Below are 71,298 nucleotides of genomic sequence, written 5' to 3' on the forward strand. Positions count from 1 at the left end.
ATGTGCTACAGATGTAGAACGTAGGCAGCCACATAAGCCAGAAACTTTGACATAAGGAATAAGCATTAGAGGAGAATCAAAGAGAATCGACAATAAAATTTTATTTCCTAATTTTGAGTCTAACAGTTCAATGGTCATAGAAATTTGTTGAAGTTTATTTCAATACCCTAATTTTACGAATATTCAACAAGAAAATTATCAACAGGGACTCCAAAATAAAGTTAAAGAAACAGTCATGACGAAACAGTGAAGCAGCTTCTGTACCTATCACAAAAATGGAAGTTTGAATTGAGGAAACTTTACATGCATCGCACGTCAGGCTGAAATTTACATGTACATAGCAAAGGTGTAGCATGTTCCAGATCAGTGAGTTTCCTTGAACTTACTGTAAAGAAGATTTGCCAAGCTTCCATTACTCATGAACTCATAAATCAACATGTGCTGCCCTTTATCTACGCAACAGCCCACCAAATTTACAAGATTCCTATGATGCAATCTACCAAGCAGAGACACCTGCAAAAGAGGAGACTGTGTCATTGGCAAACTTTTGCTCCAAATGCGATTTATGATAATTGACTATTTCAGAAAGCATATTATATTAATCTCCATATCCATATTTGAGAAAAGGTTGCTCGTGCTAAAGATTTGAAATATAAAAGAGGCTAGGGAAAATGCATTCAATGGTAAGGATATCACATGGTCGGTAACTGGTATATCAAGTTGCCTTTTGCTACTCTTGGTCCTGGATTATATAAGAAGGTCCCCTCATTTAAGAACTCAATTTCAGCACAGTGCACACATGCTCAATTATGTATTCATGCTGCATTAGTTGAGTAAGTTATAATAGCATCAACAAAGTCAAAAATACTTGGCATGCTTTAGGGCAAATTCTTTTAGAAGATGCTATGAAAAAGTTGCCTGCAGTGATTGAGTTGATTTTATAGAAGCACAAAAATAATCCCACAAAACTCTGATAATATCCACCATTCCGAACCTTGCCATACATTCTCCTGTGACTATTATCCAGCTACCTATTTGTCCATATATGCATATACTTATTCACAAACGTTTTGCAATATGAAGAACATGGCTAAAGACAAGTACTCTATTATATTTATAAAAATTATACGCTCCTTCAGCCTAATGTTGCTTCAGCCCATACCTCTGTTTGAAACTCCTTTTCACCCTGTTTTGAATCAGAGGCAAGCGCCTTGACAGCTACAATTTCCCCAGTTGCCATCACAGCTTTATATACAGGACCAAAGGAACCTTGTCCTATGAGAGTAGTGAAGTTTTGTGTAGCTTTTTGTATGTCCCTGCATATGTGCAAAGGCTCACACAACTTTACTAACGAAAATACTAAATTTTACAAGAGTTTTTGGGAACATGATACGTGTGGAAAAGATCTGATCACCCTGCAATCATTTGAACTATTGCCCATGGCTTGAAATGTAGCATGGAAGAGACATGCTCCCCTGTTTCCCAAATCAGGAGTTGCTATGAAGCAACAATATCATTCATTGAGAAAGACTAAATATGTAGCCATACATGCGTACAATAAGAAAAGAGAGCATTAACTTATGGGACATTGATCTTCCATTTGACACAACAGAAACCATCTATATATTTTCGCCATATAATTAATAAACTTCAAAAAAGCTTGAAAATATCTGGGAATCAAATTTCAAATTTCAATGAATATGTAGTTGAAGGGGAATTTTAAGGACATTAGAGCTATTGAGGATAGTCAGTTTGCATACTTGTAAGAATATCGAGGTATGCCTGATGCAGATGCAAGCCATTCTTTGTTCTGGTGACTCCGCCAGTTAAAAGGAGAATTCTTCTGGTGGTTTTCCGATGCCCCACTGGCTATTGAGATCGACAACGATGCACTGAAGTCAGTGCTCGTGTCTAATCCATTCATGCGAATGGGAAGGGTGGTCACACTACGCTCATTCGCACATCTGCGAAGATGAGCATGTTTCTCATACCATCTTATGCCGAAGAATGCTAGCGAAGCTAGCAAAATGACAAGAGCAAGACCGACAGAGACACCAATGATAATGAAATCAGATTGACTCATTCTGCAACAGCTTTTGGACTTCAAACAAATCAAACATCTTGAAGGGCAGATATGCTGCAGAATCCCTGTCATGTATCGGACATTATCATCTTTAGTCAAATAATTTTCATAGAAAGATGTGCATGCTAGTCTAAACAAGCTGTGTCTAGTACAACTGTACAAGTACCTGATCGAGAATTAATAACAAAGTGGAAATAAATCATTCGAAGCGGCATATATCATCAAAACAAGCAAAGACAATTTTGCAGATAATCAGTCTACAAACTTCATGTCGGCAGAATGAAAGAAGGAGAGATAAAAGTTGGATATGGTGCTTTTGTGCGAAATATGTATTGTTCACTAGACTAGAAAGATTCAGGGTTGAAGAAGAGTCCTATCACAATTGCACGAATTACACAACCTCTTGGCCAATTTCTCTCACTCATTCAAATCTCATTAAAGGATATATGACGAATGTGAAACTGCAACATGAGGGCAGACAAATTGCCTTCCATGGCCTCCCAGCTATCGGTGTGGACTATTCATTTCCAAGAGAAATCGATTCTGTTACTCAATGAATCCAAGGGATCACCAACTAGCCATGGCCTAAGCAAACACGTATTTTCACAAAAACATCATAAGCCCCAGATGGGCACACACCCTCCGTGCTCGGAGGCACAAGATAGGACCCATTCCACCACATACACTCTATCACCTCCCAAACTCGAGCATTCAAACATGACAGCCATTAAAAAAACAAGCAGAACCCAATTCCGACCGATCCCAGAAAGCTAGACCCCCCCAACAAAAAGGAAGAATCATATTCAGAACAACCAAAGCACGACGCTTTCTTCCAAGAAAGCAATAAACGCGCAGGAATCACCTCCTCTGCTTTTCTTCTAGCAACCCAAAAACAACAACCGTGAGCCGTACCTGCTCAGCAGCCAATTCAGCAAATTCCCTCGATCAGCTCCTGGCGAAGGGAAGAGCCTGAACTTGGGTCGGCACGATCAGCCCCGCAAGCCTCCATCTTTAGGGTGGCTTCTGGGTCAGAGTCAAGGCTCGAGGGGGGTGGGGGGGAGGGGGACGACCCAGTTCAAGAAAGAGACTGCGCAGAGACGAGAGAGAGAGAGAGAGAGAGAGAATAAACAAACACGGCTATTGGCAAGAGGGAAAGTTGAGGTGGGCATGGGCCAATGGTGATCTAGAAGACATGGAAAAAGATGTGGAATTAAATTTAAACCTGGAATGTGTGTCTGCGCAAGTGGGACGTAACGCACACAACGTTGGCCGAACTGTTGTGTAGCCGCCGGTTAACAAGAACTGATGGTACATCGGAGCTACCTGCGAGGAGGGGACCGTGCAAAGAACAAGGGACTTTGCCACATCCGCCTCTCCCCAAAATTTTTTTTTTTTTTTGGCTTTTTGCCTTTATTATTATATGCCTTTTGCAATCTTGGTGCTCATCCTTGTACTCAATTGGTTTCCTTCGAATGCTTTCGATTCGCCTAAATGGCATTGTTCGAATGGGATCATACCATCATAGGTGGAATCCTAATCCTGAATTTATAACTTTCTCAACATGGGTGATTTTACTTTTATTTATCATTAAATTACTGAGTTTGATAACAATGGTAGTTAAGTAATGCATTTGTTTGGATTTTATTTTTCATTTATTGCAAACCTACTATTCTGGGATTTTTGTGATATTAATCCAATTTAACGAAAATTAATAAAGGATAAAGTTATCATAGATATATCGGTTTGGAATTTTAATTATCATTATATATTCATTTAGGGTTTTTATGATCAAAAATTAGTTTTGAATAAATTTATTACATGTGTATTATTTTGAAGTTTTTCTTGATATTAACTCCAAAAAAGAAAAAAAAAATCAATGTAGAATTCTAACATTCTCAATATGGGTAATTATCTTATTGGAATTGAATACGAGTAAATTTCAATCACGTTACCTTCTTCTTCTTCTTTTTCAATCGTTGGTTCTCTTTTTGTGCTCCTGTTGATTTCTTTTAATACATTCGATTTCTCTAAATGGCATTTTTTAAAAAGGATCATCCACCGTCCCGTGCCAAAAAAATTCGTGATAAAATCTCAACTTTCTTTATATGGGTAATTATCTTAGTACATGTAGATAATGATTTTTTTGGATGTTTACATAATCGGATTACAAAAGAAGTCTCTTTTTGTCACTTCTTTTGTTGCGCCTGAACTACCTCTTTCTGACCCCCAAAAAAAAAAAAAAAAAAAACTAAGACCTTTTTCAATAGTTCCTTTCTTCATGCATGTGTATACTTAGGCCGATTTTGCTTTTTCAACTGTTGTTTCGATGATTGACAATTTGAATATATTGATGTTGTACGCCCTAAACTATAAATTCCTAAATATCTCTAATAAATTCTACATGGTGCATTATTAAAAAAAAAGTCCTAAAAATATTATAATTATGCTAATTAGTCTTAAACCTTTTTTTTTGAATTGAGTCTTAAATTTTTGCATTAGTATTAATTCAATCTATTCGATTAATTTTGCCCAAAAATCACTAATAGGAATACTGGGCATCCTACATGATATGGTCAGTACGTATATATTTTAGTAATATTTTGATATTTTTTCAATTTATTTATTTATTTATTTTCCTTTATTTTTCTTTTTTTTCTCTTTCTTTTTTTTCTTTAGTGACTGGTTGGAGGAATAAGGAAGGGAAGAAGAAAAAAAAAGAAAGAGAAAAAGGAAAAGTAAATTCTAAAAAATAATAAAAATATTATAAAAAAGTTAACTCAACAATTGCTGGCCAAAATTAGTTGAACAGATGGAATTGACACCAATTCAAAAGATTTAGCACTCAATTGGTTAAAAAAAAAGTATGACTGAACTAGAACAATTACAATAGATTTATGATTTTTTTGGTAATTCTCATGAATTATACTTATAATGAGTATGTTAAAATCTTTTTGAAAAATGATATAAATGGTTCATGAACTTTGATCTAATATGTAATGTGGTCCATGAATTTTTGTCTAATATTCAATGTAGTCCCAAACTTTATTAAATGATTTAATATGATCTTTGAATTTTTAATATATATTAGTTTAGTCCCTAGATTATATGAAAATGTTAAATATTGTCCATAAACTTAAAGGATAATACTGAATATTTTTATATAATTCAAAACTACATTGAATAGTGTCAAAAGTTGAGAGACCACATTAAACAAATTAAAAGTTCATATATTACATTACATATTGAACAAAAGTTCATGAACCACATTGAATAAATTAAAAGTTTATGGACTGCATTGCATATTAGGCCAAAATTCATGAACCATTTATGTCATTATCTCAAATCTTCTCTATCTGCAGCAAATTAAATGACTTAATCTTAGTTGTGCTAAAACCACACGAACATACCTTACAAATCAAAACGTTTGGACATAGTTTGATCAAATCCATGACAAGACAACCAAAAGGTTGATTCCAGTGGCTTCCTAATCCATCTTTGTTTCCATATTACTTTTAACTATTCAAGATCTCCATTTCCAAACATACTTGATCAATTCATGAATCATTTCTTGAAAAATATATAAAAAAATGAAAAATAATTCGGTTTACTGGAGATAGCTGGTCAAATAAGGGAATTTTCTGAAACTCACGACCCCACAAACATGCAAAGTTAGTAGGACACATGGAGGAACAGGAATGTGATGGTTGACCTGTCCGATTTAAAATTGCAAATCTTTTATTTTATTTTATTTATTTGCTGAAGAATTTGGGGATTTTTAATTTTTTCGAAATAACTAAGAAAACCTCTCGAGCATTTATATCAACGCTTGAATACACGATAGAGGATTTGGTAGGATGCTGACAAATTAGGGAGCCGGCTGGCCCCCCTTGAATAATATAGTCAAAACATGCATGTTTGGATGAACCGTGAGAGAGCACCATATGGTGCAATTCTCACGATGTTGGTGACTGGTGAGGAGATAGCATTCCATTGCTAGGGACCAAACTATACTCAAAAGTCAACCTCTGATATGCTTCTCTTCATTATGTAATTATTCAAGCTCTGATCAACGGTGCTTATCCATTACTCTCTGTTCCTTACTTACCCCTTTTCCCCAACGTAGCCACTATCAAAATTTTTGTAGCCATTTGTGTAAACAAAAGAGAAACCCTCCAGCACTGACATCTCTCTAGAAAAGATTCTGAGGTTGATACCGACAAAGTGACGTTGCAATGGAGGGTTAGGTAGCAAGTCAAGCGCCAGAAGCTTCGTGGTGATATCCTACTTCTAAAAATGCCAGAGGAAATGTATCACTGTCACTACTGAATCCTCACTCCCGGAACCGCATGCTAAACAGAAACTAGTAGCGAATTTTCACATCTAATAAGTTTTCCCTTCTTCGGGTCGTTGTCTTGTGCCTCAGGCTTTAGAACTGAATCTTGATCCATTGTGTTCACGGTTTCTGCGTTCAGAATGCATGCAAAGAATGCAGCAGACTGGGTTCGGCTTCAATCTGGTCCCAACCAGACTTAGCATATGCAGGGCATGCAGAATCTCACTCAAGGTACCATCGACAATTTAGACAGATAGAGAGTGGTTGTTTATGCGAGGGAATGCATTCTTTTTTTCTTTTTTTCCCATCAATACAGAGCACGTCATTCATAAATTCTAATAATCTCCTGAGCTTGGATTAGTTCTTCAAATAACAGTCCCCAATCCAAAGCTCAAACTTCTGCGGCACATAAAAGCATGAGAAGACTCGGCAAATATGAAATATAAGCAGATAACCTAAAAGATCATATGTTAAGATAAAATAGATCCATCTCTTCACGAATTTTGCAGCAGTTAAGAAAAAGGAGAACCTTCTCCTTGTCAGTATAAAAAAAAAAAAAAAAAAAAAAAAAATCATTGAGAAGGCATCACACAGCGCCTCACCCTTAGGTAAGACCCATGACATGATGGACTATTCGTTGTATCTATGATATCAAGCACTTCTAGTCTCCTTTAGCTTTTAGTGGTTATCCACAAAATCACTCTTTGCAGTTTCAAGCATTCTCCCATTCCTATTCCCCACAAGGACCAAATGTTAGAAGCTTCTATTTTGTCTTTGCACAATCCCAGGCCTGCCTATGTCTGCACCTCCTCCTTGAATCATTTTACATTACCCGTTCGTAAACTACAAAGGTGAAATCATATTAAAGAAAAAAACTTCATTTCAGGAAAGGTGCACACAGAAATAGCCTACACCTGAGGATGTATGTCCCTCTTCTGCAGATTGTCAGAAGTAAAATACAAAATGGTTAATTGAGAGAATGATGGACGACAGAAAATTTCTAATCACTGGCATTGCTGGTACAAGGTCATTCATTTCAATACCGTAGGCCAAATTTACCTATCTTGTCTAACCTGACAACCAGTAACTAGACTTGGAAGTTGTGAGTTCACATTCTGAAAAGCTCTGCTATATCAACAAACGGTAGGTCTTATTGTGATCCTTCACAAATTTTATGTCGTTTGGCAAGCAAGGTTTCTTCTATCTTCCTGGTTTGGTCTTCTTTTATTTAATCTCCAGAATCAAGAACTTCTCAAGTTCAGCTTGGTTGTTTAGTTAAACATAAAAAAGACACAGACAAGTTAATGATCACACAGAATTCAAAATCCAAACGACTAATCAACTCCATTGTTTTAGCTCACACTAGTTGCATCGTCAATCTCATGTACAGAAAAAGAATACTTTAGATCCTTAAGAGCTAGGTTGAAACCTTCCATAAATGGAACTCTCATGCACATTTGGTTTGGAATGAACTTCCTCCAAGGACTGACATAAAATTGTGGCTACTCCTGTTACTTAAAAAAAAACCCCTTTGGACTAGTGTTGAGAAACTGAGAAGACTATGTCACATGCGTTTGAGGTCAAAACCAACCCAAAGGAAAAGTCTCAAAAGCATTCAGTAGACAATACACGGCTCATTTGATAGCTACAAGCAGGACATCTAACCAACTAAAAACTTACCAGGATGCATAATTAGAAGTCCTCCCTCATAAAGAACATGAAATTTCTAGGAAATGAAATCCCAATTAAGCCATATGGTCTCCCTCAACAGTAAATTACACAACCCAAACAGGGCAATTATACAGGAATTAAAGAAAAGTGCAAATACATGGCTCATTTTATAGCTTTCAAAGACCAAACCCAAAAGTGAGAACCCTATAATCAGGAACTCAAAGAGTATGCTCTTCTAGTTCAGATTAGCTGAGAGCCTCAGCGAGGTAATATTGCTATTGGGAACATAATAGCAGATAAACAAGATTCAGCAGATTTCAGAGAATTAACTAGCACCTATAAACATTTCCAGTACACTTCATATATCTCAAACATTTCCTGCGACATTCTTACCATGGTACAATTGATCCCATTGTAAACAGTATTAATGAGTGATTGATTAGTAGTTCTTAGTAGATATAGCACACTAAACAATCTCCACCGTCCATATCTAGCAGTCTTACCCATAACTTCTCAGCAAAGCAAACTTTCTAGTAAAAAGCTCAGATTGCATAATTCGACTGGATTATTCAGCACAGTTAAAAAAATGTTTGACATGAATGAAGTTTTGCATCATGCGCACCCTTTTGCACACACAATTATAAGCCAAGTCAATTCACCTTTAGTTTGAAAGAATCAGCAAAATTAGAATTGCATTCTTAGTAAGACTTCTTCTTCTTTGTTTGGTCAGGTATTTGGAAGCAGGAAGCTCATTCTGATAGAAAGCGCACTCCTGCTAAGTAAGGATATGGCCATGAAGAAGCTGACCACACATAAGGAAACGAAGGACCACTCCATTTATGGATTTTCAGTTCGAGTTCCATTCTATTCTACATCTCAATCCATTTAACCTAATTCCATTTCAGCATACCAAACTTAAGTAAAAGCTGGCAATTGCCTACTTCCATTTTATTGTACTGGACTTAACTAAAAGCTGGTAGTCCATCTACCACATGCCCAATTAAACAAGAAAGGAAAGGCATAGCATACAGCTAGAGAAAACAAATAAAGAGCCAGATTATGTTAGATGAATACTGTCAGAACCAATATAAGCACTAACATAACACTCATACCCCTCATCTTTAGGGACAAGGAGTTTGCCTTTCACAATATGCCACTTAGTGCCCAAAGTCAAATCAGCTTCTAAGAGTTGTGCTTTATAAGGCATTGATGTGCCTATTACTTTTTTATTCTCTAAATTACGACTAGCTGGAACTATATGACATGAAAGTGAAGAAGACTAAAAATCGAACTCTTCCTGGATTGTTATGAACATGGAATTCCAGCATACGCTTTTGTCAACAGGTAAAAATGCCGTTGGCATATTAAACATTACCATTAAGGAAGGTCTATACTGAAACATTTTTAAATCAAGGAAAAGGCACCATTACAAGGGAAAAAGAACTTTGAAAAATTGGCATGCCAAACTCCTCACACAGATGCAGTAAAAGCACATCTCAAGTTGACGCAGGTATCACTACAGCACAAGGAAAGGTGCGCACAAACATGCTAATAATAAGCAAAATTCAACTGAACCGGCTATATCAAAATCTGTAAACCAGAAAGGAAGACAAGGTATTTTCCATAAAACAAGTAAGAAATAGCTGGAGAATGGACGCATAGAAAACACTGAAAATTTCCAACATGGGGACACAATCAGGAGCCAATTGTGATGATAAATAAAGCCAAATAATGAGCCCAGTAATCAAATGATACAACTTCCATATATAATAGCCCCCAAGAGTACAAAAGGAGATATAATTACATACTTTCCCAGAGGCTATTGTCCATGAATTAACGACCCTCAAGAGCCACTTCCATACAAGTGAGTAAACACAATGATCCGCAAATAATCAGCACAAAAAGCTGGATGGATAGTGTCATTACTAGTTGTGCTCTAGTTGTGCTCTTGAATGGAGACAAAACTACTTCTTTCAATCACAGTCATGTCAGAGGATGATCCACAAAGAAGAGCTCAAACAATAGAAATGCCGCTAATTCATGAGGTCAGTTAAAAATTGGAAAAGGGAAGGGAGAGGTAGCTGATATATGCATGTGCCGATGAAGCCAACAATCCAACAGAGTTCTTGTCACATAGAAGCATGATACCATGTTTCTCCATTCAGTTTATGGAAGCATCAAATCTTGGCTCATAGAAGCAAATCTGGCTGTTATATGACTGAAGAGCACAGCCAGCAATCCAAGACCAAACCTTCCTATCTACATCGTATATGAGACCCTTCCCTTGATTCCAAGATGTAAAGCAGATCAAGTTATCCTGTCCAAAGCACTCAAATCTCTCAGCAGACAACCTAAAAAGAGCCCGAAAGTATTTTGGCGGCATTCTACTGATCTCCACCCAGGTATTCTTTCCATGATCCAACTCCCAAATCCTCATACTCTGAAGTGTACTGTATAGACCTATCCTCCCAACTAGAAACAAACGTTTTTGACTACCAGCAACCAAGTAGCCATCCAACAAGGACCTTGGAAACTTAGCGGGGATATGTTCCCATAGCCCTCTGTCCAATCGAAATAACATCAGTCCAAGAGGTGAGAGAGTTTCCAAATACAATGTAGAATCACAAAACGCCATTTTTGAGGAGCACAGATTAACGGCAGGCATAATCTGGTGGAGAGACCAAGTGTCTTGCTTCGAATCATACACTTCAGTTGGCAACGACTTGTCACCATATATATCACTCGTTGCAATTACTTTGAAAGACCGATCTGTCCGATCAACAACCATGATCAACTGCCTTTGCTGATTATAATGCATACTTGGCAGTGTCCTCCATGTCTGAGTAAGAGGGTTACAGACTAAAGTTTTAAAAGTCAACCCATCAAGCCCAGAAAAGCAAACGAGACCTCCAGACGAGCCGATCAACCAAAATGCCCAAGGTGGCAAAAAGTTAAATGGAATCCTGTACCATGTTTTCAGAGGCAAACTAAAAACTGAGCATTGCGGGGTTTGTGAATTTTTCCAAAATGTAAGAAGACATGGCCCATGAGACGGCACTTGCGAATGGAACTTTAGAAAGCTACTATCCTGGAGGATAGAATTCCAACGCCTACAAACTGAACGAAGCCGGAAAATCATAAATGGGGGGACTCTAGCTAAAACCTCATTCAGCAAGTCCTCTGGCAACATTGCCCATATATTATCCTCCATTTGAACATCAGGGTGCACTATTTTGCTGAATGTAGCCGCTGTCTCCTCATCTAGACCACGGGGCTTCGTCTTAACAACCTTTTGCCTAGAAGGACTTGTGTTTCTTGATCCTGCCCGGCTTAAGGGGCTAGTATTTCTCGACCCACCACCCCTTATGGGCGATACTTGTTTAGGGCACCTGTCATCGGCGCGAAAAGCCTCATCTTTGGTCAATTGGGACCTGGAAACATCAGACCCAGATGGAGAAGACGACCCAACTTCGTCCGCGCGTGCTGACTCCATTAACCTAGCCCTACCCAGACGAGTTTCAGCTCTACCTCATGGTTCAGACACAACAAAGATCAGAAATTCGCAGCCGCGAGACGTCGATTTAGAGCGTCGCACGCAAAAACCCAACAAGCTCAGACATTTCCCTCGCATGGTATCTTCCAAGGGAGCAAGCACCGAAACCCAGATCAAGAAAGAGATGAATCAACCTTGACAAATCACTTACTGCGTCAGAGATGCAATTGGGAGCTCGAGGGTTCTTGGGCGGACCGCGCTTGGCACTCGAAGAACCATCCAGATTTTCGAGATCAGTGAAGTTAAAAAATTTCTGGCGTAGAAATAAAAGAGGAGCAGAAACTATAATTTCCTCCTGTTTATCTTTGGTCTAATTTCCCCCTTTTTTTTCGCTGGTTTCGAGAGGACATGTTTGAACGTTGGAAGAGATCTTTAAAGGAACAAAATATTAAAAAAAAATTATGAAAAAGAAAATTTCCACCCTCTCAAACGGCTTTAATTCTACATGTGTTTTCATAAGATTCACTTCAGTACTTTTTTTTCCTCAAATTCTACAGCTCCTATTGTTTAACTTTTATTCAAATTCGAAACATTAGAAATCTTTCAAAACATATTAGAATTTGAAACCCTTAACCATATTTTATTTTTTTTTCTCAAAAATTTTGACTTCCATTTCGAATATTTAAAAAGGGTCTACTTTTTCCAAACAGACATTCATATATAAAATAGTATATAAGGAAAAGGGTAGAGAAAAAAGTGAGTACGTGCGCTCCAAGATTATTTGAAAAATCTAGGATTTATAAAGCTTACCAGGTCAGAAGAATGGAAAATATCGGTTTTGCAGAAAAATTCCAGCAAGTTTGGCCAGAAAAAGACTTGAAACAAAACGAGCGGGGCGGATCGACTTGACTAGGTTTGCTTGTGATTGAAACTGCATCCTGCTGCCCCCACCAAGCGTCGGTGAATCCGACGGCCAGGAATCAACCGATTGGTTCGTGGATTGTTTCTTAACGTTGATGCCTGTCAATCAATACGACCCAGCTAATTAATTTGATAATTTGTACAGAAGGATATGAATCGGTTCAATTTTGGTGATTGGGGTCCACTACACTGTGGTTGGTGGAGGTGTGGATGAAGATATAGAGACGAACAGCTGATTCTACATGGGACCAAAGCCTTGGTCCTTCTAAAAATCCTTTCAAGAAATAGACACATATAATCCCTGAAATTTACGTCCTTAGCATTACATTAAAAGCTACATTTGAGGCCACATCCAGACCTCGAGATCCCTAAAGTATAAAACAATGTAAAGGTTAATGCCTAGATCTAGGCAAAAAAAGAAAGATTTTAATGAGGGGTACAAGACATGCGAGTACTGACATGTAAAAATAAGAAACACATCCTTATAGGCCATTGGGTTACCAGACAAGCTGGAAGCCCTCATAGGGAGGAAACTCCCTTACCTTGGTATGGCCAAATACATAATATGGACCCTAAACTTTTAAATTATTCAATATGGTCCATGAACTTTAGATCAATGTGCAATGTGTGGTCCTTAAACTTATAATTTGCTTAATATAGTCCCTAGTCTTTTAGTATATAATAAATTTAGTCCATGAATTATATAAAAAAATTATATTGTCTTTGAACTTGAAAACTCCGAGGACAACATTAAACATATTAAAAGTTCATAGATCATATTACACATTAAATTAAAATTCAACAACTACATTAAATAATTTGAAAGTTCAAAAATCACATTGCATATGTTGCCAAAATTCAAGGTCCATTTGTATCATCATCTCAATCATTTCTGGACTCTTATCTAATTAAAATAATTAATCAATGAAAATAATAATTAAATAATCCTTTTGGAAACGAAAATAGTAGTAGTTAAAGAAATGTCATGTATACTAAAAAATCTTACTGAAATTCTCTCATGAAGTGATGCGGCAATTTCTTTATCACTTGTTGATTATTTGATACATAGGTCCTATTTGCTTCGACAATGAAGAAGCTCAACATGTCATCGGGTAAAGGAGTTAGTAAAGTTCCTTAACATGTCTAGTATCCCTCTTATTTAGTATTTCGTTTAAACCTATTCAATGGATGTGACATAAGTTAAAGACCAATTGGATAGTTCAAACTTCAAGCATGAAATTCATTGACAAACTTATGAACAGTTTCCACCAATCGTCAATGGAGGAATTCGTGGACAAACTTTACTAATGTGGAGTTAACTACATTTCATCTTGTTGAAGGACAACTATGATTTGTCTCCTCTGACCCACACATAATACCACCACTACTCGGTGGCCATCATCGCCTCACAAGTCACATGTGATTGCGATGTTGCCGAATTAAAAATGTCAAGATGAATATTATCAAAAACAAGTAAAACAGAGCATGAATATGATCAAAAACCGATGATATTCAAGTTATGGAGTGCAATATTTTTATTGGGCAGTAGATATGAATAGAAAGATAGAAGACTTTGAAAATAGAGTTTATAGTGATTCAGTTTAGTGTAAGCCTACATTTATTCTCTCACGTTAACAATCTATTTACTATATTCCACTAAAATCGATGAGAAGTTATAGTCGTATGAGCATGCTATATTCAAGTACTTCTCCACAAAGTAGGTGTTGCTATTACTCAAGCTAATAAGTTTCTCAATCTCACACTAAAGCACACACTTATAACATCGTTCACACCTCTCAAAAGATTACAACAATATGCTTTAGAAGACAATTCAAAATATGTGAAGCTCACTCTTGATCTATCTTGCTCTCTATGCCTTGATATTTTTATACTCCTTAGCATCTGAACTTCCCATTGGATTTTTTTTAGGATTGATCTCCAATCCACCCGTTGGACAATTGTTAGAGAAGATTGGGTAGTCGTTGAAACTGAACAATCAGAGATCCTGCTAATTTGGTCACCTATCCAAACAAATCTCCATTTTAAAAATGGGATTCTTCAACTACAAAAGAACATTGAGTTTTTCGAGATGATTGTCAATCAATCATGATATCTTGCATTATGTCGAGGATAGAAGATCAATCAATATCTCCTAATGTGAGAATCCAATTAGATTACTAACTATGAGAAATGAGATTAGATATCTCAAAAATGATAAGCTTGAAGATGTAGGAAGAATAGATGTCATGCTAATATTTAGCCATCATATGACTTTGATGATACGAATATTCAAGTGAAAACTCTAATAATATCCATTGTTTGTCTTGTTGATATCCACATTATAACTGGCTTCTAATGATATTCAATTTCATCAGTCTAGTGATATCCATGTCTTGAAGACAAGACAAAATCTTAAGAGCTCTCCCTACCCTATCAATGCAAAAACTCCAACCTATCACATAATAAAAGCTAGCAAGCACATCAATTGAAGCAAAGAAGCCAATATATATGAATTCGTTGAAAATAAGTGAGAGGTCCACATTAAAGAACAAGTTTGGCTTGTTGGGTTTTGCCAAATTAGGAGCTATTGTGATGTTGATCACCTTCTCACTTGAATCGTAATTAATTCATGCCTAAATCGCTTCCTCAATCTTTAGATTCAAGTCTAACTTGGTTGAGTTAGAGTTAGCGACATTAAAGGCACCTGGAGTATAAGCATTGGATACCTGGCCGCTAATGTCAATCCTGATGCGATAGTCGTTGATGTTACTAAACTCGAATTCTAGGATGGTGTTGAGCTTGAAGGCAAAGAGATGGTTGGAGAACCGACATTGCTTGCATTGAGGGGCCTAGGTACTGGTTGGATAGGGCTTAAAGGTCTAGGACAGTGAAGGCAACGTTGTGGCCGCCAAGCTTCAAGGGACAACAACAAAGATGAAGGAGGTGGAGAAAGAGGAGACGTCACCGTCTCGAGAGTTCTTGAACTAGAGTAGAAGTAGTTAAATATGGGTGCATTTGGGAAACACTTTCCCAAAGCCCCTTGGGCCAAATTATAGGTGTTTGGTAAATTTTTTTGAAACCCCATCGTGCAAAGACTAGCTTTAAAGGCTAAAAACCTGACGTAGCTAGGAGGCTGCCTTAGCTTTCCAACAATTTCGACAAGCCAATTAAGGCAATTAAGGAAAATTTTCATTTTTCCTTTATTGCCCTAAAAATTCTATTAAAATTCTAAATTTAACCATTTTTCAAATAAAAATCCTGAATCTCTACTCCAAGGAAACGCTTACCTTCTATCTCGCTCTACTCTTCTCAATGAGATCTCACTCTTCTCTACAACTTTGAAGCTTGCCTCTCCAATTGCCTTTCTCTAGTAGTCTCTCTCTTCATTCAAAAGTTGTTGGCTTTTCTCACACTCGCTTCTCTCTTCACTTAGAATCCAAGCGCTCAACTCTTTCTTCACTCAAAACTGAAGCACTTGCCTCTCTCTTGGCTCAAAAGGCATTGCTCATCTCACCTCAAATCCAAGTTCTTTTGATTCTATTCCTTCAATTTTAATTCTTTTTCCTCACTTATATATCCAGCTTGGTGTGCTCTTTCATGGGTTCATATGAATTGGATTTTAAATTTATATGCAGTGTCCATTGCTTTGTAAATTTCAGAGGGTTGTCTTCATGTTTATTTGTTGATTGGAGAGAGTGATGTGTTGTTTGATGCAAATCACTTGTCTTGTGGATGAAAAGTCGCATCTTTGTGTCTGTTTTATTGAATCCTTGCATCTAGTAGAGAAATCTTCTCTTATTGGAATTTGAAATGGTATGTTAGAAGTTGATTTGGGCACAGGAAAATTGGGGAATGAGATAGGGTTGCTTCCATTGCTGAGCACCACTTAGTAACAATGGGTTTGATCTAGGCAAAGAGGAACCCTCCTCCATCCATACGCCTTCTATCTCACCAACTCAAAAATAATAAAATAAGACACTACCCTTTTGTTAATTATCCACCATATCATATTTTTCGCACTCTTCCATATGAAGCACCCATAAGAGGGCATCCTTTATTCTATCACCACCCTCGTGCATTGATGCCCTGCCAAGCTTTGAGATTTGGTTGTCTTTCATCAAGGAGCAAAGCATCTTCTCATGTTAGTCCTCTTTCTATACATAAGGTATATGCTTAAATGCCTGAGAGATTAATTGGTTTTTGTTCTTTTTTATCAACTTTTCGTGAAAGGTTGGTGCTTTCTGTTTGGGAACTAAGTCTCTCCACAGGACATATTTGTTCTTGTCCTAGGAAAGTGGGTTTTTTTTTAGGATTTAAATGTCATTTTGTGCTTTTCGTTGAAAATTACTGTCATTCTATTGAGAATGGATTGGTATTTAGAGTTTTCTCTAGCAGTTTTGAGACCATGTAGTGTATGTGTTTGTAATATGAAAGTCGTATCTAATTTATATTAATGTTGGTGAATCAAGGCATTTGCTATTATTGGATGGGTTGATTGTCTTTCTCATAAGATTTGAAGCTCTTTTTCATTTTTGTTTTTTTTTTTTTTTTTTTTTATGTATTATTGAATTTCTTTGGACAATATGATTGTTTCACTCAAAATGAACTTCTAAGATTTGAGGGCTGATGACCATTATCTTATCTTGTGACCTTACATATAATGACAGCTTGATGTTCTATCTTTGCATAATTGAAAAAAATTTGTTTTCCCACAATTGTGTCTAAATTGTCGTTACCGTTTTAAGCACTCCATGGTGATTTTGTTGCAAATAGCATTATGTTGTAGCTTTATGTTTCCTTAATTTGAAGGAAAATGTATATTTATGAAGACCTTCATAAAAATTAAGTTGCCTTATGTCTATCTTAATGGTATGTCAAAATCTACATACATATGTGTTCATCCATGTCCACAGATTGGCCATAGTTGATCTCTTTTTTCTTTTTTTTATCTTTTCTTTTTTCAAATATATTCTTGTTCATTTTATTGGAAGATGGCAATTAATCAAAGGAAAAGGCATATCGAAGCCTTAAAGGTGTAGAAACTTTTCGTCATTGTGCATTGAACAAATTGAAAAAGGCAATCTTCTTGTGAACAACAAAAGAGTGGATAGACAATTATAATTAACAAGTTGGAGGAGCTAAAGAGAAAAAATTATGATAAAAATCAAATGAAGAGTAAGTGGGATAATTTAAAGGAAGAATGGAAAATACGGAAGCAATTGGTTCAAAGGAAATAGGACTAGGATGTAATCCAAGGGAAAAAAACAATTGATGTTTATCCCTTCTTTTGTTACTTTTTTTTGTAAGTTCATCTTTTATGATACAAATCATGAAAATATTTTATTATAATAGGCTAATAATAAGTTTAAAGTCTTGAACAAAAGACATACATTTGAATGTTGAACTTTTGTTGGTTCAAATGTTCCAAGGTACAATTGTTATTGGAAGTGTTACTTGAAATTCTACATAAGGTTTATGAAATAATAAGAATCTTGAGGCCATACAAGATGATTTTAGTTGTTGTTCAAGATCTACTAATGATACTTTAGAGCGTGATGTAGATGAAACGAATGTCCAACCAAGTCAAAGTAATAGACATAAAAGAGCGGCGCCAAGTTCAACGAAGCAAGTTTGAGGAAAGAAAGAAAAAAATTGACCGGACCTACAAGTTAGAATCACATATTAATAGACTTATTCAGCTGTTGAAAGTATGAGCAATGCAACACCAATTGTTAGAGAGTTTGATCATTATAAAAAATTATGCAAATATTGAAATTCATATATGAGATTAAGTAAGATCGGAAGTTGTTCTTCTTTATAGTTTCACATTTTACTAGAAAGAAAGACAACATACATATTTTTATGAACTTAGATGGTAATGAATAAAAAGTTGAGGGGCTAAAATTTAAGTTGGAAGAGCATAGGATGTTAGTTTGAACTCTTTCATATTCTACATTGTTGTATTATGAAACTTATTTTCAATTGGTGATTTGCACTACTTGTGAACTCTATTTCTAATTATGTTCTAATGTGAGACATATGTGTTTTTAGTTTGTGTTCTTTTGATTGGGTCAAATTTGTATATAATTACTCAATTGATGGATGATTTAGATTATTTATAACTTTTTTTTTTTATATATACATTAAATTTAAATAGGTATGGACAATTCTCCTAAAAGGGAAATCCATGAAAAAGAGGATAGGGAATATTGGCAACTTGTGGAGTCGCTTAATTCACAATTGCTTATCAAGCAATATATAATTACAAAAAATCTTGTATGACATTATCATATACATTAAATGCATGGTTGAAAGAGTTGATGAGCAAATGTGTTAGTCCGATTTTATTAACGTGTTATCAAATGTTTAGAATGAATAAGATTATATTTAATATTTTCATGCATGATTTAGTAACACACTATGATCTTGAAGAAACTATGAATATTGATGTTACAAAAATACTTGGAATATTTCTTCATATTTTAAGACATGATATAGGTAATAAATAAACATAAGAGCGCTTTCAACACTCTGGGAAAATCATAGGTAGCATTTTAACTTAGTATTAAATGAAATATGTGAAATGGGAAAAAATTTAATCCAATGAGCTGATTGGCAATTTAGGGATGTTTAAAGAAGATCAAGAATATTTGAAGATTTTTTCCATATTTTAAGGTATGTTTTGATTATACAATAGGAAGAAAGAACTAAATATAAATTTCAATTATACAATAATAGTTGTTTTTTTTTTTTTTTTGTTTTAGGATTGCATTAAAGCTATTAATGGCACACATATCCAAGTGGCAATGCCTACAAAAGATCAAATTCGTTTTATTAGTTGAAAATGTACACCAACTCAAAATGTCTTAACAATATATAATTTTAACATGGAATATATTTATGTTTGAGCTAGTTGAAAGGGACAAGCCATGATACTCATATTTTCTATGAAATCATAGGGAGACGTGATATGTAATTTTCTCATCATCCTCCAAGTTTGTTAGTTAATGGGTTTTTGTATATTAATATGTATTAATATGTTCTATGTCGATTAAATTTACATTATATTTGTGTAGCTAAATATTATTTAGTAAATGCCGGATATCAAAATCCAACGGGTTATTTGGGACCATACAAAGAAGTTAAATATCATTTACCAAAATTTCAACAAGGTCCTACACCTATAGGTTATTGAGAGGTATTCAATCATGTTTATTCTTTGCTACGATTGAAAATGAGTGAGCCTTTGATGTGTTGAAGAAAAGTAGAAGATTCTAAAGCATATGCCAAGTTTTCCGTTTGAAAAAACAAGGAATAATTGTTATAGGAGTAATGACTTTACATAATTATGTATGAAGAAACATCATCAATGGAAGACATTTTGCAAGCGCAAATTTGAATCCCAATTATGAATATTCAGTTGACTTTAATGATACAAATGAGGAGACTAATACTTCAAATGATAAATTTATTTTCTAACATAGCACATTTACTTGATTGAATAATAATGATTTTAGTAAATACTTAAAGATGCTTATAATTTTCAATGATAACCCATTTCTTTTCTTGATGCATATGTAATCATATTTATTATAATGAAATTTCTCTTTTTTTATTGAGAAAAAGTCCACTTTGATGTTTTTATTTTTTATTTATGAAGTTGTTAATGTATCCCTTTTATGTTACATCTCACGAAAATAAAAAAAAATAGTCATTGTTTTTATTTTCGATTTTGAAAAATTTAAAATTAAAAAAGTTTAAATTGGTCACTCTACAGGACTTCCCAAATATATGTTTACAAAATAGCATTTCCCTCAAGTTGCTTCCCAAGACACTTTTTAATTACAGTTTATCAAATAATTTTTGCATTTTATCTGAACTCTTTAGAATAAAGGCTTTTGCATTTTTCAAAAGTTTTCTTAAAATTTTTTTGAAACGCACCCTATGTGGCCATCGGGAGGCTTGTCTCGTTGGTAAGCTTGAGGACGTCATTGTTGTTAAAGAAGGAGAGAAGAAGAAGGAAAAGGTGAGTTTGAGACTTGATCACTTCAAATCTTTATAAGAGATAATTTTTGCTCAAAGGTTCTTTTTTGAGAAAATGCATTCATTTCGGTCTTTATTCGAACCGCTCCTCTGATCAGTTCGATTCCTCGTTAGAAATGGGGAGCGGACCAATTGCTCTTGAAACCGGGAATCGCCAAGAACCAACCGTTTTGGTCCGGTTCGGTGCACGCCCCTCGCCCTTCATCTCTCTCAATCCATCCGACGAGTCCCCATGACACTCTTTTTGGGGTTCTTTACGAAGCACCCATCAGCGTTCGCTGCCCAATCTCTCCGACTCAGTAGTGCCCCGACTTTCCTTCCTCTGAATTTCGACGACCCCACTTTTTTTTTCCCCTCGATTTCGATCGATGGACGAAGTTTTGAGCGCAAACTACTCGGTGCTTGAGCTGTTCTTCGAGTTGGCCATGCATCTGGAGGTGAGTTCTTCGTCAATCCCCTGCCTTTAGGAACCATAAAGCTTGATGTTCGGCTGCAATTGAGACGCAAACCCTGTGGTATTCATGGCAACACTGTCGAACAATTTTGTCTCCGGAGCAAGTTTATCGACTCAGTTCGCGGGTTGCTTATGTACAATCCGCTCTAGGCATCTGCTATGGTTCGGTTCGGTGATGATGCATAAGCTCAGCTTGGTTTCTGACGTGAAGGCCCAGACTTCGTGTTCTATTTCGGTGAGGTTGAATGAGCCTAGTGCTGTAAGGGCTATGCTTAGCGCAGCAATACCGGGGTTAATGGGTGAGGAAGAAAAAGACGAAGATGGGGTTCCGATCGAAAATGAAGAATTAGAGTCGAGTTTCCACGTAAATGGGTTGGTTCCATGGAGAGATTCGGATCTTGATGGTTTGGGTCGGGGCTCGGAGGTGTAAATGAGGGTCCGGTGACATCAGAATCGGTTATTGTGAACCAACAGGGCGTGCAATTTCTAGAGGAAATGGATGCAGAGGTGTTGTCGAAGCGGGTTTTGGTGCTTAGCAGAAGAAACAAGGTTAGAAGTGCATTGGAGTTGTTTAGGTCAATGGAATTGGCAGGTCTGCATCCAAATGCGCATGCCTGTAATTCTCTATTATCCTCCCTTCTGAGGAATGGTCTTAATGATGATGCAATGAGAGTTTTTAAATTTATGAAGGACAAAACAATCACCACGCAGCATACTTATAGCTTAATGCTTAAAGCGGTTGCACATGCTCAAGGTTGTGATTCATCTCTCAGAATGTTTATGGAATTAGAAGCGGAAGGAAATGGGAATAAAGATTTTGATGCCGTTGTTTACAACACCATTATATCCATTTGTGGAAGGATGAATTATTGGCAAAAGTGTGAGAGGCTTTGGATGAGCATGAAGGAAAATGGCCTTACAGCAACCAAAGTCACTTGCTCCATATTAATCAGCGTGTTTGTCCGTTGTGGTCAATACGAGCTGGCGATTGATGCTTATGAGGAGATGGTTTTAAATGGATATAAAGCCAATGCCAATATATCGCAAGCTATGATCAAAGCATGCACGAAAGAAGGTAGATGGGATTTGGCACTCAACATCTACCAGGATATGTTGAGCAATGCACTCGAGCCAAATCTGATCACATGCAATGCATTGATTAATTTGCTTGGCAAAGCTGGAAAAGTTGAGTTAGCATTCAAGGTCTATAACCTTACGAAATCTTTTGGCCACACTCCCGATGCTTACACAATGAATGCACTTGTTAGTGCTTTGTATCGGGCAGGCCGGCCAGGCGATGCTCTTTGGCTCTTTGACAACATAATGAGAGAGCAGCCCTCTCAGCTCAACATTCATCTGTACAACAATGCTTTGATGTCTTGTTCTAAACTTGGGTTATGGGATAGAGCTCTTCAACTTCTTTGGAAGATGGAAACTTCTGGGCTATCAGTTTCAACGGCATCTTGTAATCTTGTCATTAACACTTGTGAGGTTGCAAGAAAGCCAGAAATAGCTTTGCAAGTGTATGAACACATGATCCACAAGAACTGCACTCCCAATATGTTTACCCATCTGTCGCTTGTAAGAAGTTGCATTTGGGGATCTCTCTGGACTGAAATAGAGGAAATTCTGAAGGTGAAGTGAACTTCTTTGCATGCTTCAACCATCATACCAATATCCATCTTTCTGTTTTTTTCAAAATGAGTGATAGGTGCCATTTTCTTCTGGAATATTAAAGTTCTGCTTTTTCATCTATTGGTTTTGATGAGGCAGTCTATTCTTTTGGAAAATTGTCAGTAGCTTCATTTTTCTTTCACATCCTCAGCTTGTTTACACTCCCAACAACATGAAGTTGTTTCCTTTCTTGGTTATTGTTATCTTATAGTATTTCGGCACCTTTTCTAACAGTTGCTGGTGTCTGCCATTAATATGGTGATGCTTCATGAAGAATGTAAAAGATCTATTATACAGTGACACTTTTCTTGTTTGCTGCAGGTTTCACCAAATGCATCTCTATATAATGCTGTCATTCAAGGGATGTGTTTGAGGGGCAAGATTGATTCTGCAAAGATGATGTACACAAGAATGCGTGATAAAGGGCTTAAGCCTGATGGAAAGACACGAGCTTTAATGCTTCAAAACTTACAAAAAAGTTAGCTAGACAAGAGCTTCCATTATGACCTGAGAGCAGAATCTTCTAGCATTCTTAGCAAAAGCCAACACTGAGAATATGGAGGACATCTTGCGGGAGGGATGATTTTTATATGCAATTGAGTTTTGAGAAAGTTGGAAATTAAGAGTGGTTATGCATACTAATGATTTGAAACCAGTTCAAGAAGAGACCAGTATGTCACAGCAAAAACAGATTCATATACATCAAGCATATTTTACAGTTTATGTGCCGATTCCATTCTGTTCTTTTCAACAACATTTCTCTCTCTATTTTGTAACTTTACAGATCAATGCATAGCTGTGTGTGTGTTATAGCATTTGGGCTACAGAAGATTAAAAGTTTCAATTGCATACTGTTACCATACCATGACTCTAAACATTTCAAAGGGCATCATTCTTGAAGGACTGAAATACTTAGCTCTGTTACAAAGTTTTCTTTTGTTGCCATGATATTAATCATGATTTTTCTTTTTTCTCTCTTTTTTTTGTGCCTTCCTGTATATGTTGTACTTTCTGAGGTTTTATTCTTTCAATAGCTGGGAAAAAGCTTTGTAATTTGCTCACATGAGAAGGCATTGTTGCTTTTCAACTTATGCTGAAAGGTTTGTCAGGGTTATGGCAAAAATAAACTTTCCCTACGAGGTGTGTACAGAGGTTGGTTTTATCTTTCTAGGCTTTACTTGCATTCCTAATTCAGGGACAGTGCTGCAGTTTCCTATGATTTAACTTCAAATTCCTGCTCTCATCCTTTCTGGGTTTTGTTAGCTTTCGAGGCTCGCTAATGCTTGCAATGGTGAAGTTGAAAAAAAATTTCAAGACTTGAGGATTAAGGTTATGGAGAGATGCCTATTGGTTCTGCAACAACTAAAGCTTATGTACATTGAGAAGATTTTTAGTGTTTAAATGTGTAATTACTCTGCATACTGAGTTGATTACAAGGTTGCCTCGTGCTGATGAACCTTGCCTGTTGGAAAGTTATTAAGTGCTGATAAGATTCTTTTCTTGATTATTTTATCTTTCAATGCATTCCTTTGACACAATCAAGTGGCAAACTGATTCTGACAAGATTAGAATGAAAACTTGGGGATGGGGACACTGGATTAGGATTAATTCGAGGGATATACTGCAAGAAGAACGAGCATCAGGAATGAGTAAGCATTGTTTAGATATGTAGATTAGAGAAGCCTGTGGAGGATTGCGACTACAGTGACAAGTGCAAAATGGGAATGGGATTCTTGAAAGAGGTTATGATTCAAAATTTGAGACTTCAGTTCTTGAAATCGTGGAATAAAGTTCTGGATCCTGCGGGTAACTTCAAAGCATGTGATTTGATTTTGTGTCCTTCAGCTGATTGCAATCAGGGAAACATGGTGTCCGATATTGTTTAAGGTCTGGGCTTGTCCTGTTTCTGCAGATATCTCTCAGGCGCTTGAATCATCTTCTTCTACCAACCAAATTCTGCTTCCAGCGAAGGAGTAAGCATCAGGTTCTGGACAAGTTTTTGTCTCGTGGACTTCATCTTTTTCATAGAAGAAGAAAATTCAGTCATTCTATGACGCTTGAACTTAATAAATCTTTATCAAAACCTGGAGTTTGACCCGAGGTTGGTATCAGAGTTCGCCTTTATTGTGGCTGGGAGAACGCCATCCGAAAAGAGGAGCGCTCGGGATATTAATTGAGGTATCCCGTTGACTCACACTTGAAAAGTTGAAGTGTGTAATTAAACAAAAAAGAAAACGTTTACCAAGGACAAATATTTAGGAACTTGCAGTGTCATTTTCCCAAGCTGAGCTAGCACCTTGTACCTTCAAATTAATATAACATATCTTATGTGCAAAAACTAATGGAGAGATTTCATGGTTGTTAGTATCTTGGTGATGGTGTGATGACATTCTTGCTAATATTTGAACTTAGGTAGTAGGTAATGCATGATAGTAATGACTCACGTCGAATATTCCATAATATGCTGAACTCTTATGATAATGCTCTAAAGATGGTCGATGATGATGTTGATAGCCCCTGGTACTGTTCTACTAATAAAAGAAAAGGCATCTTTTAATGTTTTTGTTTTTTGTGTGGAAAACATTAGTAGAAAAAGCATCTTCTAATGTTTGTGTGTGGGCAACATTGGTTGCTGCCAAAAGAAGACAAGCAAGTCACACTCATGGTCTCGTCTTGACTAAAAATATAGGTGAATACATTTGAATCTTTATGGACTTGTTAAATGCGTGAATTGGGTTGAGTCTGATTTGGTTCCAGATCAACCCATTTAACTCATACAGACTTATTTTTATATAACACAATTTAAACGCTCCATACTCGACTCTATCTTGATCCAAATTATATCCAATCTAAATGGGGCACTAATTCTTAGCAAATTTTCCTTTAAATATGGAAAATAGCATACTACAAAAAAATAACTAATTAAAAACAAGTTAACTATGAAATTTTTTTTAGAGAATCAATCAATACAATTAGCACTTAAGGTAAACATTATGCATAAAGGAAAAATTAGAAAAAAAAAGTAGACTTTTATATTCAAACCATACACATACAATTTCAAATCAAATTTGTGAACAACCTCTTTTGGAAAATTAGAATGTCTGGCCGAGTTATCAAGCAGAGGTACTTCAATCGTCATAGAAAAATAAACAATAAACACGACTTCTTCCAAGACAAAGTGCTTTCAATCAGTATTCTGAAGCGAACACCTCTGGAAAGTATCCGGAAGAAAGAAGGCAGAGGTCTGGAAATCTTCTTATGGTAGTAGCATCACACTTACTTGTCGCTGAAAAGATCGCCGCATTGAATGCCGAGAAAGAAGGCAGAGGTCTGGAAATCTCCTTTGTGAAGTGTGCAATAACTTGATTTGGTTGAGAGACTAATGCGATCCAACCACCTATAAAAAGCACATATCTAGTTAGGCTTTGCTACTTCTTTACCCAAAAGAATCTATTTTAATATTGGCTAGCAAATACAAATCAGTTTACTAAATATAAGTTAAAACTTTGACCCATTTTGCCATTTATAGGTCCTCATCAAAATCCTAGATAAGGATGGTTCAACTTTTTTGACTTAGATAAAGCATTTCATCGACGCTAATTTTGATTATCTAACTTAATGTGTTACTCCAAAATGCATGTTACTTCTAAAATTTTATAGCTTCATTAGTAATTAGTTAATATAAGGAGATATATTTCATCATGATTGCGCAATGAATTTGTTGTTTATAGGGCCACAAGCATGAAGCAAGAATGATACGTGCACGAGAACAACCTAATCCTACTTTGTTTGTGGGCCACAGTAGGCCCGACATGGTGTCTTGACAGGGTTGGCAGGCACGAACCGCGACAAAGTCTAGCCTAGCATCGGAGCAGACGAGTCATAATAACACGATTAGTTAGGCTCTTTTGTGCTTAATGTACTTTGCCTCTCCGAATCATATGAAATTGCACGTGATACTCTCAAAAGAAAAAGTATTGGGAACCGTCCTTGACATAATTAGCCTGACAGATATAAATCGTGGAATCGTGCCTTAGATGGGTGTCACAAGATGCAACGATATGGATGCACCGAGTCTATATGGTTCGATTGTGCCTAATGATATTCGGCCCAACCACTAGGAGCGGCGCCGCCCATTGTGGGCTGGGTTGGCCTCGACCTCGGCCTTGTCCTCGTCCTCGGACCGATCACCGCGCATCGAGCAACGAAACATCATCAACCGAACCTGAAAACTTATCCTCAATCTGCCTTAAATTTTCAGCCTTTGGAATGTCACCATTCCTTCGAGGTGGGTTTCAAAAATGTTTCCAAATATTTAATAATTTGAGCAAATGGGCTTTGGACACCATAAAATGCTGGTCCCAAACGCAGTCCGAGGTTGTAGTTTTTTTAACTAATTCTTTATTCCTCTTTAAAATATTATTAAATTTCGAACACTTGCCACCTATTTCCATTAGTGTTTTTCCCATTCTCCTTTCCCTTTTTTAGAGGAAAACCTCTCACGCCGCTTCCGTTCCCTGTTCCGTGGTGCTCCTCGAGCTCGAAGGGGAGACAGAAAAACTGCCCCCCCGGCGATGCTTCTCGCGAGGTCGAGGTGCGTCGGCGAGCAATCCTCTCTCCTCTGAGTATAATTCCCATCTCTTGCTTCTTGATTTATTTCTTCCCTGAAGTTTTCTGGGTTCTGTTTTTCTTTATCCGATTAACGAATGAAATCTTCCGCCAAGGGATCTTTCCTGCTGTAACGCTATCCGCTCTTTCCGTACGTTTGTTTTAGGCATTTTCTTGAGATGGGTGCTTCGTTCTGGTTGATTTGGAGGGATGTTGTGAGGTCATCTGTGGGTTATTGGGTGGAACGAATTCTTTGGAATGATTTTTTTTTTTTTTTTTTTGAATGGAGTTGTGCGGACCACTTGACGGTTATTTATGGGTAACGTTTCTACTGGATGAATGTAAATTTATATATTTGTATATTTGATGGAAATTTCTGGGATTCTGCTCGATCCGCTCATTTGGAAGATGTTCTTATTGCCTCTTTGCTTCTTCTTCTGAAGATGGTTTGTATGGATTGTATTTCGTTTTTATGGATATGTTGGATCGATGGAGGAACTTTTTTATTTTTTTTGAAATTGGTGAGTCTTTGTTTTTTCTCTTTGTAGCTTGATATTCCAGATGCCCTTCTGAATCTTTATTTTATTTTATTTTATTTTGGATGGTGCCTTTTTTTGTTTTGGGCAGAGTTTTACAATTCGTGCTTGTGTCATTTTTCTTTTTCTCTGCATTGTGTTTCTCAGCTTGATTGTCGGCCTTTTTGTCCTTCGATTTGGTTTTCAGGTGTTAGGGGCATCTGGAATATTGAGCTTATAAGATGGATGCGGATCCTGTTTCGGATGTGAGCGTTTCTGTCGATGATATTGACACTGATTGCTCGGAGCTAGGGTCATGTAAAGTTGATTCGCTTGTTGGTGCTATGTTTAGTGGAGAAATAAATGGAGAGTTGGGAAGGGCTGGGGAGGTTCTGACAAGGATAGAACTTGATGTGGCATGTACTTCTGAGAAGTTTTACAACCTTAATATACTCATGATGCATGTGGCAATGGAAGAGAGTGAATTCGAAGTACTTGATTTGGAGAGATGTCAGAAGATGCCAAGTTCCTTCGAAAAGGGCTTGGAATGCGATATCTTGTCTGGGTTTTTGGATTCAGAGGTGAAAGAATTGGATGATTTCATCACCACTCTTCAAAAAGAGATTGAGGAGTCTCATAAGTGGATATCTTTGTCCCAAAACCTAGGAACATCTGTCCTAGAGTTGGAGGAGAAGTTAAGTGATTCTGAGAAAACATTGGAGCAGCTGCGGGAGCAGGTCTTTGAGTTGCAAGCGCAATCTTCCACGTTCCAGAAGATATTATCATGCTTTATTGGACAAGAGAGGAGTAAGTTACAGAAACAATTTCTGTTAGAATTTCTTTCTTTCATTTTTCAGTTATTTATTTGTTGTTTTCTGTATAACTTGCAGTAGTTGGGAACTTAGTTTGAGCTTGGTATATTTATAGGCTAATGTTAGAGTATTCAATAAGATAGATGAGAAATATATAAATTGAAACAGGCCTCCGTGAGGGTCATAGGGGTTGTTGGTTATCCCCCTTTCCTTTCATTTGCTCAGATGCCTACTTAGTGATATAAGGAGAGAGTATTTTATGTGACTTTCTCACCATGTGGCAGTGATGGTATGATTTAACTGATCAATTACCATTGCCCACATGCTTTGAGTCTTATTCTACTTGGCGCCATGTGTGTTATGCATCTTGCTTTTGGTTGACTTGTTATACCAAGTGTCACTGCCATGGATTCTCACACAAAATATCTTATAGTGATATAAGGTTGGGTCTTAGTCGTGGTATAGTTTCCATTTTCACCATTTTAACTGAGGCAGTTAATTTGTAGGGTCTCTATAATCAGGAATCTGTGTAAATAGTTGCTGTGTCATTTTGATCTGCTTCTTTGTGCTGCATATGAAGATGAATTTCGTTACATGCATAAAAAAGAGAGTTGTGAATGATCTCTAAGTCTATTTGACAGGGGTAAGGGAGATGGGTGCGGGCTTCTTGGAAAATGGTGGATCGTTGAATGTTGAGACAAAAACCAAAATTCAAACAGCCGAACAGCATAAGCATTTCTTGAGGATGCTGGAGAAATCTTTGGCCAGAGAATTAGATCTTGAGAAGCAATTAAGCGAGACAAAGCAAATTGATGAAGACATGAAACTAAGGCTGCAGTCTGCTGAGCATGAAGCATTTTGTTTAGAAGAAGAAGTATTTGACGCGTGGAAGAGATTGTTTGAGGCAGATAATTCTGCTGAGGTTCTTCTGGGCATCTCAAGAGATCTACTTGGTCGATTCCAAGTCACACAGTTCAATACAAATGGCTTGATTCAGCGAGAAGCTGAGGTAAGGTCTAAGTTGGAGGACACCACTAAACAGTTGAAAGCGAAGGAAAGTGCTTTGCTAGAGCTTGAAGTCAGTAGAAAGGAACTCAGTGACTCTCTTTCTGCTGAGGTGGACGGCTTAAGAGCCTGTTTGAAGGAAGTTCAAGATAAACTAAATCTTGCCAAATCCGAGAATTCAATTCTTCAGGACAAGGTGAGTTCACTTGAGAGGCAGGTGGAAGAATCTGAAACTGCTAAGGGGTCCGAAGATGGAAGTCAGGAAGAAACTAATGTTGCAGTTCATAGAACGTTGGAAACGGATATTCTTATTGAAGATCTTAAACACAAGTTATCAGAAGCAGAAAGTAGAGTTGAGAATGCAGAAACCAATTACAAATCACTGGAAGTTACAAACAAGGAGCTTAATGAAGAGTTGGTTTTTATAAAAGGCAATTGCTTGACAGCCGAGAAGGCTGAAGCACTTGAGAGGCAGTTGAAGGAGTCAGATATTCTACTACAACGTGCCATCGCATCAGCTGATGCTAGTGAGGAGAAGCAAGCCATGTTTTATGCTGCTATTAAAGATATGGAGAATATAATTGAGGATCTGAAGCTCAAAGTTGCAAAAGCTGAAAGTCGTGCTGATAGTGCAGAGGAGAAGTGCATCATACTATCTGAATCCAATGCGGAGCTAAACGATGAACTAATTTTCTTGAGGGGGAGAATGCAAGGCTTGGAGGGGTCCTTGCATCATGCTGAGGAGTCAAAACTAGCAACTGCCAAGAACATTGGAATTCGGACCAAAGTTATTGCTAATCTTGTCATGCAGCTGGCAATCGAGAGAGAACGCCTCCATAAGCAGGTAAATCTGTTTGTCATATGCATACATCTGTTCAAGATGGTCCTTCCTCATGCAGCTGAAACTGATTAAATTTTTCGTTGTAGTTCATCCTGTATCAGTTTGCATGATCTGGTCCCTATAAAAAATTGACATTGAGTAAATGAAGTACGTTCTTTATGTGCAGTTGACGTCACTAGCAATTGAGAACAAAATTTTAGTGGTGAAGCTGCAGCAAACGAGCAAGGGTTCAACTGTACCTAGAAACCACGGTGGACAAGAAGATCCTGCTTTTGAGTTTCCTGTGGCTGCATCTGCGAGAGAATGCAAAGAAATAGAAAACGAATCCTTAGCCACCTCAACTTTGGTAGTTTATTGTCCTTTTACATGCATAAACTTACATCTTCAGATATTTGGATGGAAAAACTCATATTTTCTTTAGTTCTCTTTTCCTTTCTAGTATATTATCATGTATCTCGATGTCTTCAGTAATTTCATCCATAGTACAGGTCTTTTTGCCTACACAGCATAATCTGTCTTCTGATAATATATTAATGTGAACATAGACTAATTGTTACTAGGGTCGTGAATTCTTGATGTAGGTGTTCCACCAGGAACAACTGTTGTGTGACATTCGTCCTCATCTAATGTAGGTAGATGACAAATCCAAAGATCCATCGGCAGTTGGAACGCAAGCAGAGCCTGGAGAAGTAACGTCCCAGCTTGAAACTGTGAGGAGGGTAGATGCAGGATCCCTCAACTACAAGCATGTTCTTTTTGCTGGGCTGATAGCGCTAATTGCATCAGCAGCTTACATGTTCCTACAACAAAATTCTCCTTCATAAGAATCCTTGAGAGAGCTTCTTTGGGCCCTGGAGAGCACTTACAAGTGCGTCATTTTTAGGCTAGCTTTTTGATGTAAGTAACCACCATCTTCCAAGTACGTTACCCTGATCAGTTTTGGATCAATTTTTTCCCCTTATATAAGACATGTCCCAACACTGTGAAGGCGAGGAATACCAATAACTAGCTTAATTATGTATCTTGGCCTTTCTATCTCATGGCAGAAGTTTCTGGTAGGATTCATCTGAAGGTGCCGGCACTGAAGAATCACGTCCGGAAGGTGAAGTACGAGTACTCAAAGCTGAACTAGATACAAGGTGCTCGGTCTAAATATAAGTCGGAAGATCAGTCGTGCCTTGAACTGTTCATGCATGTTAAATTAACAGGTTAAGATCACTTTAGCCATGATTTTGTACTTGCCCAAACTATTGCCTTTAGCTGTTCCATACTGAGCGCAATTAAATTTTGTACCCCTTGAAACTTTTAGGCCAATCTAATACTATATGTTCTGTTTATCTTCTCTATCGAGTACGTTTACTGACACTTGATCTCTTATTCAGCTTCTTCATGTGCTGTATGTCCATCTTCTGTACTCGAAACTTTTTAGTTGAGTATGCTATTACACATGAAATTTTGAATGAAGATAGTGATTGTTTATTCAAGTAATTTGTTTATCGTTGAGGAAATTTAGGTAGGTATCTTCTCTTCCTAATTCTGTGCTGATTTAGTGTGTAAGTGATAATTATTTTGTTGTAGAAATTAATTTCTATTTCAGAAATAGAAAAATCTGTTTCAATTATCTGGATGAGTTTTTGAGCAAAAATATGTGTTTAATAACGACACAAAATTTTTGCTCCTGGAATAGAAATTCATGAGATAATGATACAAATTTTTCTCTCTCTTGGGCGGCGGCAGGTGGGCAATTGGCTTGTAGCGAGGGCGAGCGATAAGAAGAGTTTTATCATTTCTCATTTCTATTCCAAAAATAGATGAGTAAAATATTTTTACTTCTAATTTCTATTCTAAATCTATTTCTAGACTAAAATTTTATTTTAGAAATATAAAAATGAAATTTCATTACCAAATGGATTTATATTCCATCCTTATTTTGAGAACAGAAAAATAGTTCTAGTCAAAGATAGAATGGTTATCATACGCCTCCTTAATTATAAATATAAAGTTAGAACTGAGATATGTAAAGGGGAGAAATCGTGGATATCAAGTTGATGTTTAAAAAAATTATCGTAGATGAAGGAAAGGAGAAACCTTTGGTCGGTGTCGATTATCAGCTCATCCAAGGGACTTAAAAGTTTTGAAAATAAAGATCACAACCGTCAGACCTCTGAGGCTACGAGATTTCCCGGCATGAGCACTATACGAGCTTTTCGTTTCGTACCCGATTTCAATAAACATGTCACTTCCAAATAGGTCGATTGGGAAGGAGAAAGGCTTTGTTAGAAAATGGTACGCGAGTTCAAGATTTAATTAGGCAAAAATAGAAGTACATGGACTTGCATGGAAAAATTCGTAAGTTCGAGGACCAAAAATGAACTCATACCAACAACTAAACGGAGATTGATGAATGAAGGAATATGCTTGAGTTGTAGGTTGTGAAATGTTTGTGTTTTGAATACTTCGGCTGGGAATATATTGCATGATAAGTTCCAATCACAGTCGTACTCACATTTCGCACGTGTGCACGCGAAAGAGAGTTCAAGGTTCTATTCTCAAAAGATCTTATTGTATTATTGTGCACCTGGTTCAGAGATTTAATTTAAGTACTTTCTTTTCCAAGGATGTGATATATCCCCCTAACTAGGGATGAAAGATTTTAGGTCCATTCATGTTTTACCTAGAAATTGATCATGTTGGAACATGTTCTCTAATTTTTGAAATTTAGAATTATTATGTCACAAGTTTAGGGTTGATTTCAAAGTCTATCTAGGTTCCTTATGTATTCTTAACTTAACAATTACAATGAATGACCACATCTACTGATTTTCATTTATATAATCCATTGATTATAACTCATATTTAGATACAAGATATCTCTGGAAATTGAATTTTAAACTAATGGTTTCAAATTATACATTTATTATTGGACATCATGGAATGTCATAGGATCGCATCAATATATAAACAAGAAAAACACAAAAAATTATTTGAGGTAATAGGTTCCAGGTTATGAAATCTACTGCTCGGAATAAGTTCCTCAATTTTTGGTATTTGGAATCTACTTTGCTATATTTTAGAATTGAAATTTGGTTTGATTCTTGGGTTATCACTTCTAGCCTAGAACCATGCTCTCTCCTAACAAGTACCACAACATGAAACAAAAGGAAGAGAGAATCTTTGAACCAGCCAATAAAGAAAAGCAAGAAAACAAGGTCTTAAATTTTTTAATTAATTGGTCATTTGGATCCTAATCGTTTCATTTGGTCAATTGTTTCTAAAAACTAGTCGAAGCACACGCACGTTATGCCGCATCCTATTATTTTTGTTTATATAATCAAATCAAGAGAGTGAGTGAGATGAAATTAGTTGCAGGATACTTCATATTATTCATATTAGAAAACAGAGGGGCCAGACCAGATGCATAGAATCAGTTCGAGTGGCAGGACGCTGAAAAGGTAATGCAAAAAAAGAAAGGTAGATGGGGTTAAATCAGTCCTCGGTCTCTTTTTTTTTCTGTTGAATCAGTCTTTTTGTCTCGTCAACCTTTGTACGAGAGATGCAGCAATTTCTTTTGACGCTACGAGATCTGCTAATTGAATCCCTTCTTTCTGACACAAATGCACGACTTGGGGTGCTGAAAAATTCACCATTCTGGAAGATAAAGATGGAGGAACAGCCTCATTTGAATGACAACCAACAAGAAAAGGGCATTGCTTGTGGTACTATTCGCGGTAAAATTTTACGGTCGACAATCTGCTGCTTGTCGAAGGATTCTCATGAGGAAAAACTTGTCGGTAGAACAAAAGCTTGGATATGCAACTTCAAGCAACTCTCTGTTCTTGCTTGGAATGACCTTGTTCGTGGTTTTCCGATACCAAGTTGGGCAAGGGAAGTTGTTGTGATGCATGTTCTTTGAGCAAGCAAGTGAAAGGTTTTGTTTCAGTCTAAGAATTTTATGACCACTAACCATCGTTTGCAAATGCTGCATGTAAACTTTTTTGGTCTTCAAGGATATAGGTTAGACCCGTTAAAATGGATCTCCAATAATTTATTAAACCGAATTTATTGAAATGGGTCGTACCATCTCAAATTGAACAGGCTGATCATAATGATTCTTAGATTTAAATAGATAATGTTAGAAACTCATTTCCAAACCATTTAATAAATAAGGCTCAGTGTCCTTCTTCACTTAGTGTCTCCACCACTTTGATGCTCTCGGCCCTTCTTGTGACACAGTCCTTGATGACCTCTACTCCTTGCTTCTAGGTCAAAATCTTTCCTTTTGCCCACCCTTCTATTTCAACATTGCAATTCAATTCTAATTCACTTTCAATTTGTCGGCGGTCTTGATGGGAGATGCATTATTTTTTGTTTTTGGAAATCCTGGAGCCCGTTGAGCACCACGACTCGTGATTGTGCCTAAAACTATTTCTTGTCATTTTGCAGTAACAGTTTTCAATAGAATGGTTTGAGCCGAAAACTATTCAACTCAAAGTTATTGATGAGTTCCTATTCATGCTTGATATTTGCATGACATGGTGTCATTTGAATACACATGTCCTAATGAAAATTCACGGTGTTTTTGGGGTTTTATTTATTAACTTAGTAAGTTTTAATGTTACATTGTGACTTTTGAGGGTTAAAGTACAACTTTAGTTCTCTAAATTTCAGCATTTACGCGAGTTGATCTTTTTCTTTTGGTGCAATTGAGTGCTTTATCTTTCTCGACGTATGCGATTCATCCTTACAAACTTTATTTTGCTCGATCAAATCCTTAATTTTTCTAATTTTGTGCAATCTTTATTCGTTGTAACCAATAAGATCAAATTGGAGTTTTTCCCCTTCTCTTCCTAGTTTGTTTATTACTTAATTGTAGGCACATAAACATCATGCCATTTCATACTATATCGACAATGTCATGCCATTAATTTATATGATGATTTAGAGAGAGTTGACCAAAGAATACAATTGTGCAAATGAGAAAGTTAGAGGATTGCAAAAAATAAAATTTAAAGGACCACATTGCAAATTTTTAGTTGAAAAATAAAATTCTATCAAATCATGACCTTAAGTAACAAATTTTCAAGGCTGCATAAAGACTGTTCCGCTTCCAATTATATATTCCAAGAAAATGACAAATAATGCATGAACTCTAGGCCAATGTCTATTATTGTTACTAAACTTTAAGTTTGTTTAATCGCAGTCTCTAAACAATTGAGAAGTATTCAATGTAACCATTTTGTTGTCTCAAACAACAAATTAAATGTTATATGATGACGTGAATTAGTCATTTTTAGAAAAGGAAAAACTAATGTTAACATGTCTATCATTATCCAATGATGTAAATTATTGTATTTTGATTTGAAATGAATATCTTAAGATAATCCATATATAACATTTTTTTTTTTTTGTTGTTTTAACGAATCGTAAGTGCAGTCGGCATATTTTATTAATTTGAATTAACAAAGGAACGGCCTTAAATTTTTTAATATATTATAGAATCTAAACTGAATATTTTACAAATAATAATTTTTTTGGGTCGAAAATATTTACTAATAATTAAGAAGATGATCATTTTTGCTATTTTCCCTCGTATCCTCGACGATTGGACTGTAACTCCTCGGTAGTCCCTACCAGCGTGAAGCGAGCTGAGATTTTCCGGCGGAGCTCTGCAGTTCCCGCTCGCCGCCGTCGAATCATCTTCCCGGCCATGTCTTCTTCCGAATCGGAAATTCAAGGCTTCGACGTCCTCTCCGACCTCGACCTCGACCACAGCCTCGACCTCGACCTCGACCTCGACCTCGACGACCACCTCGGCGTCGTCGACGCGCCTCGCCACTCCGACCAAGACCACGCCCTCGACGTCACCTCCGACCTTTCGGACGATGAGGGACGCCCGGGGTTCGATCGCCCCGAGGGGCCCTCCGCGCCTTCTCCGTCGTCCCGGGGGGCCGACTCGACGGGCGGCGGAGTCGAGGCCATCGGAATCGACTTGGGCTCGGACTGGGGGTCGGGCTCCGAGCCTTCGGACTCGGTCTCGTCGGATTCGCTGCTCGATGTGAGGGAAGAGTTCGATTGGGAAGAGACGGTCGGAGGAGCGATCGGCGGGATCGAGCAAGCGACGGCGTCGAGCGAGCAGGGATTGCGAGACCCCGATCGGGAGTTCTCGTTCAGTTTCTACTCGGAAGGTTCGGGCGTAAACCCTAATTGGGATTCGGATCCTGTGTTTGTAATCCGCGGTGACCGCGTCGATCCCGACGAGAGGTTCGCGGCGGCGGCGGCGGCGGCGGCGGCGCGGCGGATTCGGAGGAATGAGATCATCAGAAGAGGCGATTCGCCGGCGGCGTCGACAAGAGTCGTGGAGGGCCTGCCTCTGATTACCGTGAGCGAAGAGGGATTGGGAGATGGTGATGGGGTTTGTGCAGTTTGCAAGGACAAGTTCGTGCAGGGGGAGAAGCTGAGGGTGTTGCCTTGCGTGCATCGTTACCATCAAGACTGCATCTTGCCATGGTTGAGCATGCGTAACACATGCCCGGTTTGCCGGTTTGAGTTGCCCAGAGATGACTCGAGGCCGGGAATCCAGAGAACTGTGAGGGATGGAGCTATGAGTGGGGGAGGACTGCACAGTGATACGCCAATTTGAGATGTGCACATTACATGGAAACACAGTGTAATTGATGAATGATCTGAATGGCGATTATCATCAAGCTTTTTATTGGTTCAGTGATGATTGTTTCCAAGAAATGATGTGATTTTTCCAGAGTAGCATGTATTCTAAAGTTTCATCCGGATATGGTGCCTCTTTGTATATAGCCTAAGTTGTATTACAGTTGACTGGTAACATGTCTCTGAGGTTCTTCCTAAGTACAATGTACAATTGATATTTTCTTTAGCAGCTTATAACCACCATTTTGCGAACCGATTTAGTACATTTCAACTGCTTTTTTCAGAGTGATGAAAGACCGCATATGCATGGATATGAGTGGATGCATATGAGTTTTCTGAGTATGATGCGATATGAAGATGAAAGCTAGTCTTCTGAGAACTTATATTGGACAGGGTTCAGGAAGGGGTTTTAACTTTAAACTGCCATTAGAATGCCTTGAGGGAGCATAGTTCCATAAATTGTTCTTGCAGGTGTTGGAGAAACTCAACAAATTTTGTGTTTGACTGGTGAGCATGATCAAGAGATTGCAGTTCTCGTACAAATTATAACAAACAATTATTTTTAACGCCAGAAACTTGACTGGCTTTCTGACTCTACAGGTAGACAGGAATTTTATCCATATGAACGTACTGTGGCTTTTGATTTTAGTCATTACTTTCTTTATTTTTACATTTAAAAATAATGAGATAATGAAGGTAGCTTTTAGTTTTAGTTTTTGCTTAAACTTTTCTGCTTTTTATCGAGGAATGTTGGGTGAACTAATCAATATTAGAATTCTAGACATGTTTAAGTTACAAACTAAGTATTTCAATGCTGTTACAGTTCAGCCAAAAAGTGCTGTCAGGGAGAAATATATTTGCTCAACAAAATTAATGCTGTTAGGAAGAGACTCTTATTCTTGACAGACTGTAAATGTGCTAATGTCTTTATAGTAGGTTTGAGCAAAGTCATTAGGTTTTCACAGGGAAGGCCATCTTCCTTTACATTGGTGGTTTGGCACTTGTGACAAGCTGGACCATTTTTGAGCATTTAGACTTGGTTTCTGACATTTAGATTCAGTTGATTATCATAAGTAAGAGTGTTTCATATATTATACATCTGAAGATAAAAGAAACTAAACTTTCTGTTGAGATTTCTCCTGCAGTTTTCACCTTCTTAAGGTACTTCAGTAAAGTGAAGTTGCTCACTATTAGATGGTGGGTGTTGGTAAATATTTACTTGAGTTTTACCTGCATTTCGACAAAGATGTGCAAAACTAAGCTTTTGTGTGTTTTTCAGTAAGCACAAAGAGTAACAGGTCTGCAAAATGCTTCCAGGGTCAGCAGTATGGTTATGTTCTTGCAAAACCTTTTCTTTGCTCTCAAAAATACAAAAATCTAAGAAATTACAAATTACAAATTACAAACAAGGAGCAGCTTTATCCAGCACTTATGGCACTTTTCGTCTCTCCATTTTTTTGTCGTGCAATAGGTTGTATTGAGCTTTATCATCAAGTTCCTCCATTGCCAATGTTTATATGCCTTTTATAGTGGATTTTCATTGCTCTGCACTTTTCAGGAATTTTTTTTGGTCTGTAACTTTCAGGAGTTCACTTGCTACTGTTTTGAAGGTTTGATGTCATCTGAGCAATATCATGCCAGATATTTGTATTATCTATTGGTTTTCTTAGTAGCAGTGCATTTAGTGTCATCTACAGAGATAATATCATTAGTGATGATATTGCTGGATAATTGCTCCTTTCATGAATTTGGTATGATTGCCCAAGTTGAGATATTAAAAGTGGCAATCAATCCATGACCAGTTATTTAATTCTCCTACATTTTCATTTCTGTAGGTTTGCACAAAGGAAATTATGTTACATCAAAAGGGAAAAACAGAGGACGTGTGAAAGTAGAAAGGAACAAAGATGTCATTGTCAGTAATGGAATGAAGCGCCTATAGCCTCATAGTGTCCACTGAGGCAATCAAACAAAGCACTCACTCTGTCTAGAAACCATTACTGAGGTTGTGTGACTCCTGGGAGTGGCTGTGACACCTTCTGCAAAGTAACTCCTTTGATTCAGGGCAATAACTTTTTAAGAAAGTGGGAACATATGATTTATTATCTCAATTATTTCAGGTTTTGAAAGTTGATGGGGGACTGGGAAAGGTCTACTGCAGGAGTGTCTTTCTAATGTTTCCCTATTTGCTTGTGTTCCTAATCTCTGGCACTCTTGGTCACCTGTTCTTACTGCCAAACTTTGCACCAACTTTCACCGAAGCCAGTCATGTGCTGGTCCCTGCAAGAACTTGTGTATAATGAGGTTCAGCTTACACTAGATATATAATGAGTTGGGAGATTTGCTTGATTTGATAGTCTAATCTTGTTTAAATTTGAAGTTACTTTCAATTAAGTTATTGAACTTTCAAGCTATCAACCAGTTACTAGACTGATGGAATCCTTTCAATCCAGTCATTCAATGCACGCTGCATCGGCACATGTATGATTGTTTTAATGGATGGCTGATGGAGCAAGCTGATTAATAGTACACCTTGAGGTTTCTGGTTGAAGGTTTTGGAGTTCTTTTCTTGGCTGGAAGTTTTGAGAGTCCAGTGACCCGATTTAGAGGTGAGAGTGCTAACCATGCAATTTACCCAATTTTCCAGTGCAGACACGGTGTGAGCTTGATTTTTGTTTTTGGCATAACCATTTGAGAAGGTTATAAGAGTAACTCTCATTTTGGCTAACTTCTGCATGTTATTCTGAAGTCTGCAGAATACAACTACCTGTTTTTGCTATAAATACTCCTCCTTCCCCTGAAACTACCTTCCTGGCACGTCTGAATGATGCTTGGAGTCTAGTCCATAACTGCAGAATTCATTAAGTTTTCCTTGACCCTTGCTCAATTTACTAAATGAATGCAGTCTTTTGATTATCAATATTAGAGATGAGATCTGTGGATTGTTTCCTTTTCGATAATCTTCAATTTGTGCTGATATGTGAAGCATATGTCGGGTGAGATCTTTTTGTTAGCTGTGGCCAAAAGATAAATTGTATTTCCTCAAACCTGTGTCGGTAAGTTTATAGTAGATTGGATAGCAATTGATCTGCAAACAGCAGTAAAGTATCATGGAGCAAGTGAATAGTTTCTAGGATGTTTCACTGGGACATTCTCTTCAATCATCCATGCTTAAGAAACACCTCAAGCTTTGGTTAGTTAAACATTTCCATTCATCTCCAAGTTCCCGTGGATCTTCCTTTTGCTGTCGAGATCAAGCATTTGGATTTGTGATTTGATGGAAAAGATATCTTAGATAATATCTCGAGCACCGAAAGGTGGGGAAGGGAAACACAAGGACAAAAGAACTGGGCGAATCAAACAAAGGCTAGTAGAACATAGATAGGTGCGAGCAGTCGAACAATGTCTAGGGTCATTGATGCATGTTGCAGCATATCGCATCATAGGAAAGGAATCTGTATCATTTTTTTAAGAGTGTTGTTATCATCAGGGAAAGGATAGAAAGCAAAAACGTGAAATGTCCTTCCTGAATCTGATAAAAACTCTCTTCTTCTTTTCCTCTACATTATCTGTCTGCCTTGAACAGAAAGTGCATTTGCTTTTGTCCGGGTCTAAATTGCCATCCACACTTTGCTTTTCCTTTTTCCCTGCTCGGTTCCTTTGAATGAAAAATGCTGTCTGTGACTGTGAGCCTAGTCCTGCATTAGAAGAGGCAATGGCCACTACATTTCGGCACGTTTCATTAGTTTATCAGAGCACACTTTTAACCGAACAGAATAATAGAAATGAGATTTGATTATGTGTGGATTAGCTTGCTGCAGAAGCCGTGTAAACTGCTGATACATTAAAATAGGACAGGTCGTGCTAATTGGATTAGGTACTAAAGTTCAAGTCTCAAGAAGATTCTGCCACAAGAATACATTTTAATTGTTTGGGTGACTAGGAAGGCGAACTCCCTCAGCCTCTCATTTTGTTATCATTTCTTGATTGGCTTAGCCCTTATTTCAACAGGTCTTCGGCCATCTGCTCAACCCTAATTCGAGGTTAAAAAACCTTAAAAGCGTTGCGGTCCAGGCACAATAATCAAGAAACCCCACAATTTTGAGCTCGACACTTGGCAATGATGAACAGTGCATGGTTTCTCCTAAGACGATTCATTATACGACAGCAGTTACCAAGTGACGGGGACATGGGGCAAAACATCAAATGAGAGGCCCGAAAAAGTGTGTCCTGTTTGCCCCATAAAAAAGAATAAAAAGATGCCCATTTGCTTAAAATAACCCAACACCTTTATTATCCACATTGTTAGTGGATCGAGACCTTATTCAAATACGTAAGCACCCTGTAAAAATGCGTGCAGCTTTAGAATAACTCACCAAAATGTTGCACCACAGCCCCCATTATAATATATTGTGCCCTAGAGATGATGAAAACATGAAAGATTTTTTAGTAGTCACATGAGCAAAAGGTGGGAAAAGACAAGAGGAGGGGGGGATGAATGAAGATGATGCAAGCTGATGATGGGGTTTATCCAAGATTCACCAATCTTTGCCTTAATCAATCTAATAAAATTGGACAAAATTAATCTAATGAATTCGTTCACACATCGACTCAAGTGCCCAGTCATGATTATCATTTCTAATGCATGTTATCCATTTGATTATGGGCCTCCTATGGAATTTGTCAATTGAAAACCATCATGACTCTTGCCTAGGTCACCTAAGTGGGGTACCACAGGGTGCAAGTGACATTGCCCTTAAATTGCAACCTTCTTGGTGGGTGGGGGGAACCTGGAAAAGCCCCTTTAAGCAAGAAAGGATACATGAAGAACATGAGAGAGAGAGAGAGAGAGAGAGAGAGAGAGAGAGAGAGAGAGAGAGGCTTTTGGATTGAGTTGACAAGTGGGGCAATGAGGAGGGGATAATGGTTGCATGTGGTGCACCGGCCACACACATAGTGTCTGCCTGCCTCTGCAATTGTGTTTGGGTGGCCATTTGCGGATGTGAATCTGTGATTGGTACTCCACGCCCAGGTAAAGGGGGCTGCCTTCACATCAAGTACCCGTCCGTGCATAACCTCAGCCGTTATTCTAGGGCAACTGTCGCATGCCCGGACAATTTCTTCGCCACTCCATCAAATGATTGCTGATAAGTTCTCCAGAATTAAATCATGAGCGTGATGTATATCCCCCCTTCTAGTCCTTAAAAGAGTGACTAGTTAAGCATCGAATTTCATATATTAATAGAAATATAAGAGATATAAGTATGTTTTCATGTAGATGTTGATTACGTATCTCTAATTTTCAAAATATAGACTTCATACTTCAACCCTATTAGAGAGAGAGAGGGGGGTTACGGTAGTTTTGGGGAGGATACTAAAGGTACTAAAAGTTATGTCCGATGATTATTTCAGTATCAATTTTTTTTTTTTTTTTTTGGAATCACTTAGATATCATCTTTTTAGAAAACAATCATTTAAGTGTCAATTCTAATTTGATTTGCCGAATATTTGCCGTGATTATATTTTGTTAATTTCTCAACCTTACGTGGCTCGCTAGTGTGTTCAGTCAATATATAACCCCTAAACGACATTATGTAATAGGTTAAAAAGTGATCATTTCAGTGTTAGTCATTATTAAAAAAAGATCACTTTAGTATCAGTCGTTGTTAAAAAGTGAACATCTTAATGTCAATCTCAATGAAAAAGTGATCACTTCAATGCCAAAAAGTGCTACCTCAAATATAAAACTCATGTAATTTCTCTAGCTAGCATTTCTTGCTGGAGGTACTTAAATGATTATTTTTTCTCCGATTTGGTACTTAAGTGAGTTGGCAAAAATTTTGATATTAAAGTAAGCGCCGTATACAAATTTTGATACTAGTGTCATTCGGTTGGTGCTTTTGCTTAGGGAAATGACAACATGAAATTTTTTGCTCGACCAATCATGTAAACAAGCATTTTTAAAAGTTGAAGAATGTAAGTTAAATCTAAGTTCAAGTATGTTTTTAGTTTTTTTTTTTCCTAATATTTATTATCTATAATACGATAAAAGCATTGTCTGAATGTTGCTATCCCTTCTTATGTGGATGCTTAACTAGCGGTTAGAGGCATTTTGTCAACAAAATCATGTATCTTTGCCATTTTCTATAAGACTGAGTAGGCATGCAAACAAATATTGCTATACTTATATTGATTAAGATGATACGATATTATGTAATTTATATTTATTGACATCTAAATTTTTGGTTGTGTTGTAACTAAAGTTAAGAATTGTGTTCACATTTTAAGAATGACTGTCCCCATTCAGTACGTAATTTTTTGAAAACTCTTTTTTTTTTTTTTTTTTAATTTAAAGTTACAATAGTGAAGACAATTTCCATATTTTTAACTTATAATGACTTTCTCTACGCGAGAATTATATTTTAAGTACTAAATCACCTTTAAATGAATTGAAAACATAGAACGATATCAATTTTCCTATACTAAGATTCGTTTCTTCGCGGAAAATAAGATGTTAAATTTTTTTTTTTTTTTTTTTTTTTTTTTTGTGATCGAGGATTCGCTAGAGCATGCTCTTGTTGACTTACGCCGATCCAGGGTCTCACAGGCCTCCACGATGGAAGCCCAACGGCAATTATACCTCGGGGGAAGCTGGTCCAGCAATCCACCGCTTGGGTCCCCCACTAAAATTGCTAGCACCGCAGGGATTCGAACTCTCGACCGTATCGAAGTAAGGGAGAACGAATACCAGTGTGGCTGCCTATGGATGGGTATATGATGTTCATTTTTCAGGGTAACATTTTCCTAGAAAATGACAACATTGTCAATATTTGGTCGAAACTTTAAAATAAATAAGAAGTTATTGTTTGGATTAATAGCTCTTCCGGCCTCTTCTCATTCACCTCGGCGTGGCATACTATTAGAAATAAGAAGTTCATTGGGACTTCTTCGTTTGGAGCAATACTATCACTCAGAGATACCAATTCAATCTCTGGCTTATTATTATGAACCATCTTCCCACCCAGGCCTTTCTCTTGTCATACGGCAGGATTAGGAATGCGGTTTGTGCTTTTTGCAAGCTAACACCTGATTCAATTGATCATCTCTTCTTTGAGTGTGGGACATGGTCTAATAACCTCCGGTGGGTGATGAAGTTTCTTGTCGATAATGATTTCTATCATTCAATTGCCCGCTTTTGTTTGGTGCTCTCTGCCATATCATTTAGAAATTTAGGAATGAAATCTTGTTCAGAAATCATATTTTGGTGATTTCGGCCGTTAAAAATCATCTCATTAAAGTTGTCAAGGACAAGGCTTTAACATTCAAGAATGTCAATGACAACCCGAGAAACAGAAGATTACAATGCAATTGGGGGATTGATCCTTGCATCTTCTCTTCTACTCTTGCGAATCCTTTTTAGTCCTTAGAATGGAGGCCTTTGACTCCTCAGTCGTATGCTGCTTCATAGGCTGTTGAACCTGTTCTCTTCATTGCCATCTTCCGATCTTTGGATTGGTTGCGGTTCGACGTTAGTTGATGCTTCTTCTTCGGGTTTCAATTCTTTTGTTGTTGTTTGGTAGTGCAGGTTTTGTCTGCCTTTTCCTTGTTCACCGCCTTTTTGTGAGTGGCTTTTTGCATTCGGCTCCTTTCCACTCAAGTTGACTTGTTGTCTTCTTAAGTGCAAGTTTTGTGGAGTCGAATCTTGTGTATATTATTGGTTAAGCTCAATAAATTACTACCTTCTACCAAAAACTAAAAATAAAATAAGAAGTTATTGTCTATAGTTTGGAAAGGAAATTTTGATTAAGTTGTCCTAAATAAACATTTATTGTTTAGGGACTAATGACTTGTGTATGGGAAACCAGGGAAATTGGCATGGACTCGGGGGTCCCATGTTTGGCCTTAATGGAGCTCGACTTGGGCATTGGGGTGCCTGTGCTCGGGTCCCCAACACTCAAGCCCTGGTCCATTGAGGCTGGGCCAAGATTCTAGTGCCCAGGCTCTGTTTGTGTCCCCAACAACCAAGCTTGGCTCCGTAGTGTCTAGGCTAGAGTCCATTGGGGTCAAGCTTGGGTCCTTGACATCTTAGCTTTAGAGTCTTGTGCCTATGCATTGCTCCCCAACACTTGAGCTTGTGTCCATTGAGGCTAAGGCTCGAGACCCCAATGACCGTGTCTGAGACATTGATGCACAGGTGCAGGGGTCCATTGAGGTTGAGCTTGGGACCTTGCTATTGGGGTTGAGTCCCTAGTGCTTGAATGAGGTCCATTGACATCAGGTTCAAGCTTTGGCTGAGTCCTCGGTGTCTGGGCCTAGGTCCATTGAGGCTAGGCTAAGGACCCCGGTGATTGGGCTTGGTTTGGTCATAAGGGACTTCGGCTTGATTGCCTAGGAGTTGGGCATTGCATAGGGGTCCCAAGCTCAACCTTAATGGACCTAGGCATCAGCATTAGGGACTGTCGCCCAACCTCGACAGACTTGAGCACCGATGTTGGGGGCTTGATCTCTAGTGTCGGGCAGCTAGGTTCCCAATCTTAGGCATCAGGGAACCATGCACTAGTGCTGGGGTCTCGGGCTTGGTATTGATGGGATTGGGCAATGGGCATTGGGTATGTGGTCCCAAACCTGGCCTTGATGGGCTTGGTCTTGGGGGTCAAGGACTCGGGCGGAGATCGTGATTAATAAACCAATTAAATCTAAAATAGGACTTGATCTAACAAATCCGAAATTTGGGACTAAACTCAGATAAATATGTTAGAGCCGATTTCACCATAACCCTTGTTGGACTCAAGAATGAGCATCATGGACTATTTACTATTCTATCTCTAGGGGCACTATATCCATGAGTGGCTCAACCTCTTTGGACTTGGTATAAACTTTGATGGACACTAGTGGACCTAGCCGCGCCTCTAAACTTGAGTAAAACATAAAAATCATGAAATTCATATCATCAGGGCTTAGAATAAGAAATAAAAATAAAATAAAAATTAGATCAAGTTCCCATGCTTAAATACAAAGTTTCTGGTTTAAGTGTCAATATTTAATCATATTTTGGAAAATGATTTTGGAGTTTTGAAAGACAAAACTATTTTTTTTTGAATTGAGTATAGATTTTTTATTGACTGAGAAAACATTTTCTATTAATTCATTATTCTAAGTGATCCAAACATTAGAAATGAGAATTTTTTTTTTTGCGAAATAATTGGGGCATGAAGAAGCGCCAATTTTTCTCCGTTAAGAAGAGATTATGTTTCACGTCAGTTAGCTGATAGCATCATTGGATGGTCTCCATCTCTATCAGTAAACCTACTATATTTTCATATTCACATGTAATACCTGTACACACATCCTTTTCAACGAAAATTATTGCCTTCTACACATTTTCTGAACCATACGAAAAGTTATTTGCTGTTTTGCAGTAAAATCATTTAGATATAATCCGATAGAGATGCTTCAGCTGTAACTTAATTCTTATCTCCTCATTAGCTAATTAATTATGCACGTGAATTATTATTCATATACAAAAAATTTGGTGATATCATGTCCATAGATACAAATAAACATAGTATTGCTATTATTTTTTTGTTATTAGGTAGCACGTGCTAGCCACAAAAGTTAATTGTTAGATATGGCATAGAATACTTAGCCTTCTTTTGCATTACTCATTATATAAATGTTTTATCTAAAGTTGTCCCGCATTAATGTACAATCTTTTCCCAATGATAATATACTCAAAATAAAGTCGTGATAGCATCATTTTTCGTTTTTATTTTAAAAACCATTTTTTATGTACATTTAAGAAAATGAGAATATGTACTTGGTCGTGTTCCGAATTATATAATTTCACTTCCGCATGTTATTAAAGAAGTTATGGTCTCTTTTTATAGGTGGCAAAACGGATGCACTAACACCAAATAGGCTAGGAAAATGAAAAGCGGGTCTTCACTCTCACGAGCGCTAATTTTGCTCTTTCTTTCTTTTCTTTATCTGAACCCAAGCACGAGAAGGAGGCCTCGAAATTTTGACAAAATTAGCCAAGCCAATTTCAACCCAAAAAAAGATTTGTTGAACAAAAAATAAAAAATTCAACAAAAAATTATTATTTCTAATTAGCCGCAACGTTTGACCAAATCAATGAGAGAATGATCTTTTTAATGTACCTTTCTCCAATAATTCCATCGACAAAGGCGCCCAACACTTAGGTCAATTTTCAATCCAATGGGACGATTTATTATAGAAACTTTACTTGAACACACCCCCCATGATGCGACATTCGGGCGGTATCCTTTTAAGAGGCTCATATTTTTATTTGTGATATAAATTTTCAAAAAAAAAAAGAAAAGAAGAAAAAGGAATGAAGTTGGACCCTTTCTCCAATAATTCCATCGACAAAGGCGCCCAACACTTAGGCCAATTTTCAATCCAATGGGACGATTTATTATAGAAACTTCACTTAAACACACCCCCATGATGCGAAATTCGGGTGGTATCCTTTTAAGAGGCTCATATTTTTATTTGTGATATAAATTTTCAAAAAAAAAAAAAAAAGAAGAAGAAAAAGGAATGAAGTTGGACCCTTTCTCCAATAATTCCATCGACAAAGGCGCCCAACACTTAGGCCAATTTTCAATCCAATGGGACGATTTAATATAGAAACTTCACTTAAACACACCCCCCATGATGCGACATTCGGGTGGTATCCTTTTAAGAGGCTCATATTTTTATTTGTGATATAAATTTTCAAAAAAAAAAAAAGAAAATGAAGAAAAAGGAATGAAGTTGGACCCTTCGAGTACAAAGGACAAATGCACGTCCGTCAATTATATATATTTGTTTTTTCAAACAGCTTGTTTCATGAGGTGTTGGGAATTTGGGAGAATGTAATCATTCGATCACCAAGACAAGAAGAGAAAGATGTGTGTGATGATGTTATCGACTAGTATTGCCCCACTCGATCCTACTTGCGCTGGAGGATTATTCTTTCCATTTTGCATTTCTGGACATGGACGCATTAGAAAGATTTGCCTTACAAGCTCTAGATTATGCCAACTCTATATAATACCATATTTTTCTTTATTCATTATGTGTGAAAAATGCATTTTAGATGAATAAACCCAAATTGGTTTATTAATTACCTGATTTATTATTACCTTTCTCTTGTCTTCTTGTATTTTTCGCACAACCTAAATTGCGGAACATAGAATTGCATTGGTCATCAATCAATCAATCAATCAATCAATCAATGTCAATAAAAATGGTTTGAGAAATTAAGATGATGTAGCAAAGGAACATGGAACAAATTCTGCTGCTCGATCTCAGGCAAATAAAATATCTTTGATTAGAGCATATTCTCATGATAGATATGCCTCTTCTCTTTGCGACTCTTTTTAAGGTATCTTCCACTTTTTTTTTTATTCTCTATTTTTAAACAAGCAACTCGCAATTATAGTTGTCCTTCTTGAAGTAAGGATTTGTCTTACTAACCCTAATTCCATACGGATAAACATACGGCCATGAGTGGCCAGGAGAGACTAATGACCTTCCCCAGTATGCTATTATATTCAACAACTGGGACAGGAAAAAGCCACCACTTACAGATCTTGCCTTACTTTTTCTTTTCTCTTTTCCTCCCTCCAAGTACTCTCATATCTGATTGAGATCGTATGATGTGAATAATTGGGGGACCCCGCGCCTTTATCTTTTTTCATTAAAATTCATTAATTATTGCCTCATGTGGCCAGAAATTCGTAGGCCGTTCTTCTAGCAATTTGGACATTTTCACTTAAGCCAAAAGAATAGTCACTTTAATCACATAAGAGGATGGTCATTTGAGGTGGGTCTTATTTACAAATCACCTAACTAAAGTCTCTCTCACCCCACCCGGTGTGTGGAACTATGGAACATCACATTTCCGCCACTCAAAGAATCGACACATCGATGTTGGTTCATACCCCAGTAATACTTCCCCCATTCCAATGGGTGATTTGATATTACCATTCTTCATCGTTTTAGAAATCTATCAGAGCCGGGCTTATCTTCACCTTCTCATCTAGGTAATCACTTGCTTGGTCCGAATCAAATACCGTACACATATCACTTGTCCATTGAATAGGTCCCGCTCAGATGCTGTTTGTATTGATCTATTGTTTCACGTGAACCAAATCGTAAATAGACTACTCGAATAATCACACAAATTGGTGAACGGTCCTCTCCTATCCTATTTGATATTGGATTTTGTAATGCTAGAATACGATCCTACCAGTATGTGATGTGTTTTATTTAATTAGGACACTAAAACCAGAACTGAGACGAACTGAGAGTTTACAGATGTTCTTTTTTTGTAGTCAAATCTCTGGGAAATTAGGACTGCGCATGGGGGCAGGTCGGAGATTACGTTCCCCATCCTCGCCCATTGGCTAAAAACCTTCCCCGCCACCGTCCAGGGCGGGACGGGACAGGGCACTTTTTGCAGGAAATTAAACTAAAGCTGTCCTAAAACTCAAGAAATTAGGGATAGCAGATCAAGTCTCATTGCGCTCAACTTTTCAAAAACACGCTTTTCAATTTTCTAACGAAGCTTCTCCCCATCAGAGCGTGCCACATTGTGCCTGCTACCTAACTGCAATACCATAAAAAAATGGCTGCTATTGGTAAGAAAGGGAAGACGCTCACGATCAGCCACAGACATTAACAAATAAATGAGACTCTGTTAATGTCTGCTTTGAGTGGTAAATGAGTCACTAATTCACAAAAGGAATTTCTAGTTGTAGGAAAGATATGGTCTCTTCCAACCCTCCCTGCTTCACTTCCGTACGTTAGTGTGGCTTATTGGCTGAGAGCGTCGGAGGTCATCCATGTTACCTGGATTTGGATTGGCATTTGAATCTCCACCTAGAGATTAACTTTTTCATACCCGGTTTTAATAATTTGAAAAGTAAAAGGGAAAAAAAAGCACTATGTTAGTTATGACCGTTCACGAAATTAGTACACTAATTGATATTACAAACTATTATTGGATATTGAAAATGTCCCACTTGAGTCGGACATATCATTTTGATACACTAGCTTTGTATATCAATTTTAGTGTACCAAGACTCTTGGACCCTTGTAGCCTGGTTTTCCATTGATAAACTCAGTAGATAAGTCAATACAGCAGCTAGCCTCTGCCTCATCTCCTATCGACACATTAGTCAGGAAATTTACCAAAAAATCCTAAATCTATTACACTTGTACCAATTAAATCTTAAACATTTCAATTTGATCAATTTAAAATTAAACCTTTTAGTAATTCACTAATTCAATCAATCCAGCCAATTATGGCTGGAAATTAATAACGTGGACGATGGCAGTCCCTTGCCGGCTCTTAATAATAAAATAAAAGAAAAGAAAGAAAAAGAATAATAAACATTAGAAAAATTATAAAATAAAAATTTAAAAAATTTCCACATTAGCGTTGGTCGTGCCGCATAAGACAGTCGGTGTCCATGTCATCAATTTCTAGTCAAATTGGCCAGTTGGACTACATTGATCATTTGTCAAAAGGTTTAAAACTAAATTTACCAAACTGAAATGTTTAAAACTGAATTGACACAAATATAATAGGTTTAAAAATTTTTTGGTATTTTTTCCTCGCACAAGTCTGTGTATTTCTCAAAAGGGATTGAATATGGCATTTCTTGAAAGCTTTCATTTCTCATTTTTCATGAATATCAAATTCGAAAACTTAGATTATTAATCAATAAAGCAAAAATATAATTTATTTCTTGCACTCCTCCTCGGCGACTTAATATATTTAATTAAAATGTAATGACACGACGTGAAATGAAATTTATTTCTTACTTTTTACTCGTATTTATTCAACCACACGCTCACGCTATCCATATAATTATACCACCCATGATCTGAATTCTCTCTCCTTCTCTCTTATGTAAGCAAAGCTTTTCTGATCACAGAAAGGGTGATGATTTTCCACATTTCGGATCTCATCCACCACGTAATGATTGATGTTTTTCTAGTGCTTGCGGGCTCACGTATGACCATGACATGCCCCATGGGAGTCAAGGACAATAGTTTATGGATCGCTGTTTAGTTCATGCGCCACATAAAGGACAATGCAATGGTCACTACATCACATGAAATGTGCACATAATCTCGCACAAGTATTATTCCCCCCGCCCTAAATCTCTTCCCTGACGTGCGATAATGGCCATCGGTGGGGCCAACTTCAACCTTTCTTCGGCCTATAAAAACACGCTCTTGCAACTTGAGGTCTCTCATTTTCAAAACGCCAAAGCTTGATCCAATTTGAACTTGATCCTCTTCAAACTCTTGAATCTTAGGGGCAAAAAAAGAAGAAGAAGAAATCAAGGAAAAAAGAAGAAGAAGAGCAGATGGAGAGCAGCGGAGTGTCAGGATTGTATTACTACTGCCCTTCAAACCCATCTCCATACCCATCTCAAGTCACAAATTTGATTCAGGACCAATCTCCGGCATTCAACTTCACCAGACTCTCCAATTCGCTCTACAACTTCCAGTTTCCCCCGCAAGGCCAGGAGCTCAACGGCATCGGCGGCAACGCGCTGGCCTCGTGCCTCAGCAACAACTCGACCTCGGACGAGTCCGAGGAGCAGCAGATGAGCATCATCAACGAGCGGAGGCAGAGGAGGATGATATCGAACCGGGAGTCGGCGCGGCGGTCCCGGATGAGGAAGCAGAAGCACCTTGACGAGCTGTGGTCGCAGGTCGTCTGGCTCCGGCACGAGAACCACCAGCTCGTGGACAAGCTCAACCAGGTCTCCGAGGACCACGACAGGGCCGTCCAGGAGAATGTCCAGCTCAAGGAGGAGGCCTCCGAGCTCCGCCAGATGCTCACCGACATGAGGCTGAGCAGCCCCATCTCGGTGCTGGGGGACCTCGACGACGTCCAGTGCAACGCTGCTTATCTCAGAGCCGAACCGTCGAGCCACTCTATCGGGGGTTCCACGGACTTGCTGGGCTAGATACGGCCACAAACGAGATCGTCAAAAAAAAAAAAAAAAAAAAAGAAATTAGAGAGAAAGAGCCGCTTGTGATCCTTCTTGTAGAAAGTGCTGTCCCTGTGTCTTCACCTACCTTTTCAAGAGCTCCATGTATGAGTCTTACTGAGTTGACAATAACATTCGCTTGAGCATTATCATCTAATCCCCTAATGCTCAAAGAGTTCTTTTCTTCTTTTCTTTTTCCTGTCCTGTTGTCTCGTCATGCTGATTTAAAGAACTCTGTCCTAATTCTTGGTTAAAATATGTATACCTTACAAAGTTTCCAATCAAAGGTCCAGACCTACTACCTTTACGTTTCAGCCGCAACTAACCCCTCGGAGAATGGCTCCTTGAAGTATTATAGAGGCGGCCTCCCGAAATAGTTTTAATGGTGAGTCAAGTTACAAGAGATATCTTTGTTAGATTGTAAGGATTCCACTACTCTTTCGTATTGCCTTTATGGTATATAAAAGTTCTCGAGCTTAGGTTCCGTTTTATTTGGCGATACATGAAATGTTTGGAAAGTATTTTTCTAAGAATAATTGCTTAAAATAATTAGTTAATTGAAATATTTTCATTATCGATGACAGTTTATATTTAAATATTTTCGTGGATGATAAAAATTATTTACGCTCATTCATTTCTTGAAAAAATATTTTTAAAAAAATTATCGTTTAAACCGTTCGTCTACGTATCCTTATTAAAGCCTGCAACTTTGGTGGTTCTTCTCAGTATTGGAATAGTCAATTCACGGATCACTTCATTCAGGACAATGGTTTATTTTTGGGGCCTACTTCATAATTATTAGCTAAGGGCTCTTGAACAACCACTTGAAACTACTTTAGACAGTGCACTCCTGTCCTTTCTTTTTGACTTTTAAAGGAGTGTGGTTGACTCAAATTTCAATGATTTATTTTTTTCTATAGGAAGCCAATTAATTAGTGCAGGGTTGACCAAGGTATTTCAAATATGTGTTTCTAACTTCGTAAATGGAAAAAAATATTCATAAATGGGTTTCACGCATCAAACTCAATAATTCGATTCCTAAATCGCTCCATGAGTTTGGTCAATTTTTTACTCCTCAGGATGGGTGGCTCTCTCAATCTCGAAAGCACTCATGAAAATAGAGGTCATAAAGATACCAATACAACAAAAATCAAATCGACAAGAGAGATATCTTTGGTCAAAGTTTGATCAGTATTTCATAGCCAAGAGACTCTGTTTTGGGCTTTTTAATGTGTTTTGGGTTGAAATTAAAGAAATTTTAGCAACACAATGACTGTTTGAAGTTATTTATTTATTTATTTATTTTACTTTTCTCAAAATTCGTGGTGCGCACACTTTTGACTCTTTTCAATCTTAACCTATGAGATTGTCAGCAATATATAAATATGAATAGTATATTAATTGTTGATGAATAAGAGAGTTGCTTCTCTACATGCGAGAAGTCCTCCATGAGGACCTATTTTTGAGAAATTTGGGTACTTGGACTGGAGTTGGAGTGCAGTGCAATTTAGGGTGCAATCGGGCTGAGTTGATTTGATATAGTGCCAAGCTCAAGCGCGACCTAATTTGTATACTCGGTGCTTGAAACTCGGCATGAACTTGATTAAGTATTGACATTTTTACTTGAGCTTGTCTTGAATAAAAAACCAAAGTACTCGAGTTCAGTTTGATTATAATCGATTTATAAAGGAACTTAAGCTCCATCTTACAAAGCTTGAATAATCGTATATTATATAATTCTAACGACTTCTGTGCTTATTTATTTAATTATTAACCATTATTTAAAAAATAATAATATAAACTTGATAAGGCTTAATTAGGCTCACAAACTTCAAGCTAAGAATTATCAAGCTCGAGTTAAACCTAACAAAATACTCTAATAGCTTGAGTTCAAATCAAAATTCGTTAAATTTGTGTAATTGAGTTCTTCCGTTAACTCCATCTAATTAGACTAGTAGAAAATGTTAACATGACTTTTTTTTTTTTTTTTTTTTTTTATAAATATTTTCTCTCTTTGTGGCATCACCTTACTATAACAAAATACGGGACTAAAACTGTGTTGATTTGGCCTATATCCTATTTTTAAACTAAAATCTTAATTAAATTAGATTAAACAAGGTATTTTTAAAAAACATAAAAAAGAAAAAGAAAAAGGGTGAGGACAAGGGAGGCTGGTTCTCGACACTGTGGGCCCTCACTTGCGATCGGCGAGGTCATCAACCCTTGCTAAGTAGGGTTGAACATGATTCCATTCCAAGTCTAGGGTGACCTAGAATTGGAGAATAGATTGCTGGGAACTTGTTCGGTTTTAGGTTTTAAAGTATGCATGATGGGTTTTAAATTTAAAATATTAGAAAATCTTAGCGACCCTCGGGCCCCAACGATCTATCCTTCACCGAGCTCCCTTTGATGCTTTTGGGTGACTATAGGGTAGTGATGGCAAAAGCCAATCGCCCTTGGCCTTGCCCTCCACTTTTTGGTCTTTTTATTATATCTGTTAAAAAAAATTATGATTTAGACCAAAACGACATTGTTTTAGTCACATATTTCATACTCTAGTAAGGTCAATGTCACATATGAAAGAAAAAATAATTTAAAAAAGCCACATAGAAAAGAGAAAATATTTAAAAGTCATGTCATCATTTTTCGCTAGTCAAATCGAATAGAGTTAGTAAAATGACTTCGTTGCACCAATTTAATAAGTTTTAAGATTTGATTACATTTTTTGTAAATTTTATAACTTAATTATACTTTCATGATAAGTTTTAAGATTTCCAATGTATTTATATACTTTTTCCAATTTGGAGTACATTTGTTTTGAGGAAAATGAATGATTTGGACAATATTTTTCTGAAAATGATCACTTATTCAATGAAAACTACTTTTATTATCGACAACAATTTGTGTTAAATAATTTCAAAGATAATTAAAATATTTTATATCGTTTTATTTTTGTAAGTTATAGAAGCGATCATTTTTTGAAAAATATTTTTCGAATCATTCATTTTTCATGTAACAAACATATTTATTTTCAACGCAATAATCAATTAATGTTCTACAATTTTAATGCAATTTTGATGTTTTCGTAAATGTAATCAGGAAAAATACTTCCTCATTATTTTTCGCCTTGGCATAAGTCCGTGGGCCACGTACAATTTATGTTTTAAAAACATGATTAATAATGTGCAAGTATGCATGAATTCTAATTCGTGATGTGTATGCATGTGCAATTGAGTAAACGGTGTATTTTTTAATGATGCATGCTTAGTTTAGAAATTGACGGAAACATATTATAATGCGGCTTACTTAGACATGGGTATTTTCATCATTCCGTCCAATTTTAATGAAGGCTTTGAAATATAAAATACTTTCAAGGGAAAATAACTATAATTTTTAAAAATATTTTGAAAAATTCGTAACATGCAGGAGGTCTTGACTCACGTCGAATCACGCTCTCGGGACTCTTATGCTCTATTTGATTAAGAGGAAATGAATAATTCGGAAAATGTATTTCTAAAGATGGTCGATTGAATCGCTTGAATTAATTAGTCAATGAAAATTATTTTCATTAATGATAATAATTTATATCTAAACATTTTTAATAATTGAACGTATGCATATATTATATTTTATGTGTACAAAAAAGGCTGAGGGATAAGTGATCGACTTTGATTGTTTTGGTTGACGGAGACGGAATTGTTTGAGCCAATTGCATCAATTGCTTCATTCTTGTTACCAACAATAAAAATTGTTTTCCTCTACTTGTTGCATAAAAACTAAATTACAAGCTTATTATAAAAAAGAAATATTATTTATTTATTTTTATAGGCGATACAAGCAATTATATTTAGGAAAATATTATTCAAATCATCTATTTTCGTGAAATAAGTGTCTTAGTTCTCTCGTTTTTGTGTCCGTTTGGATCCCTAGGTATTTCCTATAAGCCTCAAAAATGGAATTCCAAGATCTCTATAGCTAGAATTTTGAATACAACAATCGAGAAAAATAGTTTTGCACATCTAATGACCCCAAAATCTCCATATTAGAATCTTAAACATAGTAATAGAGAAAAATAGATTTGCAAACCTAATTTGGAATCCATCGTTCTTGATACGGAATAACGACAATCCAAAACTCAAGCAAGTACTTCTCCTCTATTACATTTTGTATCACTAGCTCAATAAGACTGCTTATCTATGTGAGTTATTTGTGCATGCAATTTAAAGGAGAGACTTGAGTACTATTTATAAAGTTTTAAACCATATACCCTTTTATCACAAGTCAGGCTTTATTCAACTCACACTAGTCAGCCTCATATTATACTAATTAATAATATTTACATCTCATCTTATTATACTAATCCCATAAAATGGTAAATATAGATCTCAATTAATATAAGTCACATAAAAAAAACTCTTACAATTATACCTATCGGTTGGCTTCATATTGAGTTTTTCTATACAAATATTTTTTGACGAGTAGTTTTTTTTTTTTTTTTTTTTTTTTAGGTCGAAAGAGAAACACGATATATTCAAGTGATATGAACAGTACAACTCGAGGCTATTGCATTAGCATATAAAAGGTTGAGCAAATAAAATGGAGGGGAAATGGCCCAGTTTTGGGTCAAGGCTGCGCTACCGTGGGCCTTGGTTGCCCAATCAGCAACCACATTTGCTTCTCACCTGCAGTGTTGAAGGCGAAGATTAGGGAAACGAGAAAACAAAACAACGGCTTCTACAAATAGGGCACGGTCTTCCCATGGCGTTGCTCTGCAAGCATTCATTATGTCAACGGGGTAAGATAGTCCGATTCATTTAAAAGATGTGTGCGGTTGAAGACTTGCTGAAGCATATGCTGGAGAGTGAAAGTAAGAGCCTAGATCTTTGCCTGTAGAGTTGAACAAGCGGGGAAGCGTATGGAGAAACCATCAGTAAGTTTTCCATGATGATCACGGCATATACAGGCCATAGTTCCTTCTGTGCTGGCGACTTGATATGCGCCATCTATATTGATCTTCAGAACGCCCAAATTTGGTGGCCTCCAGAGATTTTCAGATTCAAGACCGGTGTCCTTGTTCTCGTTTGGGTTCGAGCAGATAGCCAAGCAACATGGGTCTGGGCTAAAGCGGCCTCTATCACATGTGTTGGGTCAAGACACTCATGATGGAAAATAAAAGCTATTATGCGCTTGCCAAATTTGCCATAACACGTTAGCAATGGTCTCCAAACCAAGTAAGAGCTGCTGTGTTGTAACCTTTGCTGTGAGCCAAGCATCTATTCTTTGTATTGCTTGAGGCGAAAGTTGAACATTGATTTGAGGGTGTGACCAGATACCCTAAGTCCATGGACTGAACATAAATAGATGTTCTAGGGTTTATGGCGTTTGTTGATGGAAAAGATTACAAACTAGATCTGTGGTTATGTGTCTTTGAAATAGGTTAGCTTTTGTTGATAAGGCATTGTGGCATAGAGACCATAGAAAGGTACGAATTTTTTGGGGCAGTCTTCATTGTCCAAATTTTTCTCCATAATAGCTTGGGGTTTTGATATGATGTCGAGGCCCTATGGCATATCTTGTTGGTAGCTGTATTTGTAAGAGCATGGTAACCGCTTTTAACAGTGTATTGGCCATGTTTTGTGGTAGTCCAAATAAGTTTATCAATGGCATAGTAGGGTCTTACTGGAATGGTAAAGAGATTTACTATAACATAATTGTCAAAAAACCTGTGGAGAAGGGGAACATTCCAGGGGTTGTGGATTATATCGATGAGATCAGCCACCATCTCAGGTTCTTCTCCAGCAGCAGGTCCACCTAGTATCCCGGTAGGTAACCACCTATTGTCACGAATCTGATCATTTGCCCATCTCCAACTGACCATCTAATATTGGGTAAAATTGAATCCCTTCCAAGCAGAAGGCTCTACCAACCCCAGGATGGTTGAGTTCCTTTATCCGCGAACCGGAAGTCCTTTGCGTGAAAATAAAGTCCTTTGAAAAGTTTACTCTATAGGGATAGTGGCTGTTGGAGTAAATGCTAGGCCTGTTTCCCAAGCATGGCTTTATTAAAATTTATAAGATCACGAAAACCTAGGCCACCATCTTCCTTTATGCTTTTAAGTACTTCCCAATTCTGCCAATGAATTCTTGATTTGCAACTATCATTTTGCCACCAGAACCTAGCAACTCTTTGTTCAATGAATTTGCAAAGAGACACATGAAGTTTAAAGATAGACATGGCATACTGTGGTATGGCTTGTACAACGGTCTTAAGTAGGATTTGCTTACCACCCTTAGAAATTAGATTTTCTTTCCATCCTTCCAACTTAGCATACACTCTCCCTAAAATCCAGGAAAACATTTCTTTTTTGGAACGCCCCCAATCGAATGGTATTCCCAGATACTTACCAGTCCTTTGTAGCAATGGTGTTCTAAACTCCCTCACCAAATTTTCCTGTAGTCTAGAAGGACAAGTTTTATTGAGAAAATTCAGATTTGTTGCGATTAACAGCCTATCCTGTAGCTAGACAGTATTGATTCAAGATATTGGCGAGATTTTGACATTCTTGAATGGTACTATCTAAAAAGAAAATTGCATTGTTAGCAAAAAATAGATGGGAGAGGGTAGGACACCACCTGTTCAGCTTGATACCCTTAATGTGTCCCATGTGAACAGCTTGGTTAATAATGTGTGATAAGACATGTGCCAACAAGATGAAGATATACAAAGAGAGGACCGCCTTGCCAAAGTCCCCTTGTTGCATGGAAATAATGTAATTGTTCGCCATTAAATTTAACACTGAAAGATGTTATCGTTATACATTGCATCACCCACCGAATCCAAGTAGAATGGAATCCTAACTTGAGTAAATAATCTTGAAGAAAATCCCATTGCACCTTGTCGTACGCCTTTTGCATGTCCATCTTTAGAACTGTTTGGAAATGTCGCTTCCGTTTCTTGATCTTAAGCTAATGAAGAACCTCTTGAACTATTAAAATATTATCTTGAATTTGCCGACCACTCACAAAAGCACACTATTCCTCAGAAATCAGATCAGGTAGCAAAGGTTTCAATCGATTGGCAATAACCTTAGAAATGATTTTATATGCATAATTACAGAGGCTGATTGGGCGGTACTGATCCAATTGTTTCGGGCGTGGTATTTTGGGGATCAAAGAAATAATGGCCCTATTTAGAGTGGGGAGCATCACCCCTGATATAAAGAAATTCTGCACCGATAGAAAGAGATCATCTTGTATGATATCCCGGTGATTCTAATAAAAAAGTCCATTCAAACCATCTGGGCCTAGAGCTTTTGTAGTCCCTAACTGGAAGGTTGCTTGATGAACCTCCTCACGAGTGACCGTAGCTGTTAATATCTCATTCATCTCTGTTGTGACAACACGTGGGCATTGGTCTAGTATAGGTCCATAGTCTCGATTACCCATTGTTGTATATAATCTTGAAAAAAAGGCGGATGCCATCTCTTTTAAAGACTGAGGGTTGCGCACCCACCTTTGATTGTCATCCTGCAGCATATTGATTCTATTCCATTGCCGCCTTTGAATGGTAGTCGCATGGAAAAATTTCGTATTCTTATCCCCCCATCTCAACCAATTGATCTTTGAACGCATCGCCCAATACTGTTCTTTTTATTGCCACAACTTCTGGATCTCCTCTTTCAATTTAGTTGCTGTCATTTTGTTATAGTTGCTATGTGGTTGATTGATGTGATTCTGAAGTTGTTGTTGTAAAGCTGCAACTTTAAGTTGGCCTTTTGAGAACTTGGAGTGACTCCACTTAGCTAAAGCAATAGAAACAGCTCGTAATTTATGCGAGAGATAAGAATCTTTTACCTGTTTTGAAGTCCAAGATTTGGCAATGATCTCATGGCACTCGTGGTCCTAGGTCCAAAAGGCTTCAAAATGAAAAAGGTCTTTGTTGTTTACTAGAAGTTGCTGTAGTGTTTAATAATAAAGGATTGTGGTCAAAACCCAAAGTAGGTAATGTAAAAACTTCAACGTCAGGAAATAGGAGGTGCCAATCCATAGTACACAAGACTCGATCCAATCGTTCCTTTACAAGGTCATCTCATCACGATTGTTCATGCATGTGAAATCACAACCCTTACTATCTATTTCCATGAGGGAGCAGTCAGTCAAGACAGCTTGAAAAGAAAGCAACCGATGAGGGTATACTAATCTCTTTCCCACCTTTTCCCATTGATAAATGATTTCATTAAAATCACTTGTACAAACCCACAGTAAATGATTAGAGTAGCTGATTTGTGTTAGCTTGTCCCATAAGAGTTGGCGTTGTTGATAAACTGCAGGTGCATGAATATAGGTGATACACATAGTTCTACCGTCCATTTCAACCATGCAAATCATATAAAAAAAAATCTGAAGTAGACCGAGCCACTGTTACGGAAATGTTGTCATTCCAAAAAACTGCCAAACCTCCAGCCTAAGCCAACATGGTTATTCACATGATAATTAAGAAAATGCAAATGACGCTGGAGACGTTGAAGCACTATCTCTTGATTTTTAGTTTCCATCAAGAAAACAAGGTCGGGCTTTTCCTTTGCCACAAGGGCCTTTAGAACTTGAACTGTCAGGGGATTGCCCAAACTCTGACAATTCCAGCTTAGTAGCTTCATTTGTGAGTGGGTGGCTGTTGAGGGCTAGCCACCATAGCCCATTTTCCTACCTCCTTTGCGCGAAGATAGGTGTGTCTAGAAGAAGAGCTTCATCTAGGTTATGTTGTGCTGAATTTCTCATCTCATAGGGATTGTATCGCTTAAGCTTTTTAGCAGCACCTACTTTAGGAGTGAGTCTTGTACTTTTCAATTTCTTGGGCTGCGGTAAGTCCATTGATTGGGTTTGAATCTCCTTCATTTTTGTTGTTGCAGGTATTAGCGCAGTGGTGATAGAGTTGCCCTGCAGTATTCCATCTTGACGGCAATGCAACTTTGGAGCTGCAGAGATAGTGCTAAGTGCTGCAGTTGGTTGCTGCAGGGCTGCTGCTTCAGCAATGGCACTAGGAGGCAATAAAGGAAGAGGGTGGGTCGAAGAGGGAGGAGTTTTAGGTACAACCTTGTCTATTTGCTCTGACTTTTCCTGCGGTTCATAATAAGTTCACCAATAAGGGCTGTGTTCCTTGACCTCAGCACGAAGCCATTGGCCAAAGCCATCTTGTCTTTGCCTTCTAGTTTTGCCTTGTCAAAAAGGAAAGTCCTTATAATACATTGCATAATGTCCTAACTTCCCACAAGAGTAGCAGAAATGGGATAGTTGTTCATAACGAAAATCTAGCCAGTGTTTTCCTATTAATTCTGATCAGTTGGCTTATTTTCAAGGGTTCCTGCAAATTAATTTCTACCCTCACTCTCCCTAGCTCTAAGGGTTGTGCCCTCTTTTGTATCTACTTTCACTTCTAGTACTTTGCCAATATGTTTAACTGCTTTGCTGATCATGTGCTTGGTACACCATTCCAAAGGAAGGCTGAGGACTTGCACCCAGAAAGCACAACTGGAAAAATCGTAGCAGTGTAGTGGTGTATTGGGTATCCATGGCTTGAAGATGATCAAATGACTAGAAAAAAGCCAAGGCCCACCATCCAGGATTCTCTGTTTGTCTAAAGCTGACTGAAATTTTGCAACATACAGGCCCGCCTCTCATTGGGATATCTCCACTTGGCCAGTTCGCCAGGCATGCTTCAAGGTACTTTGAAATGCTTGAAAATTAATAGAGGGATTAGATAGAATTTTACCGACTAGCGTTAATATTCATTCCTCCAATTTTTCAGGCGGTGGCTCATTGTCCCAAACCTCAATTTCTTGCTGAGAGCATAGACGGGCCAACTTGTTACAGAGGGCAGCAAGTCGGGAAGAATCCTCTTGGTCGTTGGGGTCCATAAGGTTAATCAACAGAGCAAATTAGAAGCATGACAGTGTATGTGGAGCTAGTGTCAAGCTTTGAAACCAAAAGCAACCGAAACATGAAAAGACAATGAACGAGCGGAAGCTCGGAATTGGGCAATTGAAGCCATGCGAAAGCCGAAATAGGTAACAAAGGAGAAACGAATCCACCAAAACAGTCAGAATTGAAAACAAGGAAGAGCAAAATAGGGTTTGGTCACCGATGGGGAATGATGGAAACAGTGATGAAGCCCCTTACAAATTCAGGGGAAACCAAACGAATTGAGAACCAGTGATAAAACCATCGAGAGAGGAATGGGTTGGGAAAACAGGGTAATCGAATATGCCATGGTCATGAAGAAGATGGGATGCAAAGGGAATTGTAGGGTTTGGAAAACTGAACTACCATTAAGGGAGAGAAAACTCTGCATATCCAGAGAAAAATCCTTGTCTTAGCATTGCTCAACACTTTTTGACGAGTAGTTTGTATACGCATTTTCGCTTACCAATGTCTTCTCTATTTGAAAAGTCAAAGTTGAATGATCTTCAATTTCCAGACGAAGAATTTTCTTCATCCGGCCGCTTGAAAATTCAATCCTCTGTCGCATCAACCACACCCCCACACATACCGCTCGATTCCTATTCTCACAACTGACATAAACTTGTGCACAGTTCATCGCCAGGTTCTTCACAAATTAAACTGCTCAGCCACCAATTGTCCGATATCATGGAAAAAGAACCCTGATCTCCACAACTAGAATCTTAAACACAATAATCGATAAAAATATATATGTAAATCTCATTTGAAATCCATTGTTCTTGATATGAAATAACAACAATCCAAAACTCAACCAAGTACTCTTCTTTTATTGTCTTTTGTATTACTAGCTCAACAAGACTGCCTATCTATATGAGGTTATTTGTGCATCCTGTTTAGAGGAGAGATTTGAGTACTATTTATCGAGTTTTAAATTATATGCCATCTTATTTGATTCATACTAACCAGTCCTATATCTGACTAATTAAGAATATTTACATCTTATCTTATTAGACTAATTTCATAAAATGGTAAATATCAATCTCAATTAATAAAAGTTACATTAGAAAAACTCTTACAATTATACCTATGGGTTGGCTTCATACAGAGTTTTTCTATACAAAAGTTTTTTGACGAGTAGTTTGCGTACGCATTTTCGCTTACCAAAGTCTCCTCTGTTAGAAAAGTCAAAGTTGAACGATCTTCAATTTTTAGACGACAAATTTCTTCATCCGGCTGCTTGAAAATTCAATCCTCCGTCGAATCAATCACACCCCCATACATACCGCTCGATTCCCATTCTCACAACTGATATAAACTTGCGCGCAGCTCATCAACAGGTTCTTCACAAATTAAATTGCTCGGCCACCAATTGTCCAATATCATGGAAAAAGAGCCCCGATCCGCCGGCGACGCTGAACCCGATGACCACATCCCCGAATTCTTCGAGTTCCGGCTCTTCTATGTCCGCATCGAGGGATGCGACATCGACCTCTCTCCTTCCCACCTCGCTCTCCGCTACATCAGACAGGAACCCTATGAACACCTTGACATCAATGGCAACCACATGCCCGACTGGTCGGGGTCCATGCCCCTTCACCGGACCCGCATCGACCGGGAAAGGTCGGCCGTCACGTACACGAGCACCGACTACGTCAAAATCAATGAGTGTGGCGTCAATTGCGAAATAACTGAGGGCGAGCTCACGGTGGCACGCGCAAACGTAGGGAAGTGGCTGTGCGACTGGACGACGATGGAGGGCATTGGGTTGGAGACGGACATGAGGACTGGGTTCACCCTGCAGTTGCACCCGGAGTCTCTGCTTCCGGAGTTCATGAGGAGAAAGGAAGGGGTTTCGGTGCATCGATCTATCGAGGTTTATGTGGCCGGATGTCGCCAAGACGGCATGCCGGCGGTGATGGCTAGGACCAAGCCGATAATTGATCATTCCGAAAGGTTACTTCGTGGCCCCAATCCTTTCAATCGCGGTCCCGGGGGCCGTCGAGGTCGCATCTGCGTAGTTTCGGGCACGAATCGTCGGTATTACGTAATGGGTCGTGAGTGCAGTAAAAGTGAATATGAGTCGAGCGCTCCCAATTTGCTTTGAAACATCACCGTTCCTACTTGTCATCTGAAAGTTTCGGTTTTGGTCAATTCGAGCAGCATCGCATAAACTAGTACGGAAGACGGGTTTGTATTGTGGCAATCCAGTCATTATTTTTGTAATAATCAATAGAATGTCCTACGAACTAAAAAGTCTTGGTTTCATACCACGAAAAATCCTAAATTGATGGGCTTGTATCGTAGCAATTCACTCATTATTTTTCAAATAATAAGTAGATTGTCCTATGTACTAAGAAGTATTGGTTTCATATCACGAAAAATTTCAAACTGATACATCTGTGATAAATTTATCTTAAATTAATTTTTTTTTATCACAAAAAAACTCATAACTGGTATACTTATGACAATCCCCCAAATCAATTCCTAAAAGATGATAAATTTCCTCTTCTTTATTCTCCAACACTAAAAATTTCAAACTGATATATTTGCGACAAATTTACCCTCCATTAATTTCCGTTAAATTAAATTAAGATTACAAAAAATCACAAACTATTACATCGGTGACAAGCGGAGTGTAAATCCTAAATTGGTATGCCTGTCAATTTATTTAACTTATCATTTTGACAGTGAAATTTAACGGAAATTAACAGAGGATAAATTTTTCACATGGATATCATTTTGGTGGTTTTGGTAGTAAGATAAATTAGTCTAGGTTAATTAATCATAATGCATTATTTTGGGGTTTCTCGTGATATTAAACCCCAAAAGTCTTTTTACTAACTTCATACCCATCTAGTCTATTAGCTGGACCACAATTTGTTAAATGATCCTCAGCATGTGCATACCAATATGGGGTTTTTGATTATTAAAAAAGCTTGTATAAGTCTCATATCCAAAATATTTCAACAAGATAATCCCATGCACAAACCAACCAATTTACCCTAATCTTTTAGGGTTACTGCTTCTACCGAACTTCTAATACATTCAGTATCTGAGGAAATAAACTACTATGCATTATTCATTGTAGCAGCTGGGAATCATACTGTAGCGGCCGTTTCACATGCTTCCGGTCGTTACGGGTGCGATTTTGATTCACGCCCACGCAAGCTGCCGGACGGTAGGACAACATAATGCAAGCTAGATACTGTTATTAATTCTCTATTGAACCTAATAAGCACTTTTTGTGTACATCTTGCTCCCAAAGTTTATTTGGTTAGTTAAAATAAAATTCGATGGATCCACGCAGGTTAACACACCTAATCTAATAATCCAGATGAAGTATGCATTGAGGGCATTCAATAATGATCTGGATCTCTATGAATTCAATGAAGGATAAAGCCTACCGTAGTTACATAAAAAAGTTTGGTCTGATGAAAGTAGGTTTACTATGTATCACACATTCTCTGAAAGAGTTACAATCGAACTCCATAATCGATTTAGCTATTCAATTTTATTTTCTTGTTCAATTTATTTTACTATTTGATCACTTGTTTCCTTGTGAGTTATCGAGTGTAAGAAAGAGTTCTTAAAACACTACAATATTTGACTAAGTCGAGTATTTTTATTGTATTGCTTGATATATAGTGAAATTCTATATTACTCTCCCTTTAGAGTAAGGTCACATTATTATTTGCATCACATGACTTTTTAAACCTAGTTATTTTGGCCCTTATTTCTATAGAGGTCTAACCCATTTCGTTGCAACGGAACTTCATTGAACCGGTGGAGATAAATCCTAAAGAGGCTCGTTATCACATTGCCCTATGGCCATCAACTATGATGTAGATATGCCCTTTCTTTATGGCCATCTACAATGCTTATTGGTCCCACAATTCAAATGATCACTAAAAAAAGTTTTCATAGTAACTCGAGTGTCATACGAAAATTATAATGCTTGTAGCATCATTTTTCTAAATTACTTCAATGTTATGATTTCTTTTTTCACCTGTCCTTTCGATCTTAGTAGTACATATGTCAAGTGTTTTTTCACCCAATTCTTGTAAAAAGAAACTCTCACCGTCACCAAGAAGTCTCGCAACCTCGAAATTAAAGTTTCCTTGTTGACTTGGACATGTTGGAAATCTAAATATTTATTTGAAAACTTGCAATTGGGATTAGGGGGAGAACATTCTTGAGCCCATGGCTCCAAACGGGGTGCCATCTCAAGCTTGGTGGAATGCTTGTTTCTTGGAAGGCGTCCACCGACTATTCAATTCGACTGCTTGGTCTCGACCATCTAGCTTTGTGGACGATGATGAGTTTATCTTCATTTAAACATTTGCACGCTTCATTTCGAGTTGGACCTTGATCGACAGTTGCGAAGTGAAGGCACATTTAACAAATTTCACTCTGGTATATAACACAACCACAAAAGGTGCAATATTCAATTAAATCCTTAAATCAACCTAAGTCCTAAACTTTTGTGCAACCATTTCTTATGCTTCACCGTGTTTGGGCCTTCATCTATTTTAGAGCTTGGAACATGGCTCCAGTCTGGGCCTGATAGGCCTTTTTTTCCCTTTTTTTTTGTTCGTAGGGCCTTACCGGCATTGACTTAGCTAGAAATAGCCTTTTTTATTATTATTATCGCTTTTCGATGGTGTGCGTCTTGTTCTCAAAATATGGAACCTTTGTCGCTCTTGCCACAGACAGCGTTGTCTATTGATGTTGGGAATAACAAGTTTTTTTTTTTTTTTTCTTGGATTAATAACAAGGTGTTGAAAGCCTGCAAAATAGAAAGTTTTGCGGAGGATTGACCGTCGGGAGATCGTTCTTGAAAGAAAATAACTCGGATTTTCTAGAAAATTCCCCAATAAAGAATCTTTTATCGGTTTGCTATGTGATGTCTAAATGCGGCATATTATACTTGCTAACAGCTTAATTGGTAAGGTTTATCAAGACGGACACGCCCGTTTCAACCTTCAAATCATGAGCGTACGGAGTGAATATGGCTCAAACATATCACTCTGTAAAATGCCCAACTGCTTATACCGGTCGCCCCCTCCACCGTCCTTTTTGCCAAAAAATAAAAATAAAAAATAAAAAAAATCAACTACATTATAACTTGCATTTATGGGAAAAGGTGGAGGATTTGACAAGCGGGGATGTTCCACAAAACTATAATTAGAAAGGATTATCTTCAAGCGAAGTAAAGAAGCTTTAAATGAACTAAACTGAGTTTTGTGCATCATGCTTACGAGGGAGAAAAAGGAATTGCAAAGTGGAAACAAGAAGTTGGACCCCCTAAAGATATGGGATGTCGAGCCAGAGGCTTGATGATTGAAATTCCCCCTAAAAAACACAAAGGTTTTCGCGATGGACGGCCAATGATTGTAATAATTAGGAATTTAAAATCGGGAAGCTAGAAATGGTCCAAAATCATGTGGGGTGCAGTAATTTTACAACTTGCATCATTATGTGCACAGCACATAATTAGGGGCTGCCTCGCTGGTTGGAAATGTGTCTTTTTGCACCACTGATGTTTGTTCTGTTTTCCTCCTCAATATCTGTCCGCACATTTTTTGTTGCTCCGTATGGTTGGGACGATTGTCTTTCTAGCTTGATTTTCGCACTTTCCAGCCTATATATTCTTCTGATTCGCAGCTCAAAGCGAAAATTATAAAATTCCACCCCAAAAAAAAAAAAAAAAAAAAAAAAAAAAGAGAGGAAGGAAAAATAAAGGAAAAAAGCGCGCAAAATCATCACAATCAATGATTCATTAGCTTAATTAATTATTACAGAAGGTGCAGGAACAGCCAAATTTGCTTTAAGCTTTGCCTAACCGATTGATACAATTCCATTTATTTTCTGGCTTTCACATGATACTTTACCTGACAATTTATCCATTTAAAATTTATTTCTGGGTAATGCTTGAATTTTAAAAAGTCAGCAAAACGCGTCGTTGTTCTATTCACAACCAGAATTTTCCCCCTTCTATTATTCTATTTAGATGCAATCAGGGACGTTCATGAAACGAAAGATGAGAAGAAAGAACATTTGAAATTCTGCATGCTCCAACCCCAACTCACTCTGGAACAAAAGCATTTCGTTGAATTATTCATATTCCTCCTGGTAAGTCTTGATCTGAAATAGTTTGATTTACACTGGTAATTCTGCATCGCCAGAAACAATACAATTGCCAAATCGCAAATGTAATCGAAAAACAGAAGTTTGGATTAAGAAATTTATGAGTCAGCACTTGCCAGTTGGTCATACTGGAGCCTATGGTTTAGGAACCCGAAATCTTGATTGAACATGGATGAAGCAGAAATATTTGTCAATCTCCAGATAAATCTCGGGTCCCCTTGGAAATCGCAGATTATGATGTTTCAGTAATGAATAAAGGGAGGAACAAAATAGAAGTAAAGTTCAAGAAAATAAGAAAGGACTTGACAATACGCTCATTCCCTCGGCCTCGGCCTTGCTCGGATAAATGAAAATATGAAGAAGCTCATATTGTGTTCAAATCTCCAGCTACATTCAAAATAAAACTTATTGTTATGCATGCACCTTTTTAATCCTAAGTCAACATCAACAAGCGAAAACAAAAAGAAATAGGTATCTCTCAAGAGGAAGCACAAGTCCTCATCGCTTCGGACCCTTCACTACACTTCCTTTTTCCTTTTTCTTCTCTTTCCGTTTCGATTTCTCATTAGAGAACCATTCTTGCTTCTTATCGGGCTTCGAACAACCATCCTTGCCATGTTTTTGCCGATGGTGGCTTGGGCCGGAGGAAGCATCAGAAGCCATTGAATCGTCGCTGTCGTCGCTGCCCTCTTTTCTTCTGTTTCCGGGGGGGCTGATGGTGGTGATCTGGTCCTTCTGAGTGACCCAACTCGCCTCGGTGCATCCAGAATCATCTTCTTTCGTTGGAGAAGCAATGTACATGGTCCAACCCGATTCGCTGCTGCTGAATCCCTCAGCTCCTGAATGGTTTGGAGAGTACTCCATCTACTGAGGTTGAAGGGAAAGGAATGGCCACACAGTTTTTTGGAGGACACACATGGGGGATGCTCTACTTCTTGGCTGGGAGGTTCAAAATCAAGGGCAAACCATTTAATTATTAGAGAGAGAAGGGGGGAGGGGAGGGGAGGGGGAAGAGAATGAGAGAGTTAGGTGGTTCTTGCGACACCTATTTCTAGATACACGCCCTAATTTATACTCAATATGTGTAATTTGGAACTATATAAATGTCATGTCAACACATAAGGTATTGGACAATTAATTAACCATCAAACACTTTAAGTGGTGAAAGGAATCTGTTATAATAAATGGACAAGCAGCAATAGACAAACTTCTAAAGAGATGGATGTACTCGAGAAAATGGATTGCAAAATTTTTATCTACGACTATATTATTTGGGTAAACCAACCATGTGTTGAAGAAGAATAATGCATAATTAGAACTCTGAAGAAACAAATGTTACCAAGAATTTCATGTATTAGGATTGATATTGCCCACCACATAATTTATATGATAAGTTCATACCGTACAATTTCCATGGTCGTTCAGTTTTTGCGCACAAAAGAGAGAACGCACACATGTCAAAACTGATGTGTTTGGCAGAAGACAGCTTCTAATGACATGAAACCTTCTAATTTTGAAAGGAAAAGAATCTGATAGCAATGCAATAATTAGGGCGTCCTCTCCCTTTGGTTGCAAAGAGACATTTCAGCTACAGTTGTCCTAAAAAAATCCAACTCTTAAATGGGAAAATCAGCTTTTTGTGTGAAATACAGGTGAGCCCATTCCAACAACTGGACTGAACAGCAGACCTACGTCCTCAAGCAATGTGCTCTCTCTCTCTCTCTCTCTCCGTCTCCCTCTTGCTATTCGAAACCTACAATTGTTTTCCTTTTTCTTTTTTTCTTTTCCTCTGGGTACATGACAGTTGTACAATCCAAGCACCTTGCCATTGGAACAAAATTAGACCCATGATGAATACAAGCCCGTAAACACTAACTGACCATGTCCCTTACCTTTCATTCCTTAAATTCTCTGTCTGTCCATCAATATCAATCAGCTTTATTTTTCTTTCCCTCAACCTCAAGTGCAGTAGTTCAAAAAAAAAAAAAAAAAAAAAAAAAAAAAAAAAAAAAAAAAGGAAACGTCAGGTGCAAAGAACCTAACTGGATCTTTGGGTTCTGGATCAGGATACAGAGATTTCATTGGTCTTTTCAATATGTCCTTTACCTTGACATAAAGATGACTTTTCTTGGGCCCAACTGAATGGACATGACATTGCAGTTTTAAGCTGAGACTGTTTGAGGGGTGTACTCCATTTTTGGGCATTTGTTCCTTATTTTGAGAACAATTCTTCTAAATCAATGACAATGATACAACATGGTGTGGGCATAGCTTCTCCGTTTCAATGGATCCGTACTCTGCATCTGTCATTTCTACCAGTTGATCATACTAAGTTGATTTACTTCGCCACTTCCCTATGTAGGCGTCATGTGAGCAAGATAACCGTCGTTTGATTTAGTGGCTAACAATTAGCGGAAAATTGAGGCAAAATCCATCAATAAGCATAAATCTAAGTTCAAGAATGTAGGCAGACTAAAGATCATGCTTTCTTCATATGTTAGAGTTTAGTATTGCTAATTTATTATCACCGATTCATTATTGCTACTATTATGATTTACATATAAATAATGATAAATATATTGGAAATTTTAAAACTTTTAAAAAGTGCAATTAAGTATTACAATTTGTCAAATTGATACAAACAACTCATTCTGTTAACAACATGAAACTTGGCTAATGATCTCCTCTTTGTCTCTCTCTTGAGTTTTGGCCTTATTTTGTCTCTTCAACTTTTACAGGGGAGACTGACCAAAAAAAAAAAAAAAAAAAAAAAACTTCTAGACGAGAGGGATTTGACCTAGATTTCTCTCTCCATTCCCTCCCTATTTTTCCTTTTATTTCCTCTTGTTTCTTTCCTTATTCTCTTGATTTAGTTTTAGATTTGTGAGTTTTGCTCTCCCGATTTTATATATAGGAGCTTTTCGCTCCAATCTAATTCTAAATTTAGGAGTTTTAAAATATAAGTATTTTGCTTCCAATTTCAATTGGGTTCAAAGTTAGTGCCAAATCTATACTTGTTCAATGTGTTTTTGTTCAAAATTTTGGCGTCTAACACT

The 71,298-nt window shown here is 37.5% G+C and overlaps 7 protein-coding genes and 1 long non-coding RNA gene across 13 annotated transcripts in view; 5 read left to right on the forward strand and 3 right to left on the reverse strand.

The window, feature by feature from the left end:
* Positions 1–3,159, reverse strand: part of LOC104422055 (calcium/calmodulin-regulated receptor-like kinase 2) — a 4,870-nt gene extending 1,711 nt beyond the window's left edge. The window contains exons 1-4 of one of the 2 annotated variants that reach the window (XM_010034275.3): positions 2,996–3,159; positions 1,761–2,148; positions 1,163–1,316; positions 387–513 (exon numbers count right to left, since the gene is read on the reverse strand). In XM_010034275.3, the coding sequence (XP_010032577.1) occupies positions 387–513; positions 1,163–1,316; positions 1,761–2,083 (604 nt within the window). In that variant the 5' untranslated portion in view covers positions 2,084–2,148; positions 2,996–3,159. The remainder of the gene's footprint in view (positions 1–386; positions 514–1,162; positions 1,317–1,760; positions 2,149–2,995) is intronic. The other variant, XM_039302750.1, reaches the window with a different exon arrangement.
* A 6,614-nt stretch (positions 3,160–9,773) lies between these two features.
* On the reverse strand, positions 9,774–11,988 carry LOC104422056 (F-box/kelch-repeat protein At5g15710). Its single transcript, XM_010034277.3, has one exon. The coding sequence runs from the start codon at positions 11,578–11,580 to the stop codon at positions 10,249–10,251; it is 1,332 nt and encodes a 443-aa protein (XP_010032579.2). The 5' UTR covers positions 11,581–11,988; the 3' UTR covers positions 9,774–10,248.
* Positions 11,989–20,912: 8,924 nt separating this feature from the next.
* On the forward strand, positions 20,913–24,166 carry LOC104422057 (pentatricopeptide repeat-containing protein At3g29290). The gene is made up of 4 exons (XM_039302849.1): positions 20,913–20,981; positions 21,210–21,362; positions 21,404–22,633; positions 22,994–24,166. The coding sequence occupies exons 1-4, from the start codon at positions 20,913–20,915 to the stop codon at positions 23,153–23,155; spliced, it is 1,614 nt and encodes a 537-aa protein (XP_039158783.1). The 3' UTR covers positions 23,156–24,166.
* A 2,964-nt stretch (positions 24,167–27,130) lies between these two features.
* LOC104422058 (WPP domain-interacting tail-anchored protein 1) lies at positions 27,131–31,913 on the forward strand. Of its 5 annotated transcripts, none has more exons than XM_018864296.2 (6): positions 27,131–27,266; positions 28,004–28,602; positions 29,249–30,456; positions 30,620–30,799; positions 31,086–31,350; positions 31,500–31,913. In XM_018864296.2, the coding sequence occupies exons 2-5, from the start codon at positions 28,038–28,040 to the stop codon at positions 31,275–31,277; spliced, it is 2,145 nt and encodes a 714-aa protein (XP_018719841.2). In that variant the 5' UTR covers positions 27,131–27,266; positions 28,004–28,037; the 3' UTR covers positions 31,278–31,350; positions 31,500–31,913. The 5 variants fall into 5 exon arrangements, with proteins under 5 accessions (XP_018719841.2, XP_010032582.2, XP_018719842.2 ...); XM_018864297.2 differs by having other exon boundaries at positions 27,138–27,297; positions 31,086–31,372; XM_018864295.2 differs by having other exon boundaries at positions 27,138–27,297.
* Positions 31,914–36,045: 4,132 nt separating this feature from the next.
* LOC104422059 (E3 ubiquitin-protein ligase RLIM) lies at positions 36,046–37,368 on the forward strand. Its single transcript, XM_010034281.3, has one exon. The coding sequence runs from the start codon at positions 36,161–36,163 to the stop codon at positions 37,091–37,093; it is 933 nt and encodes a 310-aa protein (XP_010032583.2). The 5' UTR covers positions 36,046–36,160; the 3' UTR covers positions 37,094–37,368.
* A 13,956-nt stretch (positions 37,369–51,324) lies between these two features.
* LOC104422060 (basic leucine zipper 43) lies at positions 51,325–52,291 on the forward strand. The gene has a single exon (XM_010034282.3). The coding sequence runs from the start codon at positions 51,507–51,509 to the stop codon at positions 52,113–52,115; it is 609 nt and encodes a 202-aa protein (XP_010032584.2). The 5' UTR covers positions 51,325–51,506; the 3' UTR covers positions 52,116–52,291.
* Positions 52,292–60,591: 8,300 nt separating this feature from the next.
* Positions 60,592–61,853, forward strand: LOC120288921. Its single transcript, XR_005546836.1, has 3 exons — positions 60,592–60,965; positions 61,048–61,224; positions 61,635–61,853. It is a non-coding gene; the product is annotated as an uncharacterized LOC120288921 (long non-coding RNA).
* A 6,659-nt stretch (positions 61,854–68,512) lies between these two features.
* On the reverse strand, positions 68,513–69,272 carry LOC104422061 (protein SOB FIVE-LIKE 3). Its single transcript, XM_010034284.3, has one exon. It carries the CDS (start codon positions 69,104–69,106, stop codon positions 68,741–68,743), a length of 366 nt encoding a protein of 121 aa, XP_010032586.1. The 5' UTR covers positions 69,107–69,272; the 3' UTR covers positions 68,513–68,740.
* Positions 69,273–71,298: the final 2,026 nt, after the last annotated feature.

This window comes from Eucalyptus grandis, chromosome 10 (assembly GCF_016545825.1).
Source record: "Eucalyptus grandis isolate ANBG69807.140 chromosome 10, ASM1654582v1, whole genome shotgun sequence".
NCBI classification, from domain to species: domain Eukaryota; kingdom Viridiplantae; phylum Streptophyta; class Magnoliopsida; order Myrtales; family Myrtaceae; genus Eucalyptus; species Eucalyptus grandis.

Coding starts and splice junctions, on each gene's coding strand:
- LOC104422056 (XM_010034277.3), bottom strand. CDS start 11,580: ATGGAGTCAGCACGCGCGGACGAAGTTGGGTCGTCTTCTCCATCTGGG.
- LOC104422057 (XM_039302849.1), top strand. CDS start 20,913: ATGGACGAAGTTTTGAGCGCAAACTACTCGGTGCTTGAGCTGTTCTTC. Junction 20,982..21,209: donor AGTTGGCCATGCATCTGGAG/GTGAGTTCTTCG, acceptor TCTGACGTGAAG/GCCCAGACTTCGTGTTCTAT. Junction 22,634..22,993: donor AAATAGAGGAAATTCTGAAG/GTGAAGTGAACT, acceptor TGTTTGCTGCAG/GTTTCACCAAATGCATCTCT.
- LOC104422058 (XM_018864296.2), top strand. CDS start 28,038: ATGGATGCGGATCCTGTTTCGGATGTGAGCGTTTCTGTCGATGATATT. Junction 28,603..29,248: donor CTTTATTGGACAAGAGAGGA/GTAAGTTACAGA, acceptor TCTATTTGACAG/GGGTAAGGGAGATGGGTGCG. Junction 30,800..31,085: donor CCTTAGCCACCTCAACTTTG/GTAGTTTATTGT, acceptor CATCTAATGTAG/GTAGATGACAAATCCAAAGA.
- LOC104422059 (XM_010034281.3), top strand. CDS start 36,161: ATGTCTTCTTCCGAATCGGAAATTCAAGGCTTCGACGTCCTCTCCGAC.
- LOC104422060 (XM_010034282.3), top strand. CDS start 51,507: ATGGAGAGCAGCGGAGTGTCAGGATTGTATTACTACTGCCCTTCAAAC.
- LOC104422061 (XM_010034284.3), bottom strand. CDS start 69,106: ATGGAGTACTCTCCAAACCATTCAGGAGCTGAGGGATTCAGCAGCAGC.